Source organism: Globicephala melas, chromosome 17, assembly GCF_963455315.2.
Source record: "Globicephala melas chromosome 17, mGloMel1.2, whole genome shotgun sequence".
NCBI classification, from domain to species: domain Eukaryota; kingdom Metazoa; phylum Chordata; class Mammalia; order Artiodactyla; family Delphinidae; genus Globicephala; species Globicephala melas.
The window spans coordinates 20,438,748-20,510,836 of NC_083330.1; positions in this window are offsets into that span (position 1 = coordinate 20,438,748).

Here is a 72,089-nt window from a genome sequence, read left to right on the forward strand (position 1 = left end):
GTTTGTCATATATGGCCTTTATTATGTTGAGGTAAGTTCCCTCTATGCCTACTTTCTAGAGTGTTTTTATCATAAATGGGTGTTGAATTTTGTTAAAAGATTTTTCTGCATCTATTGAGATGATTATATGGTTTTAATCCTTCATTTTTTTAACATGGTGTATCACATTGATTAATTTGAGTATATTGAAGAATCTTTGCATTCCTTGGATAAACCGCACTTGATCATGTTGTATGATCCTTTTAATGTGCTGTTGTATTCTGTTTACTAGTATTCTCTTGAGGATTTTTGCATCTATGTTCATCAGTGATGTTGGCCTGTAGTTTTCTTTCTTTGTGCCATCTTTGTCTGGTTTTGGTATCAGAGTGATGGCGGCCTCGTAGAATGAGTTTGGGAGTGTTCCTCTGCTAGATTTTAGAAGAGTTTGAGAAGGATCGGTGTTAGCTCTTTTCTAAATGTTTCATAGAATTCGCCTGTGAAGCCATCTGGGCTTAGTCTTTCGTTTGTTGGAAGATTTTTAATCAGAGTCCGGGGTGTGTGTGGCATTTGGATAGTGACCTGTGCTTGCACACAGGATTCTTGGTGGCTGCAGCAGCAGCGTTAGTATTTCATGCCCATCTCTGGGGTCCAAGCTGATATCCACGGCTCATGCCCATCTCTGAAGCTCGTTTAGGTGGTCCTCTGAATCCCCTCTCCTCAGACACCCTGAAACAATGGTCTCTTGCCTCTTAGTTAGACTTTTTCCCAGACTCCTTTCCGGCTAGCTGTGGCACACTAGCCCCCTTCAGGCTGTGTTCACGTAGCCAACCCCAGTCCTCTCCCTCATATTTGACCTCCGAAGCTCAAGCTTCAGCTCCCAGCCCCCGCCCGCCCCAGCGGGTGAGCAGACAAGCCTCTCAGGCTGGTGAGTGCTGGTCAGCACCGATCCTCTGTGCGGGAATCTCTTCTCTTGCCCTCCGCACCCCTGTTGCTGCTCTCTCCTCCGTGGCTCCGAAGCTCCCCACTCCGCCACCCGCAATCTCTGCCCGCGAAGGGGCTTCCTAGTGTGTGGAAACCTTTCCTCCTTCACGGCTCCCTCCCAGAAGTGCAGGTCCCATCCTTATTCTTTTGTCTATGTTTTTTCTTTTGCCCTACCGAGGTATGTGGGGAGTTTCTTGCCTTTTGGGAGGAAGTCTGATGTCTTCTGCCAGTGTTCAGTAGGTGTTCAGTAGGAGTTGTTCCACATGTAGATGCATTTCTGATGTATTTGTGGGGAGGAAGGTGATCTCCACGTCTTATTCCTCTGCCATCTTGAAGGTCCCCCTTATGGTCTCACATTCTCACTTTCTATTATGTTAAGTTAAATATGAAAACTTTCAAGTGTTGTCTGAGGATGAGTATAAGTTTATTTTAACCTTTATAATTCACAATTCTATTAAATATTTTAAATATTCAATGTTTAACTATTCACAGTGTGGGCCTATCATTAAAAATTGCAATTTATGAAACACCATTCTCTTAAATGTGCTTTTTATAATGAAATATTTCAAAGGCCCAGAACTGACTTATTCAAGCAGTTTTTTTTTTTTTTTTTTTTTTTTTTTTGCGGTACACGGGTCTCTCACTGCTGTGGCCTTTCCTGTTGCAGAGCACAGGCTCCGGATGCGCAGGCTCAGCGGCCATGGCTCACTGGCCCAGCCGCTCCACGGCATGTGGGATCTTCCCAGACCGGGGCACGAACTTGTGTCCCCTGCATCGGCAGGCAGACTCTCAACCACTGTGCCACCAGGGAAGCCCAAGCAATATTCTTTTTAAACACAATATCAGAGTAAGTATTTTGGTAACTCCATGAAATTAATTACTTATAACTGGATTTGAATTGTGTAGATGATTATATAGAAACATCATTGTATTGGGAATTGCTTGAATTCTGGTAGAAATAGAACTTATTGGTCTTGTGACCTATGAAAAATGTTCACTTTGACTAATTTTGTGGCTCCCTAAATCACTATGTCTTCATCTCAGTCTATAAAATTCGAGATATAGTGGTTGTTTTGCTGGCACTCCAGATAGTTATGCAATACATGCATTTAATACATATTTATCAAGTGTCTAATATGCAGCAGAATGGTAACACTTTGTCATGTCTGAAGATTTATTCCTAGTCCTTTCTTGTTCACTTTTCTTTGCTAACTTTTAAATTTGACTTTAAGTCCTATTTTACATACCAAAAATTTGCTCAATTTAAGTGTACAGTTTTTCTGTTTTTTAACAAATGTATACCTAGCATATATACACCAGTGACACAAACATCACGATCAAGTTACTAACATTTCTATCTCCCCCAAACGTTCCCTGCAACACTTTGTAGTTAATCCCATTGATTTCTGTCACTAGAGATGAGTTTTTCCTGCTCTAGAACTTCATATAAATGGGTTCATGAAGTGTGTACTCCTTTATACCCAACTTTTTTGCTCAGCATAGTATTTTGGAGATTCACTCATGTTGTTGCTTGTGTCAGTAGTCCTTTAATAACTGAGGAGCATTCCCTTGTATGAACACACCACAATTTGTTTATTCATTCACCTGTTTATGGACATATGGGTTATATTAGTTTTTGACTATTATGGATAAGAGTACCAACAACAGTTATGTACAAATATTTTGTCAACATTTATATTCATTTATTTATTTTTTTTGTAATACCTAGAAGTGGAATTTCTGGGTCATTTGGGAAACATATTCTCAACCTTATGTAAGAAACTATCAAACAGTTCTCCAAAAGGTTGTACCATTTGTTATTCCCCAAAATAATATGTGAGCATTCCTGCTGCTTCACATTCTTACCAATACTTTGTACTGTCAGTATTTTAAGTTTTTGCCATTTTAATGGGTATGTATTGACACCTCATTTTGGTCTAAAGGCATTTTCTTCATAATTAAAATATTTAGCATCTTTTCATGTTCTTACTGACATTTCATATATCATCTTTGACGAAGTGTCTGTTAAAATGATTTGACCAATTTTTTCTTTTCACCTGGGTTGTCCTCTTAGTTCTGACTTGTAGATATTACATATATTTAGGATATCAGTGTTTTGTCAGATATATGTATTTTGAGTATTTTCTCCCAGTCTATATCATGCTTTTTAACTTTATCATTCTTGAAGAGCAAACGTTTTTTATTAAAAAAATCCAAAATATTTTTTCTTTTATGGTTAGTGTTTTGAGTGCCCTTGCCTACTCCATGGTTACAAATAATTTTCCTTACATTTTCTTTTAGAAATTTTATAGATTGAACCTTTACCTTGAGATATGTGGTACATTTTTTATGCGAATTTTTAGATATAGATGAGATACCTAGTCCAGTATCAATTATTTCATCATAGCTGAAAGCAGATGCTCTTTAGGCCTCTTCTTTGCTGTATTATGAATGATCAGTAGAGTTCAGCATCACCATGAATTTTCCCAATTTTCTGGGAGCATCTTGGTAGGAGAATACAGCTGTGCATTTGTGTTTGCCTGTAAAAAGACATTGGTGAAAAGAACAGTTTGTTCTATTTCTCTGATGTGTTATGTAACTGACTCATACAGGATCTTACAAACTGGAATAAATGTCCCATGGTCAGACTTGAATTGCTGTACTATATATGTGTACTATTTAAATGAGCTATGTATATTGTTATATATGCATATACATGTAGTTATATATACAGTTTTATATATATATATATATTTTTTCAAAGAACATTCATTTGTATAAAGTATATCAATTTGTCTTCACAATCTGTTCAGAGAAATAGGTTAGTCCAGGTGGGGACCGTATTGTATTGATGAGGAAATCAATACACATTGAAGATTTATCCCTTGTTCATAGGTTCCTAGAGGCAGATGAAGTTAAAATTTAAGTCTTTACCCCAGTCCCAGTGTTTTTTCTACTTTAAAAGGCTAATGCCCATTGATGAAGAGAGAAATAATTTTTGGTTTAAAACATAATGTAGGAGAGAATGTACAGAAGTAGAGATCAGGAAGTGGAGTAATATAGTGGGAGATTGGTAATATAGTAATAAGTTGATAAGTAGAAGTATAGAGAGACCAACTTTTATTAACACCAAAATATAGAGGATACACAGACAGTGGCAACATATAACTTCTTGGACTAGTCACATCTGTTTTTTGGTTAAAAAAAAAAAAGCAATAAGATCACTAGGCTATTTTGTGTCCTCTGTGTTAACCACTTCTTTTACTCTTATGTAGATACCAGATGAAATTGGTGATGGGGAGAAGTCTGCTTCTTGGTTTGTTTTTTAAATAGTTGTTAACAGTAATGCCAGTTAATTTTTATGTACTACCTACACAAAACGCTTTCAATTTTTTTCATATTTTAAAGAAATCTTGCAAGAATAATCGTTGGAATAATAACTCCAGGGTACATATATTTTAAAGATAGTTCTAGAACCCAAAAAAATCACTGTGTAGTAATTGGGAATAATTCCAAAAACAATATAAAAACACATTACTTTCCCCTATATTTACAAGCACTAATATAGGAAAATATATTAAACCAAATCTTTGAGGACTTAAGTAATATTATTACTTAAGTGTCGTATACTTGATGTTGGAATACATGTTTACAGATTTTTCTGTTTTGGAATTTGATTTTTTCTTGCACATTTTGAAGCTTGCTTGATTGTGAATGTGTATGTTAAGTTGGAAATTTGATTCATGCTTAACAGGGAGGTTTTATTTTTGATGGCCTTCCTTTTACCTTTAGTGCAATAAATAATCCTCTGCTTCTAGTCTACGTCACTTTACAAAGCCTGCTAACCTCAGGGTTGACAAGGGTTTTTATTTCTTCTGTACCAACCACATATACCTTATATATTGGCATTTTAATGAGGTAACATACTGTTATATTTTCAAGTGAAGGAAGGCAATTTCTTTTTTGGTGGACGGTTTTCTTTTAAAGATCTGATTTAGCTTTTTAACTTGATTCAGTTTTGAAAAGAAATATGACTCAACCTTTCTCATTTTATACATGAAGAATGATTCCTGGAAAATTCAGTAGCAAATGCAGTAATTTCTAACTTTAAACAAGGAAGATCTTTACTTCTTAGACTATTATATTTGAATACTACTTGTAGTTCAGGTTTTTTTAAAAAAAATCTTTCTTTAAATTAAGATGATACATCATTCTCTTTAATATCAATTTTACTACAAAATTTGAACTATTGAAGAATCATTCGATTTAAGTAGAGATGTATGCTCAGTTTTCTATTGTTTAAAATGTTAGTCCTCTCTCAAAGACTGTGAGTAGGAGTGTTATTGTTACATGTTTTCACAGGACAGTTAGCCATATTGATGACAATTTTATTTATTTATTTTTTAATTTAGTTTTTTAAAGATTTTTTTTATGAGGACCATTTTAAAAGTCTTTATTGAATTTGTTACAATATTGTTTCTGTTTTATGTTTTTTGGATTTTTTTGTGAATAATGAGGCATGTTGGATCCTAGCTCCCAGACCAGGGATCGAACCCGCACCCCCCTGCATTGGAAGACAAAGTCTTAACCACTGGACCACCAGGGAAGTCCCTTGATGACAATTTTAAAACTTTCATGCTCTATAATATAGCGATTCTAGAAAACCATCTAACAGAACGTTTGTTTAGGTATACAAAATTACTTATAAGTTAAATCCATTGCAACATTATATGAAATAGTTAAAAAATGTACACCACCTGCATAGAAGCTCCATGAGGGCAGGGACTTTATCTGTTTGATCTGTCTTGTGTATAAGGGCCTAGGATACGTAGGAACTCACTAAATATTTATTTAATTTGTTAAATATATTCCCAAGGATTTTATTCTTTGTGATGCTATTATGATTGGAATTGTCCTCTCAATTTCATTTTCAGGTTATACCTTGCTCATATATAACATACAATTGATCTTTGTATATTAATCTTGAATGCTGATTTTCAGTATATCAGTAGATGCTATTTTCTGTATTCTTTTTTTTTCTAGATCCTCTTCCCGAAGATAAACTGTCATGAAATTTTTAAACAATTCATAAAAAATAATTCAATAATTATTTATTGTAAATAATACATGTCCTTTTAACAGAGTTACCAATACAGAAACGTGTAGGGAAAAACATAAAATTCAGCACCCATATTTAACCATGAGTCTAAACGTGTGTCTGTGGGTGTATGTGTACTGATGTGTGTTTGATCACAGAAAGATTTGTTTTACATAGATAGACATTCTCAACCTTTTGTATAAATAAAATAGTTTTACATCATTAATTTTAATGACTGCCTGATATTCTATATACTATAATTTATTTAATAGAGTATAATTTATTTAATTATCAGTTAACGTTAAGTTAAAACTTACAGCCATTGTAAATAAGACTAACATGAACATTCTCCAATGCATAACTTTGAGATAAATTTGTGTGATATCTCTTTAGGAGAGAATTCCTGGAACGCTCTTGTTGTGCCCAGAAATGCTCACATACAACCCTAGGATCCAGTAGAACCTTTATAATAATTTACTTTCCCATCAACATTACATGAAAATCTCAATTCCCCACACACTGGCTGATGATGTTTTTTTTTTCCTTAAATTTTTAAACCATTCCAAATGTATTTTAATCATTTACAATGTATTCCTAGTTATCAAGGATACCCATTTACTCAATTTTTCTTAATTCCAAAAAGGAAAGAAAAAGAAAGAAAAGAAAGAAAGAAAAAAAAAAGAAAAGAAAAAAACAAACAGGTAACAATTTTCTTACAGGTGTTATCTTTAAACCACAGGATTCAGAATTTTAAGGGACATTAGTGGTTCTTTTTCGACCTCAGCTCTTAATAAGAAACTATTTTCTGTAGCAATCCTGACAGACAGCTGTCATGTTTTTAATGACTACCTCAGTTGAAAGAGAACATGACTAACCTCAGCCAAATAAATAGACATTTTATATTATTAAAGGTTTCTTTTTTTGTCGTGGGTGAAAATCTACCCTTTTGAAATTCTACCAAATGGATCAGACTTGTTTCTGAGGCAATACAGCTTTTTTTCCACTGCTTCTTTCACATTAGAGGTTTTTATATATGAGAAGACATTAGTTGTGTCTTAGTTACTTGTTTCTAGAAATTTTCTAGCATAATTAAAAATGATAAGATTCAGTTTTTGTAGACTGCAGTCTGGTAAATCGCCTCAAACTCTGTTTAACAAGCTATTTTATTCCTTCACTCTGCGTTGCTGATAGGTTTTAGAAGTTTAATAGTTTTTATATGTAATCTGGATACACTTAAATAAAAGTAAGATTTTGAAGAAACAAAACATTAAAAAATTGACAATTAAAACTTTTGGGGATAATCTGACTTTCTGCAATTTAGTACAGAAAGTGGTTTTCCCCATTTGGTTAAGAGTGAGAGTAGCAAAAACATAAGTGAAGGTGGTTTCTGTCTAGTAGAAGAACCTCACACTTGTATCCTGCCCTGAAAATTATATGTTAAAATCTTAAATTTGTTGTCTGTTTATGTCTTAACATGTATATGCAGAAAATCAGATAAAACAATAATACTCCAATGTTCTATTTTTTTCTTGAAAACATTTCCTATAACCTTAGGGATATGGATGAGCTCATCTGAAGTATTCACTGGTTTTTCTAATAGAGATTTTATTGATTTTGGTATATAGTTTGTTAATAATTAATAACATTAAGTTTATATTCCATTGTGACAAGATGGATAAAGAGTATATATCTCTCTCTATTTCTGTGAAGGTGTTTTGAAGACTTTTATTTTTTGGACTTAAAAAAAAAGAAGAAAAATGTCTAAACTGTCAACACAAAATGCATAAATATTTATAAATACTTAGATTCTTCTTTTTAGTTATAATACTAGATTTAACCAGGATTGGATGAATAGTAATTTGAACTAGACTAGCCTGTGGCTTTTTGATCTATGCTGTATTGTAATTACTGCTTTTTGGCCAGGACTACTCTACACCTCATTGCCTCATTGCAACCGTTTTTTGAATCTTATTAAAGCTAAAAAAATAGGCAATAAATGTAGCACAATGTTAATGTAAATGTTGTCATCCAAACTGCAGGTCCTGCCACCCTTTTACTCATTGTTCATTTACCTTTAAGTGTCCGCAGTGGGCAGGTGACACTCTTCCTTTTTCATATGTGAATGATGAATATATTTCATGCTATTTCACATTTTGACACTGATTCTCATTACAGTTTTTCTTTTTGTAATATGCAGTTGATGGGAAGTCAGTTTTTCTGTATATGATAGACTCCATCATTTGCACTGTAGTGTATCTCTTGGCAATGAATTTATTACAATAGCACATCCCACTGGTTTGAACAGAAAGAACTCAAGTTCTAATCTAGACCCAGACCCTATGTATATCTGCTTGTCAAATGGACACCCTACTCAGAAAAATAAATATTCCTAAATAGCTCTTACTTCATTTGTCCCCTACTTCAAACCCTAACAAAACTGGAAAAAATATTCTTTCTTATAAATGTTTAAATGTGTATTATTTATAAGAAAATTCCCATTTAATAACATCCATATAATATTAATATTTAATCATTCATTAATCCTACCAGACCTTGGTTTGGATGGCAAACACCTGAATACTTTTTAAATATTATGAAGTATTTCGGCCCAATTCCTTATTATTAGCCCTTTTATTTCATGAAAAAGGCAAAGAAGTGATAGATTTATCATGTAAGTGAAGAAGATGAGGATGAGAATTTGAGAATGTGGAGCTTACATTTTGATATTAAAGTAGATTGTACTAAATATAATCAATTGTTCAGATAGTCTCAACATGGAGGAATCAGGTGAGACATGCTGTTTCAGAAACACACAAACGTCTCAAACATTCATACGGTGCTTAGTGACATCTTAAAGTGTTTTAGTCTACTTTTATTAATCAAATTCTCATTAAGTCTAACATAGAGTAAGGGTTTTTTTTTTGTTGTTTATTTATTTATTTTTTAAATTTTTGGCTTCGTTTGGTTTTCGTTGCTGCGCGCAGGCTTTCTCTAGTTGTGGCGAGCGGGGGCTACTCTTCGTTGCAGTGCGCAGGCTTCTCATTGCGGTGGCTTCTCTTGTTGTGGAGCACAGGCTCTAGGCAAGCAGGCTTCAGTAGCTGTGGTTCGCCGGCTCTGGAGCACAGGCTCAGTAGTTGTGGTGCACGGGCTTAGTTGCTCCACGACATGCGGGATCTTCCCGGACCAGGGCTCAAACTTGTGTCCCCTGCATTGGCAGGCAGATTCTTAAACACTGCGCCACCAGGGAAGCCATAGACTAAGGTTTCTTTAACTGTTTAAAAATTTTTATGTCAGTCTACTGAAAACAAATTGATCAGCTATTATTTGAGCATTTTATACCTGTTATTTTAAGATATAAATATTTTAGTTTTTCTCATTAAAAATTTGTTTGTTTTGAATTATCTTCTTAGATAAACATAATTATTTTTCACTTCCTTTCTTCCATTCTTTTCTCTTCCCCCCATCCATCAATGGATGGGACTTCTATTAAAAGAATTTTTTCCAATTCCCATTTATGAAAGATACTAAAGCAACAAAAGAAATGATACATAGATAAAAAAGAAAACAAAGGCAGAAGCAATTTTGTCTTCAATGGCACTAGAAACAGTGTCACATGTGATTCTGCTCAAAACTCTTCTTTGAGATGACGTGGTAACCTTCTCCCCAGGTTTCAGTCACTTCTGCTTTTCCACCCAATTTCCCCCATTGGTAAGAAATATTTCCCCAAGAGGACCTTCCATCCCACCTGTTTTATCTACTTTCTTTATCTTTGGGCAGATGAAATTGTTAGCAAGGTAAGTAAGGTTTTAAATTGCTTCACTGATAGCAAATAGAAATTCCAGCTGCTAACTAAGAAGTTGAAATCTTCCATATCCCTATATTTTGGCTGCATTTTTCCATCTTGCCTCTGTAAGTTTTGTAAAGTCGTCAGAGACGTACCATTTCATTGCATCTATTTAGTTACAGAAAATGATGATACACTCTCACAGTCTTATTTTTATTTATTTATTTTTTTCAGTATGTGAGCTTCTCACTGTTGTGGCCTCTCCCGCCTCAGAGCACAGGCTCTGGACACGCAGGCTCAGTGGCCATGGCCCGCAGGCCCAGCCGCTCCGCGGCATGTGGGACCCTCCTGGACTGGGGCACGAACATGTGTCCCCTGCATCGGCAGGCGGACTCTCAACCACTGTGCCACCAGGGAAGCCCCATATTTTTCTTTTTATTCTCTCTTCTTATAATCTCTCCAAATCCGCTTATACTACCAAGATTTTTAATAGAAACTCAAAATACCATCCTCAAAATATTATGTTACTTTTCTTCCCCATTTCAAATGCTTATCTGGCATTATATTTTTATTTTGCTTAGTTTTATTTTTTCAGGGCGTATTTTTCCATTAGTAACTTTCAATTTTAAATCTTACATCTATACATATTAGGGATATCTGTGAGAAATATCTGTTACCTTTTCTTCAATAAAACAATATAATGCCAGATAATTTAAACTCTCAGCATATTTAGTTGTCATCAGAGATTGTATTATTTTTGAATCCCTTATCTTTTTGTTTTGTATGAATCACTGAATACTTTCTAACACTGTCATTTCTTTTCCACTTTTATTAGTCTTCCACCATAGCCTCTCTTTCTCCATAATTATTTGGGAGCTATTTTCATCATATCAGCTACTTCTGAAGAAATTAGCTTTTGATATGACTCCAGCCTTTATAAGACCACATCACTTTTGTGTCATTGTTCTTATACATACTTGGCAATTATATTTTTATGATTCCAGAATCTTGACAAAACCATTTGACTTTTTCATTCCATTTCATGTAGATTTTGAATCTGCTGACTACCTTCCTGTTCAACTCCCCAGTATCACTATTTACAGTCCTGAAACAGATTTCTTTCAGTTTGCCATTAATTTTCTTTGAATTCTTCTCCCCAAACCTAGTATAACCTGAAAGTGTCTTATGTTACTTAAAAGCATTTTTCATTTATTCTACAATTCTAATGAAATATGGACTATAGCCTCATGTAAGTAATTTATATCACTGTGCCTTGAGGATTTGAAAACAAATGTTCCCTACCACTAAAAGTACTTACTTTTTAGATAAAATACAAAGGGGCCTTATGCTAGATTTATTATGATTTATACACAACTCCATAATATTTACCAATTGTTTTTTAAATAACAGCTTTACTGACATATGTTACATATAAAATTCACTCTTTTAAAATATACACTTCAACCATTTTTAGTATATTTTCAAAGTTGATCTATCTTCATCACTAATTTTAGGATATTTCATCATCCCCAAAAGAGACTTTATTCCCATTAGCAGTTATTCTCCATTCTCTCCTTCACTCAGCTTCTGGCAACCACTATTATATTTTCTGTTTCAATTGATTTACTTATTCTGGACATTTCACAAAAATGAAAACTGGAACATGTGGTCTTTTGTTAACTAACTGTCTTCTTTCATTTAATATATGCTTTCAAAATTCACCCATATTTTAGCATATGCCTGTATTTCATTTATTTTAACACTTGAATAATATTCCACTGAATGAATATTTATTTATCCATTCATCAGTAATTAGACATTTAAGTTGTTTCTACTTTTTTGGTTACTATGACTAATGTTGCTCTGAACATTTGTGTAGACATATATTTTTATTTTTCTTGGTTACATAGCTAGGAATAGAACCACTAGGTCATATGATAACTCTGTTTAACATTTTTAGAAACTGTCAAAATGTTTTTTGAAGTGGCTGCAACATTTTATAATTCAACCAATAATGAATGAGGATCCCAATTTCTCCTCATCCTCACCACCATTTGTTATTATATGCCTTTTTTATTTTAATCATCCTAGAAGTGATATCTCATTGTGGTTTTGATGCATATTTCCTAATGATTATTGATGATGAAGATTTTTCATATACTTATTGGACATTTGTATAGCTTCTTTGGAGAAATATCTACTTAAATCCTGTGACCAGTTTTCAAATTAGGTTGTCTTTGGGCTTCCCTGGTGGCCCAGTGGTTGGGAGTCCGCCTGCCGATGCAGGGGACACGGGTTCGTGCCCCGGTCCGGGAGGATCCCACATGCCGCGGAGTGGCTGGGCCCGTAAGCCATGGCCGCTGAGCCTGTGCGTCTGGAGCCTGTGCTCCACGATGGGAGAGGCCACAGCAGTGAGGGGCCCGCATACAAAAAAAAAAAAAAAAAAAAATTAGGTTGTCTTTTTATTGTCAAGTTATGAGTTCCTTATATATTCTAGATACAAATTGCTTTTCAGATATATAGTTGTAAATATTTTGTCCCATTCTATGAGTTGTCATTTCATTTTCTTATGTTGTCCTTTAAAGCACAAACTTTTCTAAATTTGATGCATTCCAGGTTATCTATCTATCTATATGTTTTTTTTTCAAGCAAGATAGAAGTTCACTTTTGTAAAAAGAGAGCTGAAGGATACCAGTTCAGGGCTGCTGTGAGAGCTCCATGATACTCAAGGACCAGCTGTCCTGGGTGCCCAGGTTATCTGTATTTTCTTTTGTCCATTGTGCTTTTGGTATTATTTCTAGGAATACATTGCCTAATCCGTTTACAAATATTTACATCTATGATTTTTTCCAAGAGTTTTATAAGTTTAGTTCTTACATTAAATCTATGATCCATTCAAATGTCCCAGAACCAGTTGTTGAAAAAATTCTTCTGTCTCCATTGAATCGTCTTGACACCCTTGTTTGAAATCAATTGACCATAGATATATGGATTCAGTTCTGGACTCTTAATCTTATTTGATTGATCTGTGTATTTGTCCTTATGCTAGTACACTGTCGATTGCTGTAGCTTTGTAATAACTTCTGAAATGATGTGCAAATCTTCTAACTTTGTTTTTCTTTATCAAGATTGCTTTGCTTTGGATATTCCAGATTCCATAATTATTTTCAAATGTGGTAAATATGCTAAAAAAACATTAGTTCTTAAGTAGCATTTACTTACTATCATTGTAAACTGTGGCTTATTTTTTTTTAAGTTGCATTTTCTGCAGTTTTTACCACCTTATTTCCAGGAGTGCTAGAAACTCATACCCTTTCCATGTACATGGGTAGAATAATTGCTAACTTGGCATCTCATGAAACACAATACTGGCTTTATTTGTTGAAGAGCTCATGTCCATGCTTGATTTGAGTGTTAAGATTTGCCTGGGAGAACCACCAAGTGCAGATTGCTATTTTAGAAGATCTACAGTTATAACATAGGCTTTCCCATGTTGTTGAAATAAAAGATAAGAAGTAAAACCAGCTGGTTGGACTCTACTTAGTGATGGTCTTAGTAACGATCTAGTCTCAGACTATCCTTCTTGGTAAACACTGTAAAATATATCTCTCTCATGGAAAATTAATTATTATTATGAATTTTAATCATCATTTATTTTTTGTTTTTAATGATGAATTATTTAAAATGTTTAACCTAAAATTGATATTATTATTTTCACTACACACACTGCATTAACTAGATAATCTGTCTGCAGGTGCCCGAAGTTGAGAAACTCTATCCTGAAGGTTAAAAAGAATATTAAACAAATATTAAAAATTTTCCAAACTTTCCAGGAGTAACCCTGTGCCTCAGAAACCGAGTAATATTTTATAATTATTTGAAGACTATTTTCTTCAATTCATGGAGATAAAATGTCAAGGCAATGATAAAAATCCCAGAATAGCTCATATGTAGTTTTATTTTGCCTTTGTATCTGGTGTTGTGATTACTGTTGGAGGGCTTTTGCTCTCTTTAACAACACAGTTTTGATTTTCTAAATGAAATGCATCACAGAAAAAGTATCTAGTGAATAATTTTAATAACAATTTATGGAGCTATCATGGGAAAAAGCAGTCCTCTAACACTTATTTGCCCTTGAGATTTAGAAGAACTCATATCTCTAGTGCTCATAATAAGAAGCTAATTTAACTGAGTTCAAGTTAGCTGTGAACAAATGGATTAACAAGCACCTTATTAAAATTTTAATTTACATTTCATTTATCACATTTAATAGAATCAACTTTGTTGTTTCAGGGCGGGGAAGAGCATTAATTTCCAAGCATAACTTTAGGTACCATTAATTTCAAATGTTCCTTGACTTGAGGCTTTATTTCTCATGCTATTTATTTTCCCCTTTGTCTCAAGTATTTCTGTTATCTGCATATAGCAGTATTTTGATCACATTTGTTAACAAAAATTCATGCATTTATTGGCAATATAAGAATATTGCTATGTCATCAGGAGAAAATGACTCTAGTCATTTTGTGATAGTATTTACTATAATACCAACAAATAAGGGACTAATGAAAAAATGTTGGAGTATACAAGTGTTAACTTTAACAGGGAAAAAGAAATACTTGAAATCATTGTGCATATTAAAAGCTTTTTATTCAGCCTTGCCCCTAATGCAAATCAGTTGATTACTTGAACAGGATTGAAAGGCTATTCTTACCTTTTACTTTTGATCTGTCTTTAAAATTGATTTATAATCATTATCCTTGAACTCTGGTGGTTCTTATGAAATAATTGATGGCTTTGATCCATTTTTACAATGCCAATCATAAGGACTTGATATACTTGAAGGCACAACTTTAATCACCTTATAGATTTCTGAGTAAGGAAAAAATAAGTATGTATTGAAGGGCCTTTATTCTGTTTTCAGAATTAGTATCCTGTCAAGATATTTTTCAGATTATATCATCAGCATAGTAAAAAGTAACATTTCCTTAAAGTGAGACAAGTGATCTAATTTTAAAGACAGCTCCTGTGAATGTCAGGCACCCAGATATAGTTTATAATGTTTAGTAATTACAGCAATCTTTCTTCTCTTTTACTAATTATTTCAAGAAAAAGAAGTAAAAGCTTTAAGAATGGGCACAAAAGGCAGCTATATTGGATCTTTTTTGTAAAGCAAATAGCTTTCAAATCATTCCATTAGCTGTCATCACAGTATAAAAAGAATTAATCAAAAGTGACACCAATTTCAAGGGCCTGACAAAATCTCATGAGAAAAACAATCCCATCATAAAAAGAGAGAAATTAACAGTACTGTCCTTGATTCCATAAAGAGATTTCACTTTTTTCCCCCTGTGCATCCACATTTGTATTATAGAAGATTATATAGAAAATGTATGTTTTGATTTCTTCTAGTGCATTTAATGCAAGGAACTAAAGTACTAGTTAAAGTGAATCAATACATTCCTCAATATCTTGTTTTTTCCTGAGTTATTCTTTTTTTCAGACAATTAGTATCTTGTTACCTTGGTATCTTTGTTAGCTTATTTTCTTGATTTTGACTATTTTTTTAGCATAATATTTGAAATTGTTATAATCTTGTGTAGAATTGTGGAGAATCACAACAGACATCTAAAGTATACATCACTTAAAAACGAAAAGTAAGGGCTTCCCTGGTGGCGCAGTGGTTGAGAGTCCGCCTGCTGATGCAGGGGACGCGGGTTCGTGCCCTGGTCCGGGAAGATCCCACATGCCACGGAGCAGCTGGGCCTGTGAGCCATGGCTGCTGAGCCTGCACATCCGGAGCCTGTGCTCCACAATGGGAGAGGCAACAACAGTGAGAGGCCCGCGTACCACAAGAAAACAAACAAACAAAAAAACTAAAAGTAAGATAAAAGTAGGGAAGGACATATGAGAAAAAGGTAACTTTGCTGAGCTTAAATGGAAATATCCAAGAATTTCTAATTTGATATCATTTATTGTATAGTTCTTTTTGAGTCCTTACTAAAATAAAAAGACTTTTTGTTTACTTGGAGTGTTCCAAGGCTGTATGCTCTTATTTGTTAATACTTGATAATTGGTAACTCCTTGATTTGCACAGGGGTAATTATTACTTCTATTTTTTAGTAGAGTTAAGCAAGGCTCAGAGTGATGAGATTACCAAGATAAGAATTTATTAAAGTGGGGCTGTCAGACCTGGGTCTCTAATTACTTCTTCAATACTTTTCCCACTACTTTATATCTCCTATCTTACTATGTTCTGCACAAAACACCATAAGCCTCAAACTTTAGTAAGAGGTGAGTAGGAGAAACACATTAAAGCTAATTCCTTCTTTCTAATTGTTCCATTGGGATCTATCAGTGAGCAAAATAAAGGTCCCTGTCTTTGTGACACAGAAGAGGAAGACAGAAAATGAGTAATAAACACAATAAATAAATGAATAAATGGATGAGTGAGTTAATAAATAGGCAAATAAATGGAAGATACTAAGTTCTATAAAAACAAAGAAAATTTGGAGCACGGGGAGAGCTGGGGTGGAGGTGTGGGAGAGATTGCCCTTACTGAAGTTTCTTTCTTCTTTTGTTTAGGAAAGTGTGTCACAATTTCTACATGCCTCATTCTAATATACATAAAAAACTGTATGATCATACATATGTTTGATCATTATTATAATGATCAAACACACACATGTTTGATCATTATTCACAAATTCTGTATTTGTGAATTCATCTACTTGCTAAAATTTGCTTGTAACCCCAATAAATCTTCATGGCACTTTGTTGATCATTCACAGACATGCACATAAACAGAGTAGCAAAAAATTTGAGTCACCCGATGTACATATTCCCAGTTGAACAAGGCAGCACTTCCTTCTTATTTCAGATCTCCGTCTGTAAACAAGTATCCTCTTCACTGTATATTTAGTGCCACATTTTCTACAACGTTGTCCTTTTCATTGGTGATTTTGCTATTTAAAATCGGCCCCAAGCATAGGGATGAAGTTTTGTGTAGCATTCCTAAATGCAAGAGATTATATTGTGCCTTATGGAGAAAATAGGTGTGTTAGATTAGCTTCATTTGGGCATGAGTTATTGGCTGTTGGCTGTGAGCTTAATGTTAATGAATCAATGATATATATTAAATAAGATATCTTTAAACATAAACACACATAAGAGAGGTTATGTACAGTATTGATAGGTTGATTAAAATGTTGTGACTAGAGGCTCTCAGGAACCTAATCCTGTACTTCCCCTAGGGGAAATGATTCAGTATTTGCTAATTGAGATTTTGCAATGACTTTATAGAACATAACTCCTGTGAATAACAAGTAGTAACCACATACGGTTATAAGGCATTTAATATATATTAAAACTAAAATTTTAATTGCAAATGATTCTAATTTCCACCCATAAGCCTGATTATTTCCTTGCTAGCTACATCTTTATGTTTAGTATTATTCTATATGATGTAAGAGCTTAAAAAGCATTTTTTTTGAGGAATTACTAGGTGATTCTGGTTGAGATTTCTCAGTCTGATGTTGTTTCAGGAGAAGTTATTTTGGAGCTCCTTGAAAATATTCTATTACCTAGGATCTTACCACTTGATACGTGGCTCATTTCAATATCTACTCTATAACACTGTGCTCATTTCTGTATTTTTCTCCCTGATTTTCTCTTCATGCTTCAGTCTGGATATTTTCTATTGATCTATCTTTTAGTTTACAAATCTCTTCTTATGCTGCATCTAACCTACTGTTAAACTTATTGAGTACATAATTTCAGTTTTTATATTTTCTTTTGTAGAATTTCCATTAGACTCTTTTCTATAGATTCTATTTCTGTTTTAATGGATGTATAATGAGTCTTTGAATATGCAAAATTAAACTCAACTGACTATAGGGTAGAAAGTTAAATTGGTTTGCCTAATACTAATACGGTGAGATGGCTTGGAAACAGAGAAGTAAAGAGACAAGGAGAGAATATTGAGGGTAAGAGTATGTTCTGAGGAATATGGTGAAGTATTGGACAGACCAGTGAGAAATGATGTAATATAATCATACCACCTCTCCCCTCATTGCCACACACGCGCGCACACACACACACACACACACACACACAGGCATTATTTACCTTATACTTTCTGCTAAGACTGTTACTCATGCATGCTCTTGTGAATTACTTTGGGGGAAATCAAGGAAAATAAACAGCCAAATTTCACACTTAAAGCAGTGAGATTAAAACAACTGAAGAATATAAAATACAGGTGAGATTAAGTTCTAGAAATTTGGAGCCAAGTATTCCCATAAAAACCTAATGCCCTAAGAATTCACAGAAATCCTATGTAAGGTATTGGACTTCCTTTGTAAGATGGGATAAGGCTCACTAAGCTGTTATCAGAAACATAACTAATGAAAGCGAAGTGCAAGCTTGCAGAAGTTTTTTTCAGGAAGAATTGTTGAATGGAGCCAAGGATGGGCCTATTTGTAACAAAAGTATCTTTGAAGAAAGGCACTCGCAAAGGTAAGAGGGTAACAGGATTGACGGTGTCTTAAAGTCAAAGCAGCAGAGTGTTTAGAGGAGAAGGGAGTAGTAAACAACATCACATATGGTTATTAAGTAAGATAAGACTGCATAACTATTTATTTTTGGTCACTTCAATCACATGAAGCTTTAGCAAGAGCAATTTGAGCCAGTAGCTATGGTACTAGAAGCCAGAAAGTAGTGGGCTGAAGCATAAGCTGCAAATGATAAATAAATGCAGTAAGCACTTAGTACTTTTCCAAGAAGCTTTGCAGTAAGGTAAGGAGGAAAAAAGGAATGATAGAGAAGGGTTGTGAAGTTGTCCTGTAACATGTACTGATAAGAAAGGCACAGAAGAGAGAAAGGAATTAAGCATACACCAGAGCCCTCCTTTTTAACTTTTTTCTGGTGTGTGTGGCACAGACTATGTTTACTACAGTTTGCATGCCATTTGAGGGAATTACTGGTGTCCTGAAAAGCTAATTGTTTCTAGGATAAGGGCCTTTGCACCAAAGAGAGAGAAAATGAATGATGGACCAAGGTTCTTGAGACAGAAGGAATGAATGAGATCAAGAACAAGGGTGAGGCATGTCTTGAAATTGAAGGAGTTACCATAATTATTTCTCTTATCACATTAAGTGCTTTGGGAGATAATAAAGAGATGGCATACATTACATACACTGACTTTCTGAGTAGTTCAACAAGATTCTAAGTCTACTCTGTAAGTGGAGAGATAAGAGGCTGATCAGAGCTTTCTTCCAATCAAAAGAACATAAAGTTTGGAATTCCCCAAACCTGTCATCTCCCAGGTCGCTACTCCAGTCAGAGACAGTCCTTTCTCTATGCTTCAAGGGCAGTGTGTACCTGCCTCTTATATGTCAATTAACCACCATGTTTGATCTTTACAAATTATTTATTTATTTATATCCCTGCCTTATGCTAATAAAAAGGCAGATGGATTGAACTTGTCACGTTATATTGTAATTGTTTGCTTCTGTCTGACAAATAGTTGACAGCAGCATATTTTTTTCCTCCATGGCTAAATATGTACTGAATAAATGAGTTAAATTATTTTTCAAGTTGCAATGTAGTGAGCACAGTGAGAAACCTGATACATATATAAGTGATTCCTAGGAAACACGGACTCTGGGTAACCATCATCAGTTGAAAGTTAATGCTTGCTCTTGAGTATTACCCATGTGAAAATGTAAGCAAGATTATAGACTGATTAACACCCTGATACTGAATTCAAACTCTTGCAGTTTGTATTAATTAATAAAAGTTGTAAAATGGTAATAACTACTGTCTTAAGTGTCACCCCTGTATATGGGACACTTATGTATGTATTTATACGTATGCACACACACACACACACACACACACACAGAAAAAACTGAAGTTGCAAGAGAATATGTAACTTGTTTAAAGCCATAGAACTTGAAAGTGAAGGAGCAGTAATGAACCAAAACCACTGATCTGCCTTGCAGGTTCTATCAATATTCCCATAACTCTCATGAAACATGCTAAAGGAGCAGGTGTATTTTCTGATTGGTGCCTGAATCAGGAAGAATTATTGTCTTCCTGGAGAAATATTTGTCATGTCAGTTTTCTAGTACATTCTCATAGAATTAGGAGAGGCTGAGTCAAAGCACCAGTCTCCTTGAATACCACAGACCCACTTTCCTTAGGACATATGATATATTATACATTTTGATGTGGTTATTGGTAAGTTGCCATGTTAAGAGACCCACCCCAATTAAAATGTCATCCAAACAGTCAGTTTCTCTTGACCATTTGACTCTGCTGAAAGTGTGAAGGGTCTGAGATTTTATTCTACTTTGAAGCTAAGAATGCAGCCTGTGACAGTGTCATATAGGGTAGCAGAAGATAGGAACTCTGAGGTCAGAGACGAAGACGTCTCTCACTCCCGGCACATCAGTGAGCAGTATGAACCCTGGCATATTTGCACCAGTTTTCCGTGGCTCCTAGTTCCACAGTGCAGTGTGAATGGGCCCAGATGGATGCCTGTGTGTGCAGTATGTATTACTGGGCTCAGAGAGGATCCCTGAGTTTAGGGAACCTGAGTGTTTATAACGGGCATTGTAATGGCCCTTCGCTCTGCAGGGAGACACGTCTCTACCTCTCAAGACTCTAAGCAAAACTGTCTTTTGCTCTGAAGGGAGACAATATATTTTCCAAGGGTGTCTGTTATACAAACAACCTTGAAAAAAATAGTCTGGAACAAAGGGTAGTTAGTGACTTGAAACAAAGGGTAGTCAATGCCTCACTTCACAAGATGTGTAGAAATGTGAGAAACCCATGGAAGATTGTTTCCCAACAGGCTCTAAAAATTCATCTTTCTTTGCAAACTTGAATATTTTGCCGGGAGCTGTTTCCGTTTTAATTGCTCAGTATACTATGCCAGTTAGTCAGCGTCCTTGCTTAGAAACACGCATTTTGATCTTATTAGGCTGTGGGTATGATTATCATATGAATCATAAATGATGGTATGATGTACTCACCAACTTAAAGTAGGAGCAGCTCTTATTTCTCTTCAATTATATATAATTACCCTTGGAAAATTGTATGAAAAGACTCATTTTACACTGGTGTGTCACTTAATTACACATTAGGAGTGACATGAAAAATTCAAAATATTCTATAAAGCTTTTTTTTAAAAAATAAACCAAGACATTTCTAACTCCAATATTAACCAAAATCAAGAGTTTGTGGATCACCAAGTTTCTTGCATATAAACTCAGGTTTCTGTTACTCAAACTGAGTAAGCAAACCTTGCTAGAGCTTCCAATTTCCTACCTGGGAAGGTTATGGGAGCCCCAAGGGTGTGTTCCTCCCTCTGCTCCAGGCTGTCTGCACGCTTTCTTCCTTTTTCGATTCCTGTGTGCTCGTCCAGTCCATTCCATCTCTTGTTTAATTTTCTTTTTTAAATCCAAGCCTAGTTGCAGAATGTAAAGCCAACTCCCTCACTCTTCTCTTCTTAGTTACTTTGGGAGACACACAGAGAGATGCTTTTCTATTGGAGGATTTTAATGATAATCACTGTGGGGAAAGCAAGTGAGATGAACTACATTCAAATAGGAAATGGCAAAGTTGCAGATATCAGACAAAAAAAAAAGTTCTTAGTGTATAAGAATCCTTCAAAGGCTCCCCATTTCTTACTAGATAAAGTCCAAACACCCTAGCTAAAAAAGCTGGCCCATCATCTTCTCTCTACTTCTCTTTCTATCCTCGTGTCACTCATCACTTGCGGTGCTCCTGCATTCACCACACTGTTTCTGGCCAAGGTCTCCACTGTATTCATACTTCCCCATCCTTAAGAGATGGCTTTTCCTCTCATGTTTGCCTTATTTATTCTTTCTCTTCTTTGAAGCTCTACATTCAGAAGTTTTGTTAATTAATTGCCTGGAAATTTTCTCTGACTATAAGAGGTATGCCCATAATGTACCATGTATATTTTTATAATGTTCTTAACCCAATTAAAATACTATAATATATAATTATAAAATTATATATCTATATCTGTATCTATCTATCCTACTCCTAAACTACAAGTCAGTGAAGACAAGCATTTCCCCAGGACATGTGGTAGGTATTCAGTGTTTGTTGAATGAATGAGTAAATTCCTCTTTCCAGAATCACCCCTGCTGGTGCTAGTCTCACACGGTATATTCTTCCAACCCTAGCACTTCTTTTGTCATCGTTGCACTCCTTACTGCGCTTTCACCCATGCCCTTCCCTTGTCAGAACAGCAATCTCTGAGTCAAGTCCAACTCCCTCTGTTAAGCCTCCACTGATAAACTGCCACCTCCAGCTCTGATAGACTGAAAGGATGCTCCCAATGAATCCTATATTGATACTTCCATTGTTACACGTAAAATATTTTTAGCATATTATTTTTTTTTCATGTCTTTCTTTAACTACTAAGTTGAAAGCCCTTGAGAATGACACAGTCTGGTAATCATTTTTGCCAGCCCAGAACCTAGCAAAATGCTTGCTTCTTGATAGTTTGTTAAATGAATAAATTGATTATTCAGTAAATGATGACTCTTTACCTGCAACAACTGACTTCCAAGCTGATTCAGTAATGGAAGCTCATGGCTTCTGCTGCCTGCGTTTGTAATATTGAGGGTGGCATTCATCAAAGTCAATTTTTATCTCTGGCTTTTTTCCCTGGTTTGAAGAGGTAATAAAAGCAGGTTAGACATCTCTTTTATCTCAAATAAGGCATTTGCATTTCTGAAGACCTCTTGATTAGTTAACTCTTAATTATCCTGCTTTTATCCAGCCAACTCATTATAATCTCTAGCTAGACATTTTTTATTTAACAAAAACATGTTTGCTTCTAAAGAGTCTTGGATAAAAAAATATTTGCTTGAGAAGAGCGTTTGAAGAAACTTTCCTAGGCATTTTGCAAGAACAATTCATTCAGGAGTAACGGCACAAACACTTTTTGAACAACCACTCTTTGCCTGGCAAATCCCTCTAAATAGAAGTCAAATGAAGAGATAAGATTAGACTGGATAAAAGCAGAGAAGTGATTGTGTTAGAGCCATTTCTCATAATATGCTGGGTTTTCTGACTACTTAGGAATGTAAGAGAGGAATGTGTGGTAGTATATATTTATTTAAAATGCAAAGACAATAGGTATGTTCTGGCTATGTTTTAGGAAACACAAAGAAAACAATGTCAAGTTAATAGCCACCTTGACAAAATATTTAGAAAACCAGAGGTTGGAGGAGATACAATTGCATCATTCATAAGTTAGACCTGTAGATCTGGTGGCTAGCTGCAAAAAAAAAAGGTATATCTATATAATATATATGTATATATTTAATAATTATTCAATGCGACCTCATTTTTGTAAAACACAATTCTAGATATCATAGTGTGTAGAAAATTAAATAAAATATACTCCCTGCACTCAGAAACTATTATTTTGCAGGGGAGGGTGAGAAGAACTTTCTTCTCAGTTTTAGAGGGACTAATTTAGAACTGAGACCAAGGTCTGTTCTGCAGTCTGACAGATGCCACACATGGGTTAAGAAGATCCAATCATAATTAAATGCAACAAGTTATTAGTTGCTCTATAGTTAGTTTTGAAACCGAGTCCCCCTAAAACCAAGTTTCCTTCCTGAGTTTATGATTAACTTCTCTCTCCAAAACTTTATTCCCTTTCTTGTTCTCTCTGATCTTAATCCTGTACTAAGTGAACTCTAACCAACCAGAGTCAGATGACTAAATTGCTGTTGTTAACATCATTAATGTACTAAAATTTCTATGATACATATCATCATTAGTGTACAAAGTCAGGTTATTTCTCCAGGGCCAGATGAACTAAAAGACCCCAAAACTATGGACCACCTGGCTGAGAATTATAAACCAGAGACATCTTGACACCTGAAGCTATGAGTAAGAAATGTCACAGACGTGTCATAAGATGATGACTAATTACAGCCTCTTTGTTCTTCCCTGTTAAAAAGCCCCCCTATGGGGCTTCCCTGGTGGCGCTGTGGTTGGGAGTCCGCCTGCCGATGCAGGGGACACGGGTTCGTGCCCTGGTCCGGGAAGATCCCATATGCCGTGGAGCTGCTGGGCCCGTGAGCCATGGCCACTGCGCCTGCGCGTCCGGAGCCTGTGCTCCGCAACGGGAGAGGCCACAACAGTGAGAGGCCCGCGTACCGCAAAAAAAAAAAAAAAAAAAAAGCCCCCCTAACTCAAAGACCAAGTGGGAGTGGACCTGAGGCTTGTCTCCCATTCCCTTGCTTGGTGCCCTGCAAGAAACCCTTACTTTGCTACAAACCTGTTGTCAGTGTTTGGCTTTTTGCGCTTCCGGCACACAAACCCTTGTTCAGTTACAGTTTCTGCCACCTGTAGGTTTGCTTGAACTGGGTGGGTCACCAGATAATGGTGGAGAAGGCTGGACTGAGACAAATAGGCACACAGAGGACTCAACCAAACCAATCTTATTTAAATGATTGTTCAACACTCGTTCATAAGAAATGCTGAAGAAGATGCTGAAGAAATGTATCCTGTAGGGAGAAATCTAGAGAGAAGATCATCTGTAGCAGTATTCAGCACTTCTTCTTTTATTTCCCCTTTTTATTTTCAGCTCTGGCTGAATTGTGTTTCCCCACTCAAACAACAAGTCAGATCTGTAAGGAGATTCATGGCTACCATTTGTTACTTGGGTGTGCACCTTATTGGGTAAGAGTTGTTGCACACCAGAAAAAACTAACTTGAAAAGACACGCACACCCTGATGTTCATAGCAGCACTATTTACAATAGCCAAAACAATATAAATGTCCATCAGTAGTTGGATAAATAAAGTAATATATATATATATTACTTTATATATATATATTACTTTATATATATATTACTTTATATATATATAACTTTTTATATATATATATGTGTATATATATATATATATATATATATATATATATATACATTACTCAGCCATAAAAAAAGAATGAAATAATGCCATTTGCAGCAACATGGATGGACATAGAGATTGTCATACTGAGTGAAGTAAGTCAGGCAGAGAAAGACAAATATCATATGATATCACTTAAATGTGGAATCTAAAATAGACGCAGATGAATTTATTTACAAAACAGAAACAGGCTCATAGACATAAAAAACAAACTTACAGTTACCAAAAGGGAAAGGGGGTGGGGGAGAGATAAATTAGGAGTTTGGGATTAGTAGATACAAGCTACTCTGTATAAAATAGATAAACATCAAAGTTCTAATATATAGCACAGGGAACTATATTCAGTATCCTGTAATAAACCATAATGGAAAATAATATGAAAAAATATATATGTATAACTGAATAACCTTGCTGTACACCAGAAACTAACACATTGTAAACCAACTGTACTTTAAAAAAAAAAAAAAGTTGTCACACACCATTTTCACACACAGGAACTTAGCAAAGTCTATTACCTTGCAACCATAGATTGTACTTTTGCTGAAATTCTTATTAAATCTCTTTCATCCTTAATTACGGATTTCCAAAAAAGTGTTTCATCTTCCTTTATAAACCCTGACCAGGAAAACTGTCTTACTGGAATTGACTCTACTTATTGGTAAATGAATATGGTATATGAAAACTCATAGAGAGCAGTGCCACTCAATTTTGCCAAATTTCTCACGGTTACAAGTCTTGTTTAGTTATATTTCAGCTGTTACACACCTGTGTTAGAGGACATCATTATCCAGAGGAGTATGTTTTAGTACAGAGTTTTATTTTGAAGATAAAAAGTGGCTGAAATTTTAATCTACTGTGCAAGTGCATGGGTGAGTGGAACAAACATTGTTTAGTTACTCAGAGGAAGCTCTTCATTTTTTATCTGAAGCCAAGATTTCAGGACTAATAGAAATCTTCATCAAGCTTCACATATTTTAATTCAATAGAGGTAGGTTTTGGATAAATCCCTATCATTATAGCTATAGCCACGTTCATAACTACATTGAGTTAGTTTAGGAACACGACCTGGGCTAAATGTTTATAGGTCATACCAATATCTATCTATCGATCTTTCTATCTATCATCTATCTATCTATTTATTATCTAGTTAGTAGCTAGCTAGCTAGCTGGCTATAGATCTACAAATCATCTGTAATATCTCCATTTTACAGTTAAGAAGTTGAAAATCAGAAATAATAAGTAACATTTAGTGAGTAGAATGTCAGAATTAAAGATTCTCTTTCAATTCAAAACCCTATTGACACCCCTGCCCCGTCCATGAAGGCATATTCTACAAAAATCTAACAGGTAAAATACTATCAATTTTGAAATAAATGTTTTTGAGGACATGTCTCAATGATCTACTACAAAATCTGAGGGGGTATGGAGCTCTCTTTTAAGACAGTCTTGATGCCATCCCCTCCTCTTCTCATACTTGATTCCATCATTTGAGGTACTAAGTGGCACCTTATAGTGGAGAGGGGAGGAGGGAGGTCTACTGTCTCCAAAAGGCATGTATATTAAAGGAGAAGTGAGCAGTGAGGCACTGGGAAGAAGCTTTCCTTTACTTAAAAAGTGAGCGTGGTTGGTTACATAAATTTTATCAGTCAGATAATGTGTCATTCCAAAAGTTTCTGAGAGCCTAGCCCAGATAAGCGGCAAAAGGAAAAGAAAGAATTGCTGGGTATGTTCGCAAGAATGATGATGAGGGAATCTGATCTGAGAGGTAATTTTCTGGGTTTGGAGAATCTGGAGTGGGTCTTGAAAGGGGAAAACACTAGAAGACATGAAGCCAAGGAATAATGTCTTCTATTTTACAGCTGTACCTAAGACTAACTTTCTTGTTAATTAAGGAATATAAAAAACTTAGAAACTAGGTTAGAGTTTCAAAATTAAAGATAAATTATCTAGAGAAAGTTACTTAATGTTGGATTACAATATTCACTGCTGATAAAGAAGTAATATTCTCTGTACTTTCTTGGAGAGTAGGCTCAGTAGTCACGTGTATAGATGACGCCACCATTTCATCACTCATTCATTCTGCAAATATTTGATGGGTTCCTATTTGATGCCAAGCACTGTAGTAGCCCTAGGAAAGTCAACAGTAATAAGACATCCACGACCACTGCTCTCATGGAGCTCCACCCTTTGAGGTTAGTGTTGATTTCTTATTTTCTTTTCTCTGTTCGAAACTCCCATCCACCAGCACTCTTTTTGGTGTGTCACTCCCCAGTCTCTGCCATTATTCCTATGCATCTACTTCAGTTCGAACTTGCAGGAATCTCAGTACTTTTTTCTAAGTCTGGATGATTCTAGGTGTGAGGAATACCATAACAACTACTGGTCTAGGTGGCAGAGGGCCACAATTTCCTCCTGAAAGACATTTCTTAAATCCCATACTTTGACATTCCTATGAGCAGGAAGGCAGAATCCAGTTTTGTAGATGAGAAAATGTAGGTGAGAAAAATCAAAGCAGGAAGCCAAGGGTTCTTGGCATGCCTACAGGTGTTGAGGACTAATCTTTAAAAGCAAAAATAGTATTAAGCCCTAAAAACTAGAGTGTGAGTCTTTGCATAGTTTTTAAAGTAAGTTGAAGGTGGAAACAGAAATCTGAGCTTGACTTACATCACTTTTGAATATTGAGCTGGCAACAAACCAATAGACAGCCATTCAAACAAAAGTGAGGGGCTAACTTGAAATAACAAGTCAATGGGATGTGAAGAAACTAAAGAAGGTAAAAAAGATGGCAAAATGTTAAGCTGAGGTCAGTAGCAACACTGGAATTTCTCTCTGAAAGGCAAGTGGCAAAATCAGGCCAGTTATGGAGTAAGTTTTTAAAGTGTTATTTGACTTAAAATTGTGACCCAGGTGTCAGCTTCAGTTATACTTTAGCCTCTTAATACCAGTGTATTAGTCAGCTTGGGCTGCCATAACAGAATACCATAGTCTACATGCTTAAACATCATAAATTTATTTTCTCATAGTTCTGGAGACTGGGAAATCCAAAATCAAAGTGTTGGCCAGTTCAGTTCATTTTGTCCATGGAGGTTCTCTTCCTGGCCTGCAGATTGCTGCCTTCTCTTTCTGTCCTCACGTGTCAGAGAGAGAAAGAAAGAGAGACAGAGACAGGTAGACAAAGAGACAGAGAGTTAGAGAGAGACAGAGAGCAAGTTCTCTTGTGTCTCTTTTCCTAAGGCATTAATCACATTATGAGGGCTCCACTATCATGATCTCATCAAAATCTACCTACCTCCCAAAGGTCCCATCTCTAAGTACCATCACAGTGGGCTTCAACATGTGAATGGGGGAGGTTGCACAATTACTCCATAGCATTCTACCTCTGAACCTCCAAAATTCATGTCCTTCTCATACGCAAAATACATTCATTTCATCCCAACATCCCCCAAAGTCTTAACTCATTCCAGCATCGACTCAAGAATCTAAAGTCACAGCTAAATACCATCTAAATCAGATATGAGTGAAACTTGAGGTATGATTCATCTTGAGGCAAAATTTGTCTCCAGCTGTGAATCTGTAAAACGAGACAAGTTATGCACTTCCAAAGTACAGGCATAGGTGGGACAGGCACAGAATAGATATTCCAATTCCAAATGGGAGAAATAGGAAAGAAGGAAAAAATGATGGGAACTAAGCAAGTCCAAATCTAGCAAGGAAAATTCCATCAGATTTTAAAACTCAAGAATAATCCTCTGGTTTGATGCTCTGCCTTCTGGACCCACTGGGGTGACGGCCCACTATAACCGATAGGATTAGTTCATTCACCCACTCTGCTGTGGAAGATTTCCATGTCCTGTGGAGATGTTGAGCCCTCTCCAAGGTGTCTGTGAATTTCTCAGTCTTAAGTTCTCACAGTTTCCTATACTTTTAAGCTTTTCCTCCTGGGTGTACCAGCTTTGGCTAGCACTTATATTCAGAGAGGAAACTTAGCTCTTTCTGAAGGCAACCTAAGAAACTGACTCTTACACATAACATTCGCGAGCATGTTGTACTTCACTGAGGATTTTTGGAGAGGGTTTTAAGGAACACATGCAACACATGTAAAAACATTAAATTGACACTAGTCATTTTATTCTTCAAATGATCTTTCACCATTCCAATTGAGGTGGGTTTCCACTGGCTGATTTCTGGTACTGTCCCCACCTCCACATGTTCTCCTTGTTTGCCCTTCTTCTCTATTCTCCCCCTTACTCTCAAGAATAAAGCAAAGCCCTCTCCTTGTAATCTACATTTGCCTTTCTTGTCTTGAATACTGCTGATGGTTTCCCAGGATTCCAACTTCCACCCTCTGCCTCAATTGGTTCATCAAATTCTTTTCTTAAAAACATTCCCTGCCCAGGGAGAATTATGATGCCGAGTGTTAAGCTAAATAAATAAATATATATTCCATATATATAATATTTTGATGGATTATATGTATTTCTTTTATAAAATATAAAAAGTAACAAAAAGCGTGGAGAGTAAAGGTAATCTCTGATTTTACCATTCCCAGATGATAATATTTTAACCTTGCTGCATGTTTTATTCTTTTTTCTTATAATTTATTTTATGCATTTATATATGCAGATATAACAAAATGGTATAATAATTAGCAAGTTAACTGATAATTTGTTTTATCCAATTACATATAACAGATATTTTTCAATGCCATTACATATTTTTCTACACCATTACTTATAATGACTACTAAGTAACTGAATATAGGAATAGAGCATAGTTCATTGGTCTTCTACTGTTGCACACGTATTTTCGTTTCTAAATTTGTGCTAATATAAACAACACTTTGAAACACATTTTCAAATGTATACCTTTGCTCCACATACACCCACAATGATTTTTAAAGATAAATTCCTAGAAGTGAGATAGCTACATCCAAGGATATTTGTTGCTGCCTTGAATAGTGTTGTTAAAGCCTTTTCAGGCAGCCCAGCTAGAGATAACCCACCTTATGTTTAATGGGGCCATGTCCTCTAAGCAGAAAGAGTTCCACTGGGGTCCTGGCAGAGTGAATTGGAGCCAAGAGTTATTTATTGTGGTCAAAAAGAGGTTAGAACTTCAACATAAATCCTGTTTTTTGATGACCTAGGGACAGGGACAAGGCATTTTTTCATTCATGTCTACTCCTTGCAATGTATATAAATTCTCATAGACACATATATTGCTTCTCCCACCCCATCTCAAAATGCACACACTCCTGTACATTCACACAGTGTTTCACATTGGCCAGGACAGTGCCCACAGAAGATGTGGTTGCTTTCAAGCAGTTCAAAGAACTCTTAGAGTTTAAAGTTTAATTTTATTTTAAAATACTATTTGCTTTCTGACTGTTTTTGAAGTGTGCAGAAATCACCCGTTCTTCCAGTGACAAATTTAAAAGTGAATTTATACATAAGAATGTAGAGAGATGTTTGTGTGAAGTGGTACTAGACAACTGTTATCATCGCAGTATCTGTAAGTGTCCTCTCAGATGAGTAAAATATTCCCTGTTGTGTCAAGTGCCCTGTAGTTGCATTACATCCTCCCTCCCATTAAAGTACCACTTAGTACAATGGGGTGCAATTAAACCAATAGAGCGTTGGTGGTCTGAAAGGTAGCTCTCTTCCAAAGTGCTTCATTTACTCCTCTGGGTTAGTAATGGGTGGTTTGGTGGGTTATTCAGAAGTAAGAAAATATTTCAGATCTAGACTAAATGGGACAGAAATTATTATATTTGATTAGCATATTTTCAATTCAACTTTTCTACAGACATAGCCTTCATTTATCATTATCTTTTCTAAGGACTAATAGAACAATAATACCCTTATGTAGCATACTCTATAATGTTTTATGGGGAAAATGATTTCTGGATTTTCCCCTGAATGTATTTTATTCTTCTCTTGTGTTTTGTCTTTCAGCTTGAATCATAAATTCATACAGAAGTGGCTATTTCTACCATAGGTACAGTCCTAATATATTGTTCATGCTCAGACTATTAAATAAGGATTATAACAATAAAAATTTAGTCCCATGGAGACATTATTAGATTTTCCTTTATCTTAGATTACATGTCATCCTCCTGGTAATATGTGATAGCTGGGTGATTTATGTGTTCTTAAATTTTTTAAATATTTCACTATCTGACTTTATAGCTTTTTTTGGCTAGTTTTTCAGAAGTTTCTAACTCTACAAATTTAGTTTCTTCCATTTTTCTACCTAAAGACTGATATGAAAAGCTTTTTAATATCTTTGCCATTTTCCAGTTATAATAAATTTCATGTTCCTCTTGGTTTATTAGGTCTATTTTTTCTCAATTACATTTTCCTCAATATAGAGTATTTATGAAATTCCATCTTGTTGCTTTAGTCTTACAGCTAGCACTTTATCCTGATTTATCTTTTCCCCTTTAAATTTAAATTAATGCTATTTATTGTTGCTTTTCTCTTATTAATATTTATTTCTAGGACCTTTAAATAACAGTTTTTTGTATACTTTTCTCGAATTTCTATCAGCTGTTTCTTTCTGCTTTGCAATAGAAAGTGTATGTAGTGCTTTTTTAAAGTTTTACACTTATGATATCATTCAGTATACTATAATTATTTCCCAAACTTTTGTCTTTAATATAAACTGTCTGTGGATTGCCTAGCTCTCTAATGCTTCTACTTTAAATTTACACAGTAGAACATTCTTAAGCTATGCAAGTGGTAACCTGCATTAAAAACAAACAAACAAAAAAACCAGAAAACAAAAAACAAGACTACCAAGTCCAAAATAGAGTTCCTTAGGCTAATCCTCACATCACCAAACTGAGATTTCATTACAGTTTTGGCTTTCCCAGATATGGAATCTTGAACCAGTCATTCAGGAAGTTCTGATCAGCATTAGTTAGGTCATCTGTCTGAGAGACCTTGCCATCCTCTAAAGGAAAGTAACTTCAAAATCACCACCCCACCTTTTTTTTTTAGTATAACTTCACTTGTTCTTGCTTCCTTCACCCATAAAGTCTTTCATTTTGTACAGCTCCTAAGAGCTCCTTTCTATCTGCTAGATTGGATCCTGCCCAATTTGAATCAATTTTTGCTCAAATAAACTCTTAAAATGTTTAGCATGCCTCAGCTTAACTTTTAATACCCAATTCCCTCTATTTCCCCTTTTCTAGGCTTAGAATCCAACAGAGAATTTTTGTGGAGTAGACAGAATCAGATCCCAGGATTTCTGCCTCAGAACACGCAGGTGCTCACCCACATGTATGCAGCGATTTGGAAGGGTCCTCTAGGAACTTGCTTCTCCACTTGTGGGCCCCAAACAGCTGCCCTGGCATCACCTAGAAACTTGTTAGAAACACAGATTCTCAGCTTCCAACCCAGACCTGCTCAATCAGAACCTACTTTTCATAAGATCCCCAGGAGATTCCCATGCACATTCAAGTTTGAGAAGCCCCTTTTGGATAACTCAGTGGAGAGCTGGAGGGATCCTTTCCTCCTGGGGTGGGAAGAGGGCTGAATATGGACCACATGTCAAGTGGATGAATAGTAAAATCAATATTTGGCTGAAGCCAAGGTTGAGGCCAATAATCATTATTATAGAATGTCTGGGATACAAGAATAAATTTGGAATTTTACCACAATTCAAATAACATATATATTAGTATTAATCATTTACATTTAAAGGTTCAGTTTTTTATAATTTGATATTATAATTCAGAAACAATAATTTTTCAGTACTGTCAGCTTCTAGATTGCTCCTGCCGGCACTCTGCTATATGTTAGTATAGAAAATAGATGTCTCCTTTCTACTGATGACACTGGAGAAATAAGATATGTCTCAAAAAATGTTATGACCTAAAAAACTTATATATCTAAAAATATTAACAGCATTTTCTAGGCTTATTTGCTTTAATGCTATGAATACTAATATAGAAATAATTTTACAAAGATTAGAATCATAAACTTATCTATGCTTTGTTATTCTGCTTTACAGTATTTAAATTTTCATAAATACTGTTGACTCAAAAAGTATATAATGTTCTCCCCAGGGTTATCTAACTTATTATTTTAATATCCTTACTGTCTTCTTAACTACTCTTTTAACTTGTTGAAATAAAAAAAAATGGTTTCACTTGAAATGAAGAGCTTACAAAGTGCTCATCAATTATCATGATATTTTATTCTGGCAATAAAAACTACACAATTATATCTCAACTGATTGATAGGATTTTAATATATAAAAACATAGATTTTCACCAGAAGGATAGCTTGGATATTTTCCTAAATATGAAACTAAATATTCAGATATTAACAGAAACCTGAAAATCATGCTTTGTACTCCTCATGGTTGTTACTGATTGTGTAAAATGCTAACCTACTGTACTCACATCCTCATTGATCATTCATAATTTCTGATTTAACAGAAATGATACTGAAGTATGCATTTGCCTGAAGATTAAACCCTTGGAGTCAATTTTGGCTGAAAAATAGGCTAAAGCGAAACGTCACTGTTTCCCCGATTCATTACAGAAGCTACAGTTTTATATTATGCCTAGTAGAGTATTTTATCAACACTGCAATGGTTATTTTTATGACAAATATTTTTTCTTATATATATCTTCTTATCATGTGCTTTAGTTTTTTAATGTATCAAACTTTATTCACTTTGTTTTCAAAAACAGAGTGAATTGGAAAACTTTTCTGTAATAAAACTACATGTAACAAAAATTTTAAAAGAAAATATTTTCTTCTACTTTTGCAAATTAAGTATATAAACTCTTTCCAAACATGAATATTACCAGAATTAATCTCTCATTTAAAATGAGAAGTTTTCAGCCTGTTACAGAACACAGAAGGTTTTTATTTATTTATAGTTGTCCCCAGTATCCATGGGGGATTTGTTCCAGGACCTCCAATGAGGCCAAAATTCATGGATGCTCAAGTCACACATATAAAATGACCTAGTATTTGCATATATCTTAAACCTATGCTCCCTATACTTTAAATCGTTTCTAGAATATAGTACCTAATACAATGTAAATGCTACATAAATAGTTGTAAATACAAGGTAAATGTTATGTAATTAGTTGCTATACTGTGGCAAATTCAACCTTTGCTCTTTGGAAATTTCTGGAATTTCCTTTTTCTGAATGTTTTTAATCTGAGGTAGGTTGAATCCAAGGATGCAGAACTCATAGGTATTGATTTCCAACTATATTTATTTATTCATTTAGGTGTACTTTGCATGTTGGCACTGGATGCTTTGAATCTGGTCACTTTTTCAATTGCTAGCATACTGATCTTTAGATATCTAAGGTTCAATAATTTTTGGAATAATTTTTAATTGAATAATTATATTCAATCTTATATATAACTTCTTAATCATTAAAGATTACTTGATTTTTCTAAAATTAAATTTATTCTATTCTATTTTCTCAAGTTTTCATGAACAGATTCCAAACCCTACTTTTTTTTGTATATATAAATTTATTTTATTTATTTATTTTTGGCTGCGTTGGGTCTTTGTTGTTGTGTGCAGGATTTCTCTATTTGCGGTATGCAGGGGCTACTCTCTATTGTGGTGCGCGGGCTTCTCTTGTTGTGGAGCGCAGGCTCTAGGTGTGTGGGCTTCAGTAGTAGTGGCGTGTGGGCTCAGTAGTTGTGACTCGTGGGTTCTAGAGCGTAGACTTAGTAGTTGTGGCACATGGGCTTAGTTGCTCCACGGCATGTGGGATCTTCCTGGATCAGGACTCAAACCCATGTCCCCTGCATTGGCAGGTGGATTCTTAACCACTGTGCCACCACAGAAGCCCCCAAGCCCTAACTCTGAATACTGGAAACTGCATATTTAAAAAAATATATAAAATTTATTATATTCTTTGAAAGCTCTACTATTCCTCTGAGAATAATCTATATTTATCATTTCTATTGCTATCATGATAACTTTGATGATCAGTCGGACCATCTGTAGGAGGCAAGGAGGAGGCAAGTTCAATATTTAATAATTATCCCCATGCTAACTAATTAACTAAATCTCTGAGAGAAAATGTTATATAGATTTCTGTGACAAATAAATAAAGTGAGATTCTGTGACCAAGCATTGATTTGACAGAGACTCAAGACAAATTCATCTATCTATACAAATTGACAAGTATCTAAAGTAATGCAATCAATGCAAAGGAAATATAATTGCTTTCATTTTATTATAGAGATATTCTCATTGAGGTTGAAAATGAATAAACAAGACATTGCTAGTAGTAGTCACTGCAAAAAGTAAAATAGAGAACAGAAAATAGGGATGTTAAGAAATAAAAACATAAGATATTCAAGCATAACCCAGGCATCAGCTAAAGTCATCATTTCTAATAACAAAAAGAAGTAGACAAAAGGTTATGGGTTGTGTTTCAAGCTTGTGGTCTATTGTCTGTGTATTGAGAATAGAATAATGAAATAATGAATGGATTTTTGTTACATTAGCATATGAAATTTGACAGCACAGGATGATTACAATATAAATCTACCAATTGGGGTTTACTCATAGAGATAAATTGTAGAAATATGTGTACCAAAAAACGATGGCCAGTGTGGGGTAAAATAGAATCGAGACGGTACCAAATTACCCAAGATATTATCAATAGCTTTCACAATTTATCTACTATATATTTTTAAATAAATATACATAAGGTGATCAAACTGATATTGATTCTTTCTATCACAGTGGTAGGAAGCATATCCTAGTTTATACCTAGCTGATTTTGAATGGATGAGTTTTTTGTTTGTTTAGGAAAAATATGTCTTATATAGTTAATAAAGAATATTTTCTTAATACATTATTATCATTTTTTCTAGTACAATTCTATGTAGTAAAACATGGCATTTCCTTACTGTCTTTTTAATAAACATGTTTTTTTTTAACTGGGTCAGGGTTATAAATACTGCTTCATTCAGGACAGTTAAAATGTGCCTGTAGATGGCCCGAGCATCCTCACAAGTCTTGGGTATAGAAAAGGCCCAGAGACCCCTATCCTCTTAAGCAATGGGCTGTATCACTACATGGTAGGTTGACTACAAAATTTATTGTCCAAACGGAGACACTTTTGAAAGTGAAAGGGAGTGCTATTAATAATTACACCTGGACAACAGGCATAAACCACAACTGTCTGGGGAAAACCAGGACATATGGTCATCCTATTATATGGAGACAGTACAATGATGTATGGATGGGATCTTTGAAGCCTAAAATGTAACTTGGTTTGGGATTTTTTTCTGAGCTAGAATATCTTGTCTTGTCTATGTGTAAGTTCCGTTTCTTCATAGCTAGGCTATTACAGAGTTTTGTAGGGAAACAAACTCTTCTTTCCCCCATTTTAAAAGAAATATAAGCCAACATCTATCTTAGATGCTGTTTAGATGTGGAGGATAATTTGAAGATGGGATGTATTGCAGCATTGGTAGTTATCTTTACTCCATGGGCTAGTGCTCTTGTGATATTGATAATATGATAAGAGCTTCTGAAGAGCTATGGTTTAAGTAATTTTTCCCAGAATTTATTTGAACAAATTCTTAGTATGATATCAGTTATAATTTTATTAGTTTCTAATTGTATTGAATTATTATAAGAGAGAGTAATTTTTAAAAAATATGGTAAACTTTATATTGTGGCCAAATTAAACATATAAAGGAAATGTTTATTCTCAAGGGATATGTCTTTAAGCCAATTATTATTCAGTTCTATGAATTACATTTTGGCTATTAAATCTGTTAAATTCTGCGAGAGATATACTAAAGTTTCATACTCTAATTTATTCAACACTTTATTGCACTGTTTATTTTTTGTTTTATGTATTTAAACTATTGCTGATATATGATATGAATTTATTATTAATGTGTGTGTATTTAAGGCTGCTTATATCTTCTTCATGAATTGTGATATTTCTCATTAGACAGTGTCACTTTATATCCTTTTCTGCTGCTTTTAGCCTTATAATTCACCTCATTATATATCCATTCTAGCTTTCTTTTATTCTCATTTGCCTGGTATCTCTTTGTCTATCCTTTTATTTTTAATCTTTTTTTACTCACTGAATTTTACTTGTGTGTATCAGTTTAGATAGGAAAATACTATGTTTCACTCACAATTTAACCCTGACATTTCAGAGACTTAAAAAAAAAGCAAAAACAAAGTGTATTTTTGTCTCTTACTAAATCCAATGAAGTTTTTTTCTTTCTTTTTTTTTTTTTTTTTGACTTTCTATCTCCATTGCCCTCTACCCGTTGTTGCAATAACTCAGGCTGTTTCAGTCTTGTGATTCTGCCATCTCAAAAGGAGGTGTCTGTAGTCACTGCAGCAGAAGAGAGACTTGGTACCCATGCCTCCCTATTAAACTATTTGGCTCAGAGCCCATTGGCTAAAACTAGTCATGTGACCCACTGAACTGCAAGAGGCCTGGGAATGTGGTCTTCCATTACCCAAGAAAAAGAGAACTTAATAATGCTTAATACTTTTAATGTCAATGATAATGTGTTTCTTGAAAATAAAGTACAGCTATTTCTTTTTTTTAAAATCTTGAATAGTATCTCTATCTTTTACGCAAGGAGTTCATTCTGTTTATACTTAGTTAAGTGAATGATATACTTGATTTAATGAAGCATTTTTGTTCCCTTTTCCTAATTATTTCTTGTGGATCAAGTTGCTATTTTTTCTTTCCTTTTTATCCTTTTTCCTTCATTTTGTTCCTTTTTATTCCTTTCATATTTACTGTTTTTCTTTCTCTGTTTTTATATATAATCAGAAACATGTATTTCTGCTAATATCTGGAAACAAGATACCATCTTCTTCTTCCACAGAGTTTTACCTGGTGTATTAGCTGGCTAGGTCTGCTGTAACAAAGTACCACAAACTGGGGGGCTTAAACAACAGAAATTTATTATCTCACAGTTCTGGAGGCTAGAAGTCTGAAATCAAGGTGCTGGCAGCATTAGTTCCTTCTGAAGCTGGGAAGAGAATCCATTACTTTTCTAGACTAGCTTCTGCTGGTTGCTGGCAATCTTTGACATTCCTTGACTTGTAGACACATTACTCTGGTCTCTGTCTTCTCTCTGTGTACATCTCTGTGTCAACATTTACCCTCTAAGTATGACCACATCTTAGATGTTACACCTGCAACAACACTGTTTCTTAAAAAAGTCACATTGTGGGGTTAGGCCTCAAACCTATGAAATTTGGGGAAATACAATTCAATTCATAATACTTGTTTTCCACATGTTTTATTTTCCTGTTATCCCTCAACCACACCAACAAAAAAAACTCTGTAGAAAACTTTTACTTTCCCTCCTTCCCCCTGCCTATAATCGCTATCTTTACTTGAGATAGGTTAGAGCTGTTCATTGTATAGCCTTTATCATTAAGAATGCTTATTTAGTATTTATATTATACACTTTCAGTAATACCCTTATATAGTTAGATTTAATATTTGATATAAAATATAGAGAGACATAATCATGTATGTAATAAATGTATAATTATAAATGTCAATGTTCTTTTCTCACTGCTATATCCTTTATGCTTCACTGTCCCTTACATCAATGTCTCTTTGGGTTCACTTGTAAATTGGTTAGATTTTCTTTTTTTTTGCCTGCATTTTCTTTATACGGAGTTTGTAGGTGAATACCTGAATTCTTACATATCCCCAAACATTTTACTTTGATCCCGAAAGATGAATGATGTGTTAATTAGTGTCACTTGCAGTCTTTTTTATTGGAAGTTTCTGTAGTTGCTGTTCTACTGTCTGGTTTCCTCCAAAATGCCGTATAAAAGCCTAGTGTCATTCAGATATATATGTTTTCAATTGTGTGCATCTTGTTTTCCTTCTTGGCATCTTGTAAGATTTCTCTTTATTCTTAGGGTTTTGGAATGTTGCTACTATATGCCTAGAAGGTTACCTGTTCTCCTTCATACCCTCAAGTTAGGGAGCCAATCAATCTGAAGACTCAGGACATTCTTTATTTCAGGGAAATTTTCTTCAGAGACTATTTTAGGCTATTGCCTTTCTGTTATCTCTCTTTTTTTAAAAAAAATTAATTAACTAATTTATTTATTTTTGTCTGTGTTGAGTCTTTGTTTCTGTGCGAGGGCCTTCTCTAGTTGTGGCAAGCGGGGGCCACTCTTCATCGCGGTGCGCAGGCCTCTCGCTATCGCGGCCTCTCTTGTTGTGGAGCACAGACTCCAGACGCACAGGCTCAGTAGTTGTGGCTCAAGGGCTTAGTTGCTCCGCAGCATGTGCGATCTTCCCAGACCAGGGCTCGAACCCATGCCCCCTGAATTAGCAGGCAGATTCTCAACCACTGTGCCACCAGGGAAGCCCTGTTATCTCTCTTTTTTTTTTTTTTTCCCTCCCTCTGAATTCCTGTTGTTCTAATGGATGGGCTTGTTTTGTGTAGGTCTTAGCCTATCAACTGTGATGCTGTTGTCTAGGATTGCCTGGGGCACTCACCTGAACTCCTGAGGCTTGTGGTGAGCACTGTTGAATGATGTGGGTGGACTGATTCCTGTGGTTCTTACTATGATTGCAAGACACACCTCAGCAACAAACATCAGGAAATCTTGAAAAAAAATATTTATCACTTGAAGGTTCTGGAAGATGTACAGCATGCCCAAGAGCCACATAGGGGAGGCTGTAGAGAGAGAGAGAGAGGGAGAGAGAGATTGGATCTGAAGTTCTGCCTTTATTGGGGTAGGAGAGTGGGGGACCGAGTGTATGGAGGGTTCATTCTTTATTGGTGAATTTTAAACATAAGAGCAGGAAATAGGATGTGGGAAGGGAAAATTGGGCTCACGGGGCAGTCAGTTTTCTAGGTTACCCAGGGCTTTCTCAAAGGGGGAATTCATGGATGGGGAGGCCTGGCTTCTTATATAATTGTGTAGCTAGTAGCTGCCTCATACATCTGGCAATATGTTTATTCAAGGTGAATGCCTTTGGAATGAATGCCTCAGCAATCAGAAAGCTCAATGTCAGGCACTTACATTGTAGGTCTCCCAGATCTACCTTTCAAGTCATATCTTTTCCCTTATGATTTTCCTCCCTTTATAATTTTTCTCTGAGCAGTGGGAAGTTTATCACATGTGAGAACTCATAAGTGATCATTCTTTCCTTCAAATCATCTACTGAGTCATTTAATTTAAATAATTTTAATATTTTCATTCATATTTTCCCCAAATCCTCCAACATTTCTGTTTCACTGGGTGTGTGTTCTGATTGTTTTTCCTCTCTTCAGTTGCTGGGGCTCCTTAGATGAACTGCTATTTTTATTTTTTGGTTTCCCAGTGCTCAAGGTTTATCAACCATGTTTCTAGCTTCTGTAAACTTGATGTTGTAACATCTGCCCTACATGCCTAGGCCAGACGTGCCTTGTTCTGGACAACTTGACAATGTGTCAGAGTCGCTTTGTCTTGGCCTCCTGCCTCTCTCATCACCCCCGTCTTCCTTGGGAGGAGTCCTATTTCCAGGCATGCTTCTCTTTTCTTTTGTTTTTTTTTAAATTTTATTGGCATCAAGTTGATTTACAAGGTTGTTTTAGTTTCAGGTGCACAACAAAGTGATTCAGTTATACATATACATATATTCATTCCTTTTCAGATTCTTTTTTTTTTTTTTCAGATTCTTTTCTTATATAATCACAGAGCATTGCAGAGAGCTAGCTCTCTGTGCTGTACAGTAGGTCCTTGTTGGTTATCCACTTTATATATAGTAGTGTGTGTATGTTAATCTCAAGCTACTGATTTATCCAGGCGTGTTTTTCGAATACGAACCAACCAGTCCAGAACCCACCTCTGTTATTAGCTCTCACACCCTGGACCTCAACACACTTGCCCGAATCACTTCAGGACCAGGTACCCGACAACTGGGAACAGCCTTAAGCCCCAGATCCCACTGAAATCATTCAAACCAGCCAGTCTTAAGCCTACTTACCCTGTCTCATCCATCCCTTCCCAAGGAAACCATAACAAAGGCACTTGCCCAAAGTACCCCCCCTCCCTCTGCCTCCTGACTGACTCCAGTGCTTCCCTGTGTGGCCCCCTCGTCTTGGGAAGGGGGGATGCCCTTTCCTCTTGGGAACTGTGAGTAGTAAACTATCTTTAAATATCAATTATCTCCCAGGAATTCTCTGGCCATCCAGTGGTTAGGACTCTGTGCTTTCACTGCTGGGGCTGGGTTCAATCCCTGGTTGGGGAACTAAGATCCTGCAAGCCGCGCAGTGCGGTACCCCTGCAAAATCAATTATCTCCTGCTCTGTTGGCTTTACTACACCTCAGATTTTCTATTAATACACCATATTTTAAAGCATAGGTCTAGATGTTGTAGTTTATCATGCATGGCGGACATTAGCCCGTCCATCCATCCCCTGCCAAGGCACCAGACTCTCTCCCAGTCTTGGAAGAAAGGAAATGTCAGTACATCCATTCAGTTCTCAATCTCCTTTTGTGGTCTGTTGTCCTGATGCTTTCTCAGGGTCTCTGTTGCCTTGCCTCTAGGCATTTACAGATCTCCAAGAGCCACACTGTCTCCAGGATCTGCTACTCTCCGAATTGTCTCCCCAGTTTTAGCACTGTTTGCCCTGTGCTTGTCCGGGCTTCTACACAAAAACCTGTATCAGGAACTCTCCATGTGCGTCATCAGTGCCACTGGGAATTACCCAGTGCTTTGGCTTGGCTGAGAGAGGCAAACAGTTTAGGATTGTGGGTGGAGAGTCAGTCACATATAGGGTGTTACTTGGATTCTGGAGTCACGCTGACTAGGTTCCAATTCTAGCTGTGCTACTTATTAAATTTACAGCTTTACTCATGCAACTTAACCTCTCTATGCCTCAGTTTTCTCATTCGGAAAATAGATATAGTGATAATAGTACCTACTTCATAAGTTTGTTACATGAGTAATTACATCTAAAGCACCATGTAGTCATTGGCTGTCACTGTTATTATTCTTTAATGTAGTCACCCCTTTCCTAATGAAACAGAAGGAATTAACAAAAAGAACACTTTCTGGCCTCATGATGATTTTTGACTCTAACAGAACTGTAAACATCTACTGAGCAGACCTAAGGAAATGAAGAATCAGGATAACAAGTTTCTACCATCACAATCACCATATTTCAAAGGATTTATATGTACATGACTGTGTATGACTTGGAGATATAAACCAAAATCTCAAATTCTTTGTTTGTTTCTGTATTTGAAAATTAAGTACATTTGTTTTGAAGGTAGATACGTTGTTTTTAAAAGAGCAAAAAACATGAATAAACATTGTGAAGAAGAATAAAAAGAAAATATAAATGATTAATAAAATAATGTTGAACGTCTGCTAAGTTTTGGGGACCTGGGAATCCAGGCAGGCCTTGGATTTTGGTGGATTATATAGATAATAAATGCTTAGAAAATATGAAATAGACAAGCATAAAGAAGAGAATACAGAAAACCAGTTATCCCACTATGTAGAAATAACTACTGTTAGCATTTTAATCAATTACCTTCTCTTTTTTTTCTGTTTACTTGTTTCATACATTTTTTTATGGTGATATATACAAAATCTTTTGAAATACATTTTTTGCAACTAAAATGGCACCATGAACATATTTTATACCATTAAATATTTAATGGTATAAAATAAAAAATATTTAAATTTATTATTTCTTTGTATGTGTTTAACAAAACATATTTAGCTATTTTCCTATTGATGTATACTTATTATTTCCAACTTTTCACTAGTTAAAATAATACTGAGATTGACATCTTTACATTTTTAACCTTCTTATTCAAACTTTATTTGCAAGTATGAGAAACTGTCTTGAGCTTGCCTGAGGCCAAAGAAGGAGGGAGAGTGGTAGAAGAATTTATTGAAAGTTTGTGGGTTATCTAAGATTCACAAAATTAAAGTTAAAATAATGGCTATCATTTTTTACCCTGTCAAGTTGAAATTGCTCCTTTTCCCAAATTATAACATTTAACATTAGCAAGGGTATGATAAAAGAGATAACCTCAGTGAGTGTTGGGGTGGGAGAGAGGTGCTCAGAGGACAGGTTTTCTGAAAGCAAATTGGCAATAATTTGAAGAGGCTTCAGAAATAATATTCTTTGATGAAGTAATTTTATGCTACTAATCTACATTCTATGGAAGTAAGCAGATGGAATCAAATATTTCTGTTTAACAAATTGTAGTGAATTTTGGGGAGAGTTGTCTGTCTAGACCTCTCCATTCTGCCTCTCTTCATTTAGAATTGCCTATCATGCTTATAGGAGGGTTTCCAGCATTCTGAAAATCTCTGCATCACCTTGCCTCTCCTATGTAGGTTAGTTGTCCAAGGTGGGCATTTAATGGAAACTGGATCAGAGACTTCCCAAGGATTTGTAATATTGAAGTGAGAGACATGGTGTTGGCAGCAGAATCATATTAAGAGCAACACTCTAAGTGCAAAAGTCCATGGGATCCTTCCACCAACATCCCAAGGCCTGGCTGGGTTTCCATGGTCCCCAGAGCTTAGTTGATGTTCAACATTATTTCATTAGTTGTTCTATTCTTTTAAAAAAAATTTTCTTCACAATGTTTATTCATGTCCTTTGCTCATGTAAAATTATATGTTTACCTTTAAAAATGTATTTAATTTGTAAGAACAGAAGCAAACAAAAGTTTGGGATTTAGATTTATATATCTAAGTCACACACAGCTATGTACTTTCAAATCCTTTCAACTATTGTGATTATTATGGTAGAAACTTAACCTGATTCTTTCATTTCCTTAGGTCTGCTCAGTATGTTTACAGTCCTGTTAGAGTCAAGAATTGTTGTTAGACCAGAAAATGTTCTCTTTGTTAGTTCCTTTTGTTTCATTAGTAAAAGTGTGACTACATTATAGGATAATATCAGTAATAGCTAACATCTACATAGTACTTTAGATGTAATAACTCATACATCAAACCTTTGAAGTAGGTACTATTATTATAATTGCCATATTTGTTTTACAAATGAGGCAACTGAGGCACAGAAGAGTTAAATGACATGACTAAAGTTATACAGTTAATAAATAGCACAGCTAGGATTTGAACATAGTTAGTGTGGCTACAGAGTCCAAACTCTTAATTCCTAAGCCATGTGGCTTCCCACAATAAAATAAATTTGCTCATGTAAGAAGTATTATACTTTTCATATGCCTAGCATCTTATTAAGCGTAGTTTAATATATTGCTATTAAAGAGAAAATCAATCAATATATTTTTCTCTTTGAGAATATAAAATTAAGAATATTTTACAATAAAAATTCAAAAGTTATCATCTGTTGAGGAGTTTTATTTCCTTGGCTAAGGATAACTATGAGGCAATGTCACAGAGCAAAAGCCCAGGTTTTTCTCAGCCGTGTGATTTTTTTACAAGTAACTTAAACAATAAAGTCAGATTTATTACCTGCAAGATAAATATATCTACCTTATTGGCTTTCTTAAGTTATTGAGGATATTAGATGAGATAGTTCATGAAAGGGTTTTGTAATTTATGATATCTTATAAAATTTAAGTTTGCATTATTATTAACGTATTTTGTGTCATGAGGGAAGAAATTATATATTCTTATTGATTTGGGAAAAAAAGTTTTAAAAATCGATTTTAGGATAAGCAATATCCCTTCTATTGGGAAATAATGCAAAAATATGTCAGGACTAGGAGGAAAAGAGTTCAGGGGATCAACATAAAATATGGTCAACACCATAAATATATGGTTTGTATTTACTCGGCTCATCAGAAACTGTGCTGATAAGTCAATGAATGTAAAAGAAATAGAAGGTGTTGGAAGAACTTCTTTTTGTATGTTCGGAGATGTTCTATGTCCTGTCTATATTTTCAGGGCCACTTTGGGATCCATATGCATAAATGAAGACAGAAGATTTCATTTAGAGTGGATCTTTTTTGGCTCACAAAACCTGGCCCTGCTTAAGAATAAATTAAGAGAAAATACTTCTTTTGGCAGTTTTGAATATTTTAATAGAGTAAAATTATATGCTAATTATCTGTTCTGTTTCATTATCTGTGGCATATTTTAATTTTAAGCACCTTTTTTTCCTCCTATCCCCAAATTTCCAACAATTGCATTTTTTTTTGGAATGTAGATTAATTGGATGCTCTTCAGTCCTTATCCTCTTCACTCTTTTGCAATATTGGGCACTCTTGATCATTATCTGTTTAAACTTCTCTTCTTTTGTGGATTCTGCTTCCTTCGGAGATTCCTTCTGTTCTTCTCACTGGCTCCTCTTCCACACACACCTTAAAAACTGAGATGCCCCTTGGCTACCTAATCATCCTTCTGGTTACTTGCTCTGGATGATCTTATATGTGGTCATCAATTCCAATCACAGGATTTCCTGAAAATACATAGCCTAAGATCAACTCTCCTATAGTCCCCTAGTCCCATATTCCTATCTGCCTTCTTCATAAACCCCTCTGCATATTCCAAGGGCATCTTAAACTTAACATGCTTCAGCTGGAACTCATTACCAGTTGAGCACACTTCTTTAGCTTTCCACATTTCTTAGTGTTGATAATGGCACCACATGACCATCTAAATTCAAAAGCTTGGCATTCTCTCAGATCCTTCGTTATTCCTTACATCCGTATCCTATCACACCCCAACGTTAGTCTGCTTTCAAATACATATCAAAGACTGCCTCCAGCTCTAGGTCACCATATTAGTATGGGTCCCATCTTCTCTCATAGGAACAAATAACTTTCTAAATGGTCTTTGAGCTTTGGGATTTGTCTCTGCTACTGTCTCCATCCACACTGTCATTAGAGTGATTTTACTAAAACACAGTGTTGATTTACAGTTTCTTTATTCCAAAAACTTCCGTTGATTTTCAGCTGGATAGAGTAGGCAAACGTATATGAGGCTCTTCATACAGATGTCCTTTTCCAACTTTACCTACTTCCTCACTCTAACTTAGTACAGTATATATGTAATACGAATTTAAGTTTGTATTATTATTAATGTATTTTGTGCCATGAGGGAGGAAATTATGTATTCTCATTGATTTGAGGAAAAGGTTTTAAAATTGATTTTAGAATAAGCAATATCCCTTCTAGTGGGAAATGACACAGAAGTATGTCACGACTAGAAGGAAAATAGTTCAGGGGATCAATGCTGATTTACTTTTCCTTCCCTCAACCTGCCTGGTGCATATATGTAGGGTCTTCCTCTTCCTGTGATTTCTCCATTCCTATTCCTGCCTGGTCAACTCATGCCTGGTCATTAAGACCTAACTGGAATGTCATTTTTTTGGTGATTTTCCTAAGCAGTCAGGTAATTTCTCAATTCTGTTACTATAACACTCTAAAAATGATATTAGTAGGGCTGTTTTCCTGTTAATTCTTCATATTATATATTTGTGTGACTTCCTCTTGCTCCTCTAGCATATTAGCTTTAGGAGGGTCTCAAAACCCTCTCTTTCTTTTTTTCTACCTTACCTTTCTTTCCTTATTGCTCACTAGTAGGTGTTCGGTAAATGCTGGTTTAATATGAATAAACGAAGGAAAGAGGAAATAAATGTATTGTAAAAAAATGTATTTACCAATTGTGGGTAAATATATTTGTAATACATTATATAATTTCTCCCTGCAATGCATTTTGCTCTATTTCTTTCTTTTCTTTTTTCTTATTTGATAGAATTACATTTATTTTTTTCTGTGTATGGAAGTTTTCAATAAAATTTCAACATTAAAAGAAAAATATATAAAACAAATGTATCAATACATTGAGATTAGTAGATATTTGGGGCATAGTTTGCAGTAAACATTCTTAATTAATTTATTTTCTACTTAAATACTCAGTAAACGAGATATTGTACTGATGGAAACCATTCACATGGTAAACTAGGTGAGGCATTGTTTTAAATGATTCAGGACGTGTTCTATTTATTTTTCTAAAGATTTTTTTTTTTTTGCTTAAAACTTTTAATCAAATAGATGATCCATGTTTTTTTGTTGAAAAATAAGAAAGATCCAAATTTCTCTTGTCTGTTCTCTGTATAGTCTACAGTGAACTCACGGGTAAAATCTAAACATCCTGATGACATGCTAATTGTGTTCTAAAAATAGTTTGCATAACTACTGAGAACTTTAGTTCTAAAGATCAAATGACATCTTTAAGAGTGGTTTATTATTTTTTTAAAGCATTGTTGAAAATGATTCTTTCATTTTTCTGAATTAGCCCTATTTTATTTTTATTGACTTTTTGTCAGCAGGATTCTACCTGGTTCTTTTTAATTACACTGTACAGAGACCTCGCCTTCAGTGACTCTTCCTCTCTCACTCTAGCATGAAAGTTCAGCAAATGCAAAATCTGGATTTGACAGGCAGCTGATAATTATTTGCAGTTATAGAAGTTTCTTAATTACAAACCTATTTCTAAGCAGTCGTAGTGTTGAATAATTAGAATCTGACATGAGATGAACTAGACTCAAGAATCAACCTGCCATATAAAAGCACTCATTTAATCTCTCTGAAGCTCAGTTTCTTCATCTGTCAAATAGACATTTCACAGAGTTTATTTAAATACAATGAAGTTTTCAATAGTGAAACACTAGGCAATTCAATCTGTTTTTATTTGTGTTGTGCCCATTACAGTAGAATTACCAAACTGTAGATTGTCATCCTTGGTAAAATTATATGTACATTTTTATTATTCTCCTAGTGTATATTTTAAAAAGAGAAATATGGAATATATAGACTTGAAGACATGTAGTCCAAAACTTACAGTAAGTTCCATTAAAAAGTGACCCATTAGGGAAAAAAATCAGGAGGGAATGAGCTTATGCAATATTTTACCTACTTCAATGCATATTCAACAAACATTTATTGAACATTTATCTTTGTGCATAAATATTCTGTACTGAGTCATGTAGAATACAAGATTTTCTAGGATAAGTGGGTTCTTACCTTCTAGAAGTGTGAAATTCCATTAAAAAATCATCATCCATTGATTGTTTGAATCCTTAATTCAAAAGTCACCTTTTCTCATCCAGCATTTATCTGCCATGCACTTGTTTGAGTGCTCAAATTCAGTTGAAAGACCAGTACTTTTAATATCTCTAAAATCTATTTTTCACTACAGTTAAGCAATTATAAAAAAATAATTATAGAAATGCAAACATTAAGATAAAATGCAACAAATGACTTTCTGGTAACTTTGCAGTCGATATGTTCTTTCAGGCACTTAGAGAGTTGGTATTGATCGTTTCTAAACTCATATTTTTTTTCACAGTGTACCCTTTGCAAAAACACATTTCTGTTGGGATTTTTCCACTCTTTACCTTTGTGAGAGTTGTGAAAAAAAAAGACATAAGAATCATGTAAATGAAATTTTATTATTTTAATATCCCACATCGGGTCCTGATGGAAGTTTGCAATGGGCTGTGTTACAGGAGAGAGAAACAGGATGTTTTATGATGGTCAGTGCACAACCCTGTTCTTTGCTCTAGAGGAGACACTATCTCTATCCTCTGGGGCTGGAAACACACTTGCACTTTACTTTAGAGGAAGACACTATCTTGGTCTTTCAAGGCTGTTTGCTATACAAATATTTCTGAGAAGAGAATTTCTAATATATGGTAGCCAGTACCTCGCCAAGATGTGCAGAAACATGACAGATCACTGGAGAACTGGTTCTCCATAGTTTTCTGTTGAATTTAGACAAAATACATAAGTGCAAAACCTCCAATATTTATTGAGAATCTACTCTATAAAACTTAGTATTTGGCACTGAATGATACACAGTGATGGGGAAGCCATGGTCCACATCCTCAAGGAGTTAAAGGATGTGTATACACACACAGATACTATAAAGCACAGCGGTGTAAGTGCTCTGTTTAAGGCAATTCACAGAGAACTTATTAGTGCTTGGTAGCATAGATACTGGAATCCCTATAGCCCAGTAAGTAAGAGTTGAGGCTGAACTACTTGAGTTTAAACCTAAGTCCCACCAATGAGCATCTCACATGCAGTATTTACCCTCCCTGTCTTCAGTCCTCATTGGTGAAATTTATATTAGTACCTACTTCACAGGGTAGTTGGGGAAATTGAATGTTTAACTATAGAAAAAAATCACAGAATAGTTTCTAAAACATGCTATCTGTTGAAAAAATTTTAGCTCTATGGCATAGAACTTCTATCACGTTTTTATCATTGTGACCTTAAAAAAACTTACTTAACTTCCTGAGTCACATTTTTTCACTTATAAAGTGGGAGTAGTAATATCTCATTGATTGTCAGTTATCAATTAAAAATGTAATGAACTTGCTTAATAAAGACTTAAAACTGGTAGCTGCTATTATTAATAAAAGGACATATACTATATATAATTCAAGGGATAGATTTGGCTTTCTTCTTTTTATCTTTTAAATTTCTTCCTCTGATTCACAGCTGGTAGAATAATGCAACAGGGGCAGGGCAGGGGGTGGGGAGAAGGGAAAACATACCAGAAGTCAAGACCTGGTTCTGTTCTTGATTTTATCATTAATTAATTTATTCACAAAATATATCGAGTGACCAATGCTTGGCAAAAGTTAAATATGGCAGGGTGCCTTGCCTTTAAAAAACTCACAGTAGTGGCTCAAGTCACTTGCATTCTCCTGTGTAGCCAGAGGTGTGGTTTGAGAAAACTTAGAGTCTGAGGCATAGGTTGGATTGATCAAGGGAAGCCATGCGGGGAAGGATCTAAATGCATTTAAAAAGTTAACCCTAACTCCATAGGTCCTGTGAAGCTATTAAGGATCTTTTTAAAAAAAAAATTATTGAAGTATAGTTGATTTACAATGTTGTGTTAATTTTGGGTGTACAGCAAAGTGATTCAGTTATACATACATACCTGAATATATGTATACATTCTTTTCCCTTATAGGTTATTACAAAATATTGAGTAGAGTTTCCTGTGCTATGCAGTAGGTCACTGTTGGTTATCTATTTGCCATTGAGCAAAGCTGGACAAGAGCAGGACACTTAGAGAAAAACCACACTCAGCGTGGTGATCCTGGAGACAAAACTGACCCCACGCTTTTGCATTATATTAACAAGTAAAGAGAAGTGCTCTGAATTTAAAAGCAATAGAAAGGATCATCCCACCACATTAAGTTTCTGCCTCATCCTTAGTTCGATAGGACTAGAAATACCTGAATAAGGCCCTAAAATAGAAATGCTGACCATTGAGTTAGGCAAAAGACAAGTCTTTGGGGTTAAACTCAAACTCTCTCTCCTTCAGTAGATCAATGATGGGCAGGTAGGGTGTCAGGGATTAGGAGAGAATTGCCTTGATGTTTATGGGATAATTTAATCACACCCCTACCCCTGTCTCACCCCCAGGCCATGAGGGCCTGCAGTGATTCTATTTCACCATTTAATGTTAAAAATGCTGCTCTGTGGAACTTCCCTGGTGGCACAGTGGTTAAGAATCCGCCTGCCAATGCAGGGGACATGGGTTCAAGCGCTGGTCTGGGAAGATCCCACATGCTGTGGAGCAACTAAGCCCTTGTGCCACAACTGCTAAGCCTGAATGCCACAACTACTGAAGCCCACGCGCCTACAGCCCATGCTCCACAAGAAGAGAAGCCACTGTAATGAGAAGCCCGCGCACCACAATGAAGAGTAGCCCCCTTTCACCCCAACTAGAGGAAGACCGCGTGCAGCAATGAAGACCCAAAGCAGCCAAAAAAAATAATAATAATAATTAAATAAATACATTTATTAAAAAATGCTGCTCTGTGGAAGCTTATTTCCTAACACGTGAGATATTTTTTTCAAATGTTTACCTGACTTTGCAGTGTTTAGCGCATTTAGGTATTGAATTGTCAGATACGTGCATTTTATTGTAATGCTGTTTACACCAGTCCCCACACTCTAGCAAAAAATATTCTCATTAACTGCTGTTACCTTCATCCAACATGTAACCTCTCAGCAAAGCTCTTACTCCCTAGGCGAGCCCATCCTCGGCCCCCGCACTTCAAGCAAGTGCATAAGCACCAGCTGTCAATGGTGCTTTCAATCCAGCTGTCAAGCCAGGTGTGGTAGGCGCTGTGCTGTGCTCTGATGTTAATGATGGATTAATTAAGCCGGTGTGTGTGCAGGCAGTGGAATCTGGAGAGCGGGCTGTGCGCTGCTTCTGGCTGGGGTTTCACGGCAGTCTTCAGTGTACTCCTTGGGGGTTTCCCCTCTACTTGCCAACAGGTCTGTACACTCCGCTTCAAAAGCAAACAATCAGCTTATCTGAATTAAAAACAAAGAACCCCATGACTAATTCACCAAAGCTCATGATCTTGACAGAGAAAGCACAGCTCTTATTGACAAGTCATGAAAGGAGGTGGACAGAGGTGCTCTTTTTCTCCTCACTCTTGCGGAGTAGACTAATCTGTAAGTACATTGCTTATACATCATAAACCAGTGATATGGTATGATGTTCATAGCTCATAAGATTATAGAATATTGCAATATTTATTTTTATTTTTTTAAAAAATTTTAAATTGAGGTTTAGTTGATTTACAATGTTGTGTTAATTTCAGGTGTACAGCAAAGTGATTCCATTATGTATTATATATTCTTTTTCAGATTCTTTTCCCTTATAGGTTACTACAAAATATTGAATATAGTTTCCTGTGTTATACAGTAGGTCCTTGTTGGTTATCTATTTTATATAGTAGTGTATATATGTTAATCCCAAACTCCTAATTTATCTCTCATACCCCTTTCTCCTTTGGTAACCATAAGTTTGTTTTCTATGTCTGTGGGTTTATTTCTGTTTTGTATATACGTTCATTTATATCATTTTTTTTAGATTCCATATATAAGTGATAGCATATGATATTTGTCTTTGTCTAGTTTACTTCACTTAGTATGATAATCTCTAGGTCCATCCATGTTGCTGCAAGTGGCATTATTTCATTCTTTTTTATGGCTGAGTAATATTCCATTGTGTATATATATATATATATATTTATATATATCTCACATCTTCTTTATCCATTCATTTGTCGATGGACATTTGGTTTGCTTCCATGTCTTGGCTATTGTAAATGGTGCTGCAATCAACATTGGGGGTGCATGTATCTTTTTGTATTATGGTTTTCTCCAGATATATGCCCAGGTGTAGGATTATAGGATCATATGGTAGCTTTATTTTTAGCTTTTTAAGGAACTTCCATGCTCTTCTCCATAGTGGCTGTACCAATATCTAAATATTTCCTATAAACATTTTTTGTTTTTTGGTATTTTTGCAGAATAACCTTGTGACAATGTTGTTGCCCTTTGGAACTGTTCTGCCTCCATATTAGTTGCCTCTTTATCATCAGTTAGGTTGCTTCTCTAATATGTGTCTTTACGCTACAGAGTTTTAAGCTACTGCCTCCATGTTGCTCATGGGCAGTGTCTTACCCATTAACACCTTGCTTAGGACTTGGGGACCTGTTGTCCAAGGTCTCAAAGGCTTTGATCCCAGATTATACTCCATTGTATCTTGGATGAAAATTGTAGGTCTTCATCTTCTTTAGATAGAATAACAGCAGTGTTAACAATAGCAATAAGAATAACTACAATTAATTGAGCTCTTCTTATGAAACATAATATCTTTACTAATCCATTTCACAGAGCTTAAAGTTTAGAGAGAGTAAAAGACTTGCTCAGAGTTGTATAGCTTATAGGGAAGAATGGAATACATTTGGAGTGAATGGATTTTGAAGAATCAATAGGGATTTCTTAGGGAGGAAAAGGTGAAGCCAGAAGGAAACAAGCCTAGGATGTGGGCAACCCAGAAGCACAATGCCTAACATGGGCATGACTTAACAGGCACAATGCCTGTTAGGAAACTGTAGAACTTGGTACCACTGCAGCACACATATCTTGAGTAGAGAGGCAGCATGGGGGTGGATTGATAAATGCCATGATAAAAAGTTTGAACTTGATTTTATTCTTCTCTCAAAGAGGAACTGGTGAAAAGAGGAAATCAGTTTAGTTTTAAGAAGATAACGGCAATAAAGAGGATGCATTGGGGTGAGAGTGTCTGATAAGGGAATACAATTAAGGAGTTGTATCATTGATGATTATGCCTTATGGGGTGCAGAAAGCAAAGCACAACGGTGGGTAACATATACTCATTGTACTACAGTCTGCTCTAGGAAGCTGCTCGACTAGAAAAATGTCAGACAACTGAACACACAAGGACTTGCCTCTAAATAATAATAATAGCTAGCATCTCAGTGACTAGTGCATGCCAGGCACTAAGTTCTTTACAGGTATTAACTCATTAATCCTCACAACAAGCCTATGGAGTAAACACAACGAAGTGGAGGAACCAGGTGACAAATCCATGGAAGGTAGTTTCCAGATTTGCTATCCTGACAACAGAATAAGACGGTATTTTATTTTATTTTATTTTATTTTGCGGTACGCGGGTCTCTCACTGTTGTGGCCTCTCCCGTTGCAGAGCACAGGCTCCGGACGGGCAAGCTCAGCAGCCGTGGCTTACAGGCCCAGCTGCTCTGCGGCACGTGGGATCTTCCCGGACTGGGGCACGAACCTGTGTCCCCTGCATCAGCAGGCGGACTCCCAACCACTGTGCCACCAGGGAAGCCCAAGACGGTATTTTAGATAGATATTTTATTTTATTTCATTTTCTTTATTAGCTACTGTAGTTTACCACCCAGGAACATTTACAGTACAAATTTAGATTTCATATCTATCATTGTCAATAACAAGGTGTCCTATTTTGTTGGGGAAACTCTCTGAAGAGATGTCGGAGAATTCTGGAGACTGAACTTTTTTGCAGAATTTTGATATTTAAGGAATGACAATTAGATCATATTACATCTGGATATCAGGGAAATATTTTATACACTACCTTACAAGTTCTCACCAGAAAAATTAATTCTGAATGGCTTGAATGTGCACTACTGTCAAATGGATTTAAAACAGAGCGAAAGGACCCTAAGCAAAGGGTAATGATAGCAATAATAATGATAAATGACGATGCATTCTGTTAGGAACAGGGTGCACAGTTGGCTGCTTTTATTTAAGATGTCTTGGTAATGTTAAGGCTGCAAAAAACATTAATAAATGAGTATGTAGTGTTGTAATCTGAAATCTTTTTGCAGAGATCTTGGTGCTTTTCAATGTGATTATTTGTTGCTATTATTATTTAATTAAAGATAACAAAATCACATTGATTAGCCTGCATGATAGCTCAAGGATCACAAATATCTCAAGAACTAGTCTGGTTGTTTGTTTATTGTTATGTGAGCCAAGACCATGCAACTACCAAAGTGAACACATTCTGAGTTTTCAAGGTGAAGAAAAAAGAAAAATCTAAATGGACTTTAGTTTCAGCCAATGATATTAATTTTTTTGCTACATCATTACCACAGGAATGCCCCAAATAGAGTTACAACCTATGTTAACCAGCTTGTACATATGAAATAGTAATAGCAGACCCACGAAAGTGAATTTAAAAACAAAAATATATTCATTTTTAAAACAGAAGATTGACTGTAAAATAATTTTAGTGTGTATATGCAAATTGTCTTAGCTATGACTTCATAATTTGTAACGGTATTCAGCTTGACAATGTTTACACTTGTTAATGACTTCCTTTATAAGTGATAATTGATCTACTTCATTATCATATTAAATCCCTGATCATATACCATTAGGGTTGATGTAATAAATGATCTGTGTGATTTTTCGTGTAATGAACTAATTAGACTAAAATCAATATGTGTGCCAATATTATACTTTGAATCCAAATGCTCCTTCTTACTCTGCTGGCTTAAAATCAGCAACTCAGTAAAAAGGATCTAATGCTGATTTATGAGCACTTGAGGGACATGAGGCAGAATAAATTGCTTGTGGTAGTAGAGACAGCATTAGTGAAGTATAAGATACTAAGTGCATTGTAAGGTCAACAATAAGGGTGTATTTACACATGTAGTTATATGGCACCTTAAACCTCCTCTTAATATATCAGAACATCCCAGAAAAATTATTTGGTTTAAATGCCAGTGCAGTTCTTCTGCACTTGTTCAGAAATAACATTGCAAAAATACAAGCATTTCAATTAGGTAATCAGTCTACAATATGATGAAAATATGCATATTCAGTTTGATAAATGTTTTTCAACCCGATTTATGTTCTGTTCGAGTGAAGGAAACATATCCTAAAGCTGAGGTTAAAATAAAAATCAGTGTGTAACTCTACAACTTTAAATTGTCCATTATTCATTCAGAAATCTATGGAAATTATAAATGATAATTTTAGAGAACCTATAGATAAATTCTTCAAAACGAAGTTCCTATGTCATACTCTGAGGAAGACCTCCCTGACTCTTAAGACTATAGCATATCCCTCACTTAAATGTTCACCCAAATGCTTCTTCTTTTTTCGTTATTTATCAAAATTTCAATTGTATGATTGACTGGTTAGTGAAGATTGAATTTCTGAACTGTAACTTCCTCAAGGACAGGGATCCCATCTCTGATTCTTCCTTGGATAGGTCTAACACAGTGCCTTGCTCCCAGAAAGCAAAATCTGTTTCTTTAATTTTCTTTTAAATACATGTCAGTTTCTTTGTTATTTCTAAAGTTTAAGTAAATTTTAGATTATTTTAATGGAAGATAAATATTGTACCTCAACAGTCAATAGATACCTCCAAAACAAACAAATGCAAAAAAAACCCAATTAAAATCAGATAGCTTATATCACAGAGAGATATATTCAATATGCTGTAATAAACCATAAGGAAACAAATCTGAAAAAGAATATATCTATACATATATATAACATACATATGCATATATATATAATTGAATCACTTTGCTGTACACCAGAAACTAACACAACATTTTAAATCAACTGTATTTCAACAAAACAAAAAAATGGCAAACAAAAAATTCCCTTCTGAATCAAAAAAAGAAAATTGGATAGCCTTACTTTCTGCACAATCTGGCACACGTCTTCCATGTATTTCCCTTGAGAGCCAGTGAGAGTTGTAGACAGAAAAGGAAACTGAATTGGAATGTGGAACTTTGGGCTTATTCATTAGATGCCAAATTAATGTTTATTCTTTTTTTTTTTTTTATCTGACTTGGCATAAGGGCTTACAGCTTTTGCCAACAAATGTAACCAGTATGCATTATCTTTGTATACTTCTTAAAGACTTTCCTGTCAGGTTTGGTTTGCCTGTATCTTATGATGATCCAAGTATAGGTAGGCATTGAATATGAAAGTTTGACTTTGGGAATAATCTTTAGCGATTGCTGTGAGGCAACATGAAAGAGACTCTCAAGACATTTTCTCCAGCCCATTCAGAACCTGTTTCTCTTATTTCTCATTTCTTCGCATTCCTCATGGGCTTCTGTTCATCATTTGTGCATTCATTCATACAAAAATAAACACTTGAGAGTTTATGCAGGTGTTTATGCAAGACACTATCCTTGCTTCTCTGGTAAAGAGTGTAGGGTTCCTGGTGCAAAACTATTTCTCATCTAGGAAGAAAGCTAAGACATGTACATAAAGAATTCTTTTTTTTTTTTTTGAATTTTTGAATTTTATTTTATTTATTTTTTTATACAGCAGGTTCTTATTAGTTATCAATTTTATACATATTGGTATATATATGTCAATCCCAATCTCCCAACATAAACAATTCTCATCTAAAATGATATGTGATAAATCTTTGAGAGTCTCAAATTGCAAGTAAAATTTAAAGAGGGGCCAATGACTTCTAGCAGGGTAATTTAGGAAGATTTTGTAAGGGAGGTGGCATTCAAACTGAACGTTGATGGCTAGAAAGAATTTTGTCATTTTGTCATGGGAAGTGACCACACTGGAGAGGATGAAAAGCATAATTAATCTGCCTATTCTAAAATAAGGTGAACTATTAAATCCACACTAACTAGATGGTTGGGGGCAGAGGTCTAAATTAGCACAAATATGCATTATAGATGATTCCTTTGTACTGCTTTCAAATACTTGGAATCATTGTGAATTTTATAAAGTGATATCTAATAGAGGTTCTAAGTAATTTTTTAAAAAAGAAGTATGTGTGTAAGTAATATTACAGGTTGTTGAGAACTTCTAACATATAATGAGAATCTTTATGGAACACTGATTTCAAGCCATAGATTCTAATAATATTTTATCACATAAGAAAAGTGCAGTTCACTAGATTTCCTTGGTGGTGGAGGGTAGGGATAAATGGTATCAACAGATACATTAAAAGGAAGCTTGTAAGAAATGCTCTTAAATCTTAGGCAAAATCCCAATAACTAACATAGACAAGTGTGGACCTCCTCTCATTAAAACTAGAATCAATCGATTCTCTGGTTCATCTCCTTATTTCCTGAAACAGAGTCTAAAGGCTACTCACTCCCATGCTCAATACAGGATGAGAAAACTTGCATAGGTAGTGTTTTTCAATGTTATATGTGGAATTAGCTCAGAACACTGGCAGCTCCAGGTTACACTCAAAAATGTTATTACTATTACTATGGTGGTTATCCTTACATGAAGCCTCAGGAGAAAAATTTGAGTACTCAGTTGTGACATTGTTGGGCATTGTGATTTTTAAGCAAATAGTTTCAACTTCCTAAGTCTGTAAATCATGTTTAAAATGGGGTTTTGAGCTAAACAATAAACTTTAAAAATTTATTCCCAGTTATGTTGTTCTATGATTCCACTACCAATAAAAGTATTTTAACCTTCGTGGAGATATTCAAATTTTTAAAAAAGCATACTTTTTTAAGAGAATAATCCTCTAAGAGAAGTAAAACAATGTGACAAAATGAAATAGTGTATTTATGAAATAAAGTATAAATGAAATTTAGGTATATTAGGGGAATAATGTTTTAGGCAGTGAGGCGGCCACATAGATGAGAGCTGCCTGGGATCATTCTTCTTAGAGTCAGGACTAATGTTCTTACAGCATTCTTGTTTTGTTTTGTTTTTTTAATAAATTTATTTAATTTATTTATTTTTGGCTGCGTTGGGTCTTCGTTGCTGCTCGCGGGCTTTCTCTGTGGCGAGCAGGGCCTACTCTTTGTTGCGGTGCGTGGGCGTCTCACTGCTGTGGCTTCTTTTGTTGCGGAGCACGGGCTCTAGGCGTGCAGGCTTCAGTAGTTGTGGCTCGCGGGCTCCAGTAGTTGTGGCTCGCAGGCTCAGTAGTTGAGGCGCACAGGCTTAGTTGCTCCACGGCATGTGTAGTCTTCCCGGACATGGCTCAAACCCATGTCCGCTGCATTGGCAGGCGGATTCTTAACTACTGTGCCACCAGGGAAGCCCCATGCTTGTTTTTTTTTATGCTACTTAATAACCCCCACCGGTTCCCTAAATTTCTTCTCTCCATATCCTTGTGTGTCTACATCTGTTTCTCTCTCTCTCTCTTTTTATATCTGTCTCTCTCTCAACCGATGACTTCCTAGGTTGGAGAGGAAAGATTTGTGTAAGCAAAATGTTTTACTTTACCTGACAATTCTTATTTTTCTAAATAGGCATATCTTTCTATCTAAATGTATTTATTCTGATAGAGAATTTGTCATTTATTTGCACTATTAAGTCTTCAAGAAATAGAAGCTTGTTTCTGTTTAAATATTTAATGCCTGCACTGTGATCTTTTCACAACTGTTCACTAAATATCCCTGGTTTATTTTTCCAGTCTGTCTAGAGGTCTTTGACTTTTTATCATGGTTGCTGAGTAAAATAGATGACTGGGTGTTTTGCTTCTCTCAGCAATAATATTGTTACACTGCACTGGTGGACTTACCCTGTCACGTGGCTGGCCAGTGGTAGGCTACCTGTAGATGATGTTAAGTTGGAAAGAGCATTGGACTTGGGTTGTGACCTTGGGTTTGTCTTAGCTTTGCTACTTATTAGTTGTGTGATCCAGAGCAACTCATTGAAAACTGAAGATGATAGCACCTATTGCATTGTAGCTTTGTAGGGATTACATAATATGCTACATGTGAAAGCAATTAATAAACTCCAGAACACTAAAAATTTAAGAGTTTATTATTAATTCTTATAAATAGTACATTTCATTTGCATATTTAAATCTTGGAAAAAATATAAATTTTATATTGGTTGGATATGGAAGATGAAAGTTGAAAATTATAATCTGTGTAACAATGAACGTAGATAATAAGAAGAAACCCTCATCTGTAAAAGAGAGTTGAATAATAGAAAAGGAACCAAAATAGGAATTCCAGAAGAAAAATATTTTATCTTATTTCTGATTGAGGTTGAATGATATGACTTGAATTTGCTATATGTTTGTGAATTATAAATATGTTCAACACCATATTATCTAATGATATTTATGTCCAAAGTAAACTTTTGTAACTTATTTTAAATCAGTGGCACAAAACAGAGAATTACCACATTGTAATTATACATTTTTTTCTAGAGAGTTAAATATATATAGATAGAATATGATTAACTTTATTCAATGGTCTAATAAAGATAGTAAAATTATACAATTTTATATATACAATACCTGCATATACTTTTATTTTGAATGGGCAAATGTTATTTTCACTTTTTGTCCAACAAAAATATTCAAAATGATTTTGAATCAACCCATAATTTCAATTTAATATATATCTCATTTTTCAGTACTGGAACTTCTGTGGAAGTTAAAGAACACTTTAGTTTTTATATACTGTGTATTTTTCACTTATTTTGATTTTTTGTTTTTTATATTCTACATAGGAGGGAAGTCATAAGGTATTTGTCTTTCTCCATCTAACTTATTTCACTTAGCATAATACCCTCAAGGTCTGTTCATGTTGTTGCAAATGGCAGGATTTTATATACTGTGCATCTTTAATATGTCATTCTAAAATTCAAAATGTAGCTGAAACGGAGACATTTTCCAGTTGAACACCTCTACTGAATTTACTAGTATCTTAATTTTAATGTGCTACTTTCAGAGAGACATTTTACAAAAAGAAGAGTTCAAGCCACAAATATTTTATAGTTTTGTTTAATGTATGGTTGTGCATTTTAAGAGCAGATTTATTTCTGATGAGATTTTTGTATTTATTCTAATTCATAAATATCTTTTTTGTCCTCTTTTGTGTCCTAAGTGATATTTTGTGAATTTCTCAAATAGGCTGATTTTCAAATACAGTATATCAATGGATACATTGCTCTCAAGAGCTTTTCTTGTTGGCCCCCATGTAGGAGTTCACCACTACATTCTTGTGCCCACATTATACTCCATCCCATCTCTGTTCTAACAATTATGAACAATTTTTACATCTGTAGACATGATTGTCCATATTAGATTCTGAGTTTTCTTGAGGGCAGGGCTGTATCTCATTGGTAGTTGCTCAAATAATGTTTTTGGAATAAAATAATCAAGTAGGAAATGATAAAAGACTTCATTTATAATGCTGTTAGAAAAATATTACCAGCTGAAGAAAGAATTCTAGCTTTCCCAAAACCTGTATCTGATGAATATCAAATTCTTCATGTGTGCTAGCGACAAAGTCTTTTCATGTATTGACTTTAATGCATCTATGTAACATGCTACAGGACTATTATAAGAATCTAGCTGAAAAAGTATTTTATAAAATATAAAATGCTATAACAATGTAGTGATTAGTAGAAGAAATTAGTAGAAGTAATAACAGTGATAATTGTCACTGTCATTATTAATGGTTTGTTCTAGTGAGACATTCAGTGCTCAGATCAGCCAGATTTCTTATCACCACGTGTAAAATCTTATTTATTCTCAACTTTATACCTGGAATACCTACTCACCCCTTGCTTATACTCATCTCTTTAGTTTTACCAACCTTGCTTCAAATCCCTTCATGGAATTCTTTAGCGTTGACTTCACAGGATATTATGGTCACCCTTTGTCACTGTTGTATTTGACCCATTGAATCTACTTGCCTGTCTTCTGATAACAACAACCTAAAAATTTGTTGCAGTGCTGTTGGAATCATTAATTAAGTTGCATTGCACATACCTGGCTTAAGCATGTAGACCAAATAAGCCAATTGAACTTTAAATTCTTAGAAGAAAAAAATGAAAAAAAAATGACTTGAGTGGATTTATCTTAGCATCTTAGATTGTCCGTTATTCCTGCCACCTAGTTTCTCAAGCTGTCTCTCTATTTTCCAAGTCAGTTCTTCAGCTTTTTAAAAAATCTTTTTAATGTACTGTGAACCAGTTCATACCTTTCTGATAAATCTCCACTTTGTATAAGTTAATTTTGATTATGTGTGAGAGAAAAACTCTGATGCTTACTCCATATAGCTGTTAGTAGTATGATTATTTTTGCCTAATTAAAGGAATGGTTGGCATGTGTGCAATTTTTAACTCCTTTTGAATACTCAAAAGCCTTTTACATTGTGTTTTCTATGTGTGTGTACTTACGTAATACTGAATGAATAATTTATCAGTAAATGATGTCTGATTGAAGTATAAATAGCAGAAACATGAACTTTAAATTTTATGACATATTTCCTCTGGCATTTAAGTTATAATGTCCACCTGCATTCATGCTGTTAAACTGAATGACTCAGAATAGTACAATTGAAGGGAGATTACTTTCACACTTCCACACTTTCCATATTTAGTAATAACCAGAGACAAAACTGTTGCTTTCTAAAGTCAAAAATAAATATTAGGGGCTTATGATCCAGTCCTCTTGGTTTAGAAAGAACTTCAATTTCCAACTAATTCATAGTAAGATCACTATTTTTTTTTTAAGCCACAAAATTAACACACAATTCAGGCAGAATTCTGACGCTGTTTTCCAACCAAAATGATATCCAGTTGTGATTTTTATTGTCCAGTTAGACTTTATTTTGGTTTTTGATATTTTTCATGGATAATGCTTTGTTGTCTCTACTTGGTGACAACCTATATGTGTATGAGGATAAAGGGAAACATAAATTATCATCTCATAATTATGTTATAGATTATGAGTAACAAAAGATACCAGGGAAAAGTAATATTTTCATCCCTAGGCATGAATTCTGAAAACAAAGTGAAATTTGGCTGAATATTAGATAGGCAATATTTTGTGGCCATTTCAATTATCTGATTTGGGAATGTTAAAAGATTTTTCTTTCTCTTTGAAAACATACATGAAAACATGCTGCTCAGCTTATGGAGAACTTCATGAAAATTTCAGAGATTTTGTTTGTTGCCTGTGCCTGTTTTATACTTGTATTGAATTATAGCCATATTGTGTTTATTTATGTTATGATTATTAGTATCATTATTTTAAATTTGTGTCTTGCTGCTTGCAGACTTCCTCTTGATTGGTACAGTATGACAACAGGTAATAGATACAATAGCAGTAAAACAGTCATCATCACTGCTGGGATGAGAAACCCCTCCTCTTTGCCTTTTTTTTAACCTTCCTCAGCTGGAAAGTTTTGACATCTGCTGGTTTGGGACATGGTTGAGCAGCTGTCAGCAGTGGGGTAGCTGCTTTCAGCAGCAGTTGGCGGGATGGCAGGGTGCCAGCTTGTACCATCTGTGCGCCTGACATTTCATTCTAATTAACAGTAGGGTTAATTGTTCTGGCAGGCTCAAATGTAGTGTCTAACATTACCCAAGGGAAACATGTACAAGTGCAGGAGTGGCAGGGAGCTGGGGACAGCATCGCTAACAAACCCATCGAGGCAGAGTGGTTAACAACTACTGATGATTTTACTAGCTGGCCACATGCAATAAGGCGGAGGTATTTTTTATTCTGATGAATTATGCCAAGACTGTAATGATGTAGAAGGAATCAAGCTTAGAAAGGCTGAGACTGCTGCCTTAGGGCAATTGTGAGGGAACAATTTGCATGTTATTACTGCATATTCATACCTAATTGTGTTAGGCTTTGCTAATAGAGCAGAATGACAGTATGAAAAATCGAGCAACTGCTTTAGAGGCAACAAAGCCCATGTTTTTTTTCTTCCTACACTATGAGTGCTGAATGATCATTTAGACATTTAGTTGCTCAATATGACAAGCCTACCATTTGTTAGCTTGACATAGTATAATTTATAAAGCAGTATTCTAATTTTACTTTTAGTTTATTCTTCTCATTTTATACAATATTCATGATAGCAATTTGAATGGGGATATTCATAGCTATTGTGAGTAGTTGTGATTCAAATAAAACTATATTTTGTATGAAGCATTACCATTGTTTTATGATGTATTAATTTTAATGTTTAAATAGCTTTTTCATATGTTAATACAACATAAACCAAGAGTTGATGAGAAATCCTTATTATAGCCATGCTTATTCACATTGCTATAGTTAATGTCTCAACATTTCCATTATATAAAGACCTATTTTTAGTGTGGCTTGGACAAAGAAATTGTCAGGTGGTACAAAGCCAAAAGTCTGCTGTTTTAGAAAAGTGACTGGGTACAGATTCACTGAACTTAGTATCTGATTCTAAGTAGATAATATTCTTAAGACATCTCAAGCACAGTAGTACATTTTTCATGTAAGTCCACAATGCCTTCTGAAATCTTTTTATGGCATCTCAGAGAAAATAAAGAATTGGAAAATGCAGCTTTAGAAATCTACATTTGAAAACTGGTAAGATCTACCTTCATTCTAATTTTACTTCTTTTAGATTTGTAAGGCCATACTTGTATCCTCAAGTAGTCCCAACCTGATACTTGAACATCCATTCATTTTAAATTATGAGCCAGTTCACATATTGTATTGCTTGCTCTAAGAGTGCAAAAACTTTGTAGATTATGTTAATGAATTAAGAAAAGAGTTTCAGTAGCTTTCCTGGTTAAATCATAGCACAATGAAAGTTTTTAATGTATTTTTTGTAATTTCTACTTTTTCAGTGTCTGCCATGTTTAGTTCATAATTTATGTTAAACTCCTCTTATAGGGAATGTTCAAAATAAGTTAAAACTTTGCCCCATGTTAGCTTGCTTTGTTTTTTGCCTAAAATGCAACTATTTTCCAAAATAAATGTGGTTGGTTAAATAATATATAGTGTAAAATCTTTCCTAACTTGTACTTAAATTCCAAACCATGGAATTATATAAATACTACATATTTGCAGCTTAATTATGTAGTAAAGTATTAGAGAACTATAATTCAAACAGTGTATGATATGGCTCAGTTAATTTATGAGACCCTAAATTTTGGCTATTGGTTGGTAATTCATGGCTTCAGACATAGAAATTTAGTCCCCCACATAAGATGTGTTCCATATTTGTACATTTCTGAATTAGAGGGTAAATAGAGACTTTTGTTAAGTATATGAGTCATCTCTCAGCCAAGAATATACTTTGTAACCCTCTGTGTTTTTGTCAAAGTTTTTTATGTTTTTTTTAAAGGGTAAATGTTAATACATTATTTTGGAAACTTATTTTAATATATCATTCAAATTTAAGCAATTATAGAACATTTTAGTTGAAATATAAGCCTAATAAGATTTCATAGAATATAAATTTAATGGTACTTCTCAAAGACATCGTTTCATCACGTTGTTTTTTTTTTTTCTTTTTTTCTAATCCTAACTTCTGAAAGGTAAAAAGTAGAACATTACCAAACAAAAATACCAAGAGAAATGAAAATCCAGAGGTCTGAGTTTGATCTGTATTATCCGCGGGCTCTATGCTATAGGAGAGTATGTTTCATACATTAATAAACTCTAAACATAACCTATATAGTTAACTTTTGCGAGGTATTATTTGTGAGGCAAAGTCTTTGTTTCGTGTAACTCGACCTCTGTTTTATAACTGAATCTTCTAAGTGAAAATGCATGGGGCCATTTAATTGAAGAAAGAAAATTACTACCCTAAAACTAATAAATGTGCCTCTTTTTGGTTTTTGAACCACAATCTTTATCTAGTCCCTAAAGTTTACTTTATGGTCACAGTTTTCATTATTATCAATGTCCAGAAGCTTTTTATACCTGTTTTTTTTTTCCCATTTTCTTCTGGTGGCTACTCTACAACCGAAGGTTCAATGAATGCTGTCTTCATCTCTCTAGGAAATAGCAATGAAATAAAAACAACATTTACTGAATGGTTACTGTGTGCTAGGAATGATTCTCAAATTTTGCATGTCTTACCTCATTGAACCCTTACAACAACTCAATAACGTAGGACCATTCACTTTCCTCATTTTTCAGGGGAGAAAACTGAGGCTTCGAGAGTAGTAGGGACTTGCCTATGATCATACAGTTGGTGAGGAGACAGAAATACATACGGAGCAAGTTTTCTTAATCTCTGTGGGAGGTGCACTACCCAAACAGACAAGTAAGACATAGAAAGAGGAAAATATAAATGCATGAGAAAACACTTTAAGAAATAAATGTATATAGTTTACTTAAAATGTTAAAAGCCTGTCTTATTTATTGTCGAGAGAGTGGAAGCTTAGGAATCATTTGTTCAGAAACTGGGCTAGAGGATTATAAACTGAAGCTTTATACTTTATAGCATGCCAAGATTTGGGAATGTGCTTAAGAGATTACTGAGTGTCCTTTCAGTGGAGAACTAGCCACTGTCTAATGGTACATATGGGGACAATTTTATTGTAAAGGGGTGTGCACGTTTGATGAATTTTCTATTGACTAGTTGTTTTACAACTCAGTAGCAGTAGAGGTTAACCTGTAGAAAACTAATAGCAGTGCAGAGGATTTTCTTCCATAGTAATGCAAAAAATTTTGTCTGTTAGAGGAACAGTTGGTTTTCAGCCCCTAAAAAGATAACCCCAAATATTACATTTTGTTGTCAAACACTGGAAACATCACATTTAAAAATTCTGATTTTAACAAGTTCTGCATCCATTCACAAATTCATTTCGGTATTCTTGACTGCCTATATACACATCTGTTTTTCAAATGCCTTTTTGAGCTAGTCTTAGATATCTTACTGAAGTCTTCATTAATTAATAGGTAGACTAAAATCTTTGGCACATGTTCATTTATTATTTGCATGGGAGTTACGTTATAACTTTTTGAAAATTATACTTTGGTTAACATTTGGAGATTAAAAGACAGAAAGTAAAATGACTAAATTTTACTGAGTGCCTGTTATGAGTCTGGGATTGGCTAAACCCTTTTCATGTATTAGCTGTTTCAATCCTCACCATAACTCTACTTGGTAATTATTGATTTACCCATTTTACAAATGATGAGATGAAGTTGAGAATGATTAAATAATAGCCTCAAAGTCCTGTGCTCGATCTAGTAAGTGAGAAAACCAGGGTCTGGGTCTAAGTCTGTCTGACTACGCAAACTTTGTTCCTTCTCTAGGATCAGGATGCTATATAACAGGTAAACAAAAGATTAAATCAATGATTGGCATATGATTATTATCTAACCCAGGGTATAAATGCTGTTTTACAGTGAAAAGTAAATAACTAACAGGATGTCTGATATGTTCATTGGCAAAGGCCATTGATAATGAAGATACTATTCTTGTATAGAAAACATAGGAAAGCAGCTTGGATTTTCTGGAAACCAAACTCCATTCTGTTATCATTGTCTTGATTGTTCTTTCATTTCCATAATGAGTATCCTCTTTTGTCTTCAACAATTTTTCAGCTGTGTTTATCTAGGATTAACTCCTGTAAATTCTATCTAAAAAAAGAGATAGGAAAGCCTCTTTTAGGCAAAAGTAACCTGATTTTTTTTTAAATCAAATTTTATTAGAAAATAAGTCATGATAGGTGTGTAGCATAGTAGAAAGAGTGTGAGTTGTACTCAGATAGATATACATTGGAATTCCAATTCTAATACTTAACAGCCTGTGTGAAAGTGGACATGTTATTTAAAACTTAGAGGTAAACTGGGTAGAAAGCACCCACACATATGCAGAGGGCATTCAATAAATGCCAATTACATGTGTCAGTTTAAAGTGACATCTGGCCTTCAGAAAAGGCATCATTGTATGATTATTTCCTTTCTCTTCTGGTAAAATTTCACAAGTTTAGCAAAAATTTCTTTGAACAAACAGATGTATAATTACACTTATTGGTGTATTAGTAAAATATTTTTGTTTTCTTTCAGAAACTACATTTAACTTAAACTTCTAGTTTCTGTATTTGGATATTGAAGCCTATGTAATTCTAAAAGGAGACATTTATATTTGTTTAAAGTTATAAATTATAGTATATATCTCTTAATTCTTGAATATTTTCTAAATTTCAGCATTTTTTTTTTTTCCTGCCAGGCTAATTTAACAGATAGTATCTAATACTAACTGAATATGTTTCCTATTGTTAAGTATTTTAGTTCCAGGAAAGAGAAAATGTTGTTGAGAATTTATGATTAGTTTTAGGCATACATTATGTTTATAATGACCCTTTCAGTTGGTAATAGATATACATACAGGTGAGTTTTATGTGAGTGCATGTTTCATTTAGTTATTTTCATTTTCAAAGTAATTGCATACATTTTTATAGCTTAACTTTTTATGGCTTTCAAAGATTTTGACTATTTGATGACATTCTAAAATCCAGAAAATTTGTGCTGTCAAACAATCCATTAATTCATATTTGGTCCATGGAAAGGCAAATTTAAGCATATGCGAGTTGTGACTATGGAGTGAAAGTAAGGGGAGAAATGCATTTCACAAGACTCACAACATACTAAAATGCAATCTTAAGTACTCTATGCTCTGCAAACAAGCAAAGAGGATGTCCAAGTAAGTTCCGTCAGTACCAGTTAAATGTTTTTTCACAAGGATGTTTCTCGCAAGGCCAAAAATAAGATTAAATTCAGTGACCCTATGTGTGAAGCTATTTGTTTGGCACATTAATATCTCTGGTTAACTTTTTCATGGTATAACATAAACAACAATTTTGTTGTTGTGACTTTCACTCTAAGGTAACTCCTACTTCTTCAGGCCTAATCGATCTGAAGGAACAGTGAGTCAGACATGGTAGCAAAATTCCTCATTCCTGAGCCCCAACAGGCTACACTATTGAGACTCCAGGCCTTCCAAATCTCTCTTGTTCCCCTGGCAGAATCCCAGGAGATTCACAAAGCTTCATGGTGGATGTGAAAATCACTTTGATGCTGCTCTTTGCCTTGTAACCTCCTCACTCTAACTTGCCATCCTGACGTCCTTGTCACTTACACCATGGTGTCTGACTGCAGTGTTGACCTTGGGGTTGACCTTGCTGTCTCTGTCCAGTTACTCTGAATTCATAGTTCCTCCTGCAGTTAGCTCTTCTTCCCCTCCTCTTCCTCCTCTTCCTCTTCTTCTCCTCCTCCTTTCCTCTCCTCTTTGCCCTCATCCTCTCCCTTTGTCTCTCCCTTTTCTTACTCTTTCTCTTTTCCCACCTCTACGTCTGCCGTCTTTTCCTTCCTCCCCATCACCGCATCCTTCCCATCTTCCTTCTTCCTCCTCCTCCTTCCCTCCCTCTCAACCTCCCCCTTTACCTTTCTAGTCCCCCCTTTCCCCTTTCTTCTTCCTTCTCTTTCTCCTCAACTGCATTCTTTTTTGTGGAAAACTGGTCTTTCATGAGTGAAAGAGAAAGGATAATATCAAGAAGTCACATCAACTGTGAAAATACATATATTGAAAAGACCAAAGGCAATTTTGTATTTCTTGAGTGTAAATACAGTGACATAAATGTTTATAACATAGTTGCTTTCTGCAAAGGCCCAGTGGACAAAATTAAGTGGCAGTCACTCACATAGCTTCCAGAACATTCTCATGAAAACTACTGAATAAGAAGGATAATTTGCACTGATGAGTAACTTAGATCAGGACTTCCACAAGGGTTGGCTGCCAGCTGCTCAAGATTTTCAAGCTCAAAACTAGGAACAAGTGAGGCGGTGATGAGTTTGAAGCTGAAATTGCTGGTGGCATTCAAACATCTTCCTAGCACTGACCATGTTAATGGTAGGACCAACCTCAAGGGTCCATTGGTCTTTATGTTGATGATGTCTAGAGTTTCTGGTTGTCTGAAGGTCATTCTCTTTGTATTCCCTGGGAAGAACTCATGGAAACAATATCTCACAAATTCTTGCATTTCATAGCAAGATGTCTGAGGTTATGTTTAAAGATCAGCTTGGCTTGGTTATAAAATGTGTGGATTCTATTTTATTTTCTTCAGCATTTCAGATGTGTTACTCCATTGACTTCTAGCCGATTTTCTAACTTATAATGTTATCTTATTTTATAATTTCTACATTTCTTTTGTTCTTTAAGCTGATTTTGAAATATTAAATTATAGCTTTTATTTCATTTGTAGACATGACTTACTAGCTGACTTTCATTTTTTATAGGGGTATTTTAATTATTTTACAACTTACAAATGAAAATTTGGAGTCTATACAATACTTTTCTTTAAATAAAATGAGTACATGAATGTACTTTCAGAAAGAAGTGTTGGGTCATGATTTCTTTCTTAACTCATGGCTCTAGAGCTTCCTTTTCACAAAGTGATGAAAATAATATGAGTTTTTATTTTCTGTGAGTTTCTCATTGTTTTATTTTGCTTAAAGAGAGGTTGAGTATCTTCCTATAGACCTTCCCCTTCCCCTACCCTATTCACTGAAATTTTTGGTATTTATTATTTTCTAGTTATGTTATAAAGATGAGTAAAATGTGGCTTTAAGTGTTCTTCATATTGGTCTATAAGTGTTTATGAACTGTGCATAAAATCCACATATTTCTACGTAAATATTCTCCACCAAAATTTGTATTATCACTAAAAAAAAGATGTTTGTTCCTTTTGAACTTTTAAACTAAATTTATAACAGCATTCATAAGAATTTTACATGTTTAAACCACGGCGTAATGAACTTCTGACATCTGTAGTGTTATTCCATGAATTCGTTGAAAAAAAGTCAATCAATTTTGGAAGTAACCTATATTTTATTTGAAGCATTTAGTAACACACATACAAACAAGAACATTAAACTGTGAAGTTATTTTAATATTGACCCAATATGTTAACAGGAATCGATTAACTTTTCAATTGAGCGTAAGAAAACTTGTAGATGAGTGAACTTAATTAAAAAAAAACAATCATTTGATCTAAATGAAATGTCATGCTTCACAGGGAGGTATTAAAATGTACTTCTGTAGCTTCTTCATTAAACTGTAGTCTTCAGCATGGTCTTCTTAAAATAACTTCTAACTTGGAACAAGATGCTGCTGGTTCTTTGGCAAATTTGTGTGTTTTGGTTTTCATGTAGTCATGATAGTCTTAGGGCCCTACAGTGAATAACATATATCCATAAATATTTTGTGGAAGTTATACGCTCATCATCAACCTTTTGGTATACATAAATTCTATATTTAATATTTCCTTAAGCATAAACATTCATATTTTTGAGCTCATTGTCATCAAAAGGGTTTATTTGCAAAAAAAAAAAAGTTATATACTTCCATTATACAGTAAATGACAGAATTATTTAAATAAATGCATTCCAACTAATAGCTAGAGAGTTTGAAGTACAACTACTCTGCTTGCCTTTATATCTTACAAATACATACCATGATTTCCCACAACACCCAAGGACAACAACTGACAGTACTGCACATCTTTCAGGCCAAAGCACGGTTCACCATCTGGTGGTCTGACAGGGTGGTCTGTCTTCTAGGGCAAAGCATAGGATGTGGCAAAGTGGGCTGGTATATAAATGGCTTGTAAAAGCACCCAGAATCAAAAAATTCTCTCACCACTTCTGGAGGCTGGAAAGAGCCTTTTGCTACACTCTCAGAGCACAGGTATCAGAAAATACCCTGCATGTTTTCGTAGAATATGTACCATTAGTTACATTGTATCTGGGAAGAATTAAGCAAAGCTACTTTAATTCAATTCATTATACATGCATCTCACACAACACTGGACAGACCTGGAAGATTCTGGAAGGGCAAAATATATCACATCCTTACTTAATTTAGTGCAACTATTGGGAATCATTGAAAAATGAAGCAAGCAAACAAACAAGATAATTCCTAAGCCAGACAAAACACCAGGACAACAGGTGTAAGCTGGGACATTCATTCCTAAACTAAATGGCATGTGTGGTCATCATATCACATATCCAGTTCCGCTTTATGCGTGGCTCTGATTCTGGTCTTCCCTTTCGCTTCCAGAATATTGCCTGAACAGAAACTGCCACTGTGTCTATTCCATCCAGGAGTCCAGCTACCCTGGGCTTCTGTCCTGATTCCTATTGGGACTCTGGTTTATAGAAATGTCTATCTTGGTTTTGAGGCCTGGTGAATTTTTTTTTTAATTTTATCAATCACTACTATGTATTTGGTGCATATGGCGTATGTGAAAGTACATTTATTTGCCACCTTGAGTGGAAGTCTCAAAAAATATTTTTTCAGTGAATAATACTTATTTTTTCCTATTCTGTAATGCCATATATAGAAAACATCTTTTTTCTATATTAATATAATTTCATCAAACAAAACTATTTAATAAATCTTCATCTTTAAATAACAAAGCCATCTGCAGAGGTTCTAACATAATTAAAAATGAAACAAAATTTAAAACAATTTATTGATTTGAAAGAATTATACTAAAATAGAAATAAATTTGAATTTGACCATTTCAATAATATATTTGTACAACTTATTTTTTTGGGGAGATAGCAATAATTCCAGTTGTAGCAAAGCTAATTTGTAAAATTTCTTACCAGCATATAACTGGAAATTTAATTTGTCTTCTTACTTCACACCAAACATTCATTTCTTCTATGATCATATTAAAAATATTAAATATGAAAATATTATGTCAACTAATGAACAGAGTTATGTGAGCAAAGTAAAATTGGAAATCTAATTGTTAACAAATTGTGTTTTACTCTTTGCTATACTTTTTTTTGCGGTACGCGGGCCTCTCACTGTTGTGGCCTCTCCCGTTGCAGAGCACAGGCTCCGGACGCGCAGGCTCAGCGGCCATGGCTCACGGGCCCAGTGGCTCCGCGGCATGAGGGATCTTCCCGGACCAGGGCACGAACCCGTGTCCCCTACATCGGCAGGCGGACTCTCAACCACTGCACCACCAGCGAAGCCCTGCTATACTTTTTTGAAGGATCTTATTATGGAATACTTCAGAATAAAGTGATTATAAATTTGAATAGTTTATTTTACACAAAGAAGAACATATTAGATAGTTTTTTAATAATGAGTTTCATATTCACGCCTTTCTTTTATTAATAATGGAAACATAAAATTTGCAAATAATCATTCAATTTGTGGATTTTTGAAAAATATTATAT